This window comes from Dasypus novemcinctus, chromosome 3 (assembly GCF_030445035.2).
Source record: "Dasypus novemcinctus isolate mDasNov1 chromosome 3, mDasNov1.1.hap2, whole genome shotgun sequence".
NCBI lineage: Eukaryota > Metazoa > Chordata > Mammalia > Cingulata > Dasypodidae > Dasypus > Dasypus novemcinctus.
In genome coordinates this window covers 182,567,752-182,639,840 of record NC_080675.1, presented here as the reverse complement: position 1 = coordinate 182,639,840, position 72,089 = coordinate 182,567,752, and the positions used below count along the sequence as shown (strand labels likewise).

Genomic DNA, 72,089 nt, shown 5'->3' with positions numbered 1-72,089 from the left:
AGATAGGTCCCTGCCTTCTCTCCACTTTTTGTGAGAGGGTCAGACTCCACTCACCTACTTCAGTGCCATTTTCCTGGAAGGCTATATAGCCCTTCAACCTGTCTACATGACTTCAATTCTGAGCTGGATGCTACCTTTAAATGTATATGATGCCTCCAAGTGTTAAGAATCTCCAAATTGAATGAATGGACTTTTTGTCGATATTCCCTTATTGATGTCATTTACACAGTGACTTTCCTATCTTGTTATTCATACCCTATTTTATGTTTACAAAAATATGTTGAGACACTTCATCCCCAGTATCACCTCTCCCATTCTCTTTGTTCTTATGGATGTATACCCCTTTTACTCATTACTATAATTTAAGTACACTCTCTGAAAAAAGAAGTGATTAATATATGTGTTTAAACCACCATTGTAATTATATATCAGTTATTATTTACATCATTTATTATTTAATTTTGTTTCCATTGTTATTCATGTGTTATTTGGGAGGTTTTTTAAAAAAAAGAGTTTAGGAGTTAATAGTTTTCTCAAGCTATTAGAGTTGTTTAAAAAATTGGTATATTTTATTCATTGCTACAGTATTGCTTTGTGATATGTCTTAAATTTTCTGCCAAAGAAAAATATGAAAACTCTTTTTACTCATATTAAGGTGAACTCTCCTGAATTTCTCAGATTTTAAATTTTTCCCAGTCTTTTAGTTCTGTTTTTCTGAGAATTCTCAAACTGGTCTATATCCAATAATGTCACTGGGCTATACTGAGTAACTATATTAATTTCCTGTGGGTGATGTAACAAATGAACACAAACATGGAGGCTTAAAACAAGAGAAATTGGGAAACGGACTTTGGCCCAGTGGTTAGGGCGTCCGTCTACCATATGGGAGGTCCGTGGTTCAAACCCTGGGCCTCCTTGACCCGTGTGGAGCTGGCCCACGCGCAGCGCTGATGCGCGCAAGGAGTGCCGTGCCACGCAAGGGTGTCCCCCGCGTGGGGGAGTCCCACGCGCAAGGAGTGCGCCCGTGAGGAGAGCCGCCCAGCGTGAAAAAGAAAGAGCAGCCTGCCCAGGAATGGCGCCGCCCACACTTCCCGTGCCGCTGACGACAACAGAAGCGGACAAAGAAACAAGACGCAGCAAATAGACACCAAGAACAGACAACCAGGGGAGGGGGGGGGGGGATTAAATAAATAAATAAATCTTTAAAAAAAAAAAAACAAACAAACAAACAAGAGAAATTATCTCTCACAGTTCAAGAGCTCTGAAGTCTGAAATCAATATAACTGGGCCAAAAACAATGTGTCGGCAGGACTGCACTTCTTCCCGACTCTTTGGTAGAAAACACTTCTTGCCTAATCCAGCTTTTGGTTGCTTCCACCATTCCTTGGTGTCTGACACATCCTTCTGGTCTTCAGAGTCAGCAACTTCAAATCTCTCTACTTGTTTTTCACATTATCACCTCCTTTGTCTGAAATCTTCTTTTCCTTTCTTGTAATGAGGATAGAATTGAATTTAGGGTTCGACCTAAGAATCCAGGATAATCTCCCCATCTCAAGATTCTAAATTTAATCACACCTACAAAGACCCCCCCCCCCTTTTTTTCTGTATATAATAACATTTACAGATTCTAGTAAATAAGGCTTGGATATCTTTTGGAGGAGGTATTTTTCAGACTAATATAGGGGATCAATAAGGTGGTAAACAAATTTAGAGTCCAGGTATTTCATTAGTTTGAGGAGTAGAGAAATCTCGCAGTTATTTGAAAAAGAATCCTTGAAAAACTCTTTACCTCCAGAATGAGGGATGAATCAAGAGATGATTTCAAAATAAGGTAGTGCCCTGGGATTTGCAGGGAACTGAATGGAGTTTTTCAGGTTCAGGGACAATGAAGCTGGCAAGGGCTGCTAAATAAAGTCCAACTCCAACATTTCCCCTAACTCTCTGGGAGCAGTTGTATTCACTGACAATGGAGGTCTCCACAGGGAGAGTTAGCTTTCTCAATTTCATTGTGTCCCCTTGACTTTCTTCTGAAATTTCATTGAAAATAATCTCGAGTCTAATTTATCTATTTATATATTAGTATCCTACATACAGATACCAGCTTATGGAATAGGGAAGGCTCCTCAGCACATGAATATGGCACCCACCCAGAGCTATCTAAAGCATGGTTTGGGGGCTCCAGGAGACTAGACCATCATCCTGTAATGTCCTTGAAAGAATGGAAGGAGGACACTGCCCATCTGCAGATAAGATTCATGAGTAGAGCACACCACACCCCAGAGTCTGGTGCCCATCCTCCACTGGAGGCACAAACCACATTGGGAGCTATTCCAAGGCTGGAATTGGAAGCTCCACTTTCCAAAAATGAGGGAGGAAGAGATGGTTGGGCATCAACTTCAGCTACTAATTGGTAAATTTGGTGGGCTAAGGTATAATCCTAAGAACAACTAAAGTTTGAACCTGTCCAAGTCAAAAAAAGGGCAGTTTTTGCCATTTTAACTCTACGCCTGGCATGAAGAGAAGTAAGATGGACTGAAAATCACAGAGCTCACAGGGAAAGTCTTCTTTCCATCCAGATCAGATTGCAACTCTAGCATAAGCCGTGACCCCACATCCAGAAGGGAGAAACCTAGGGGGACTTGCGCCAACCTCTTCAGGAAAATACACACAAAGGGAGCTGGTGATCATCCTACTCTGGTCATGCAACCTGCCCCAGGAGCTATTCTGTGACTGGAGTTGGAAGTTCCATTTCCCAAAAAGAGGGAAGGAAGAAACGATTGGTCACCAGTTTCAGTTACTGATTAGTAAATTCAGCTAGCTAAAGAATAACACTAAAAATAGCTAAAATTTTTTACCTATCCAAGTGGGAAAGAATCCAGTAGCTGCTATTTTAACTATTGCCAGTATAAGGGGAAACCAGCCTCACTGAAAATAACAGGGACCAACTTTTTTCACCCTACACTTCAGCCCCGACTCTGACAGGGAGGAAGTTGGTAGGCTCTGTAGCATCCTCTCCTGATAACTGCAGGTACATTCGGCTGAACAGGGACAAAAGTCTACAGGGCAACTGAGGTCATTTGGACCCACATGGCATAGATTGCTGCCCACACCTGCAGCTCCATCCATGCCCCAGGCAGGGTCGAGAAAGTTGTGTGAAGCTTCATCAGTCTCTCTGGGCAACTACTGTCTAGTTCTGTGTGATGAGGATTATTACACATGGCTGTGGCTCTGTCCCTAACCTTGGCAAAGGAGAAAGTTGGAAGAAGTTTCACTGGTCCCTGGGACAATGAGAGCAGCTTGAGCCTCCACAGCTTCCAGCACCAATTACATCCTTGGCTCCTACTACACAACCAGCAGTGGAGAAAGGGCAAGAAAGCCCTAAACTAAAGAGAAAAACTAGATGTACTAAATACTTCTAGTAAGCCAGATGCCAACTTACCAAAAAAAAAAAAAAATCACAATCCATGCAAAGAAGCAGCAAGATAGGACCCAATTAAACCCACAAGATAAGACTCCAGATGACACAAAGGATTTGAGACAACTAATCACAGATATTCAAACAAATCTCCTTAATAAATTCAACAATATGGCTAAAGAGATTAAGGATATTAAGAAGAACTTGGATGAGCACAAAGAAGTATTTGAAAGCATACATAGAAAAATAGATCTTATGGAAATGAAAAGCACAATAGATGAAATAAAAAATACACTGGAATCATATAGTAACAGATTTGAGGAGGCAGAAGAAAGGATTGGTGAACTTGAAGAAATGGCCTCTGAAAGCAAACATACAAAAGAACAGATGAAGAAAAGAATGGAAAAAATTGAACAAGTTCTCAGGGAAATAAACAACAGCAAGAGATGTGCAAACATATGTATCAGGGGTGTCCCAGAAGGAGAAGAGAAGGGAAAAAGGGCCAAAGGAATATTTGAAGAAATAATGATACAAAATTTCCCCACCCTATTGAAGGACATAGATACCCATGTCCAAGAAGCACTATGTACTCCCATCTGAATAAATCCAAACAGACCAACTCCAGGACACATACTAACCAGAATTTCAAATGTGAAAGACAAAGAGAATTCTCAGAGCAGCAAGAGAAAAGCAATTCATCACAATAAGATTAAATGCCAATTTCTCATCAGAAAAAACAGTGTGGTAGGATATATTTAAAATACCGCAAGAGAAAAACTTACAGCCAAGAATCTTTTATCTGACAAGATTGTCTTTCAAAAATGAGGGTGAGTTTACAATATTCACAGATAAACAGAAAACTGAAAGAGTTTATAACCAAGAGACAAGCTTTGCAAGAAATACTAAAGGGAGTGCTACAGCCTGAAAAGAAAGGACAGGAGAGAGAGGCTTGGAAGAGAGTCTAGAAATGAAGATTCTATCAGTAAAAGAAACTAAAAGTGTCAAAAGAGTGGTGAAAATAAAATATGATAGATAAAACCCAAATATTTAGAAATAAACTTACCCAATCATGTATTCAGGAAACTACTACTCTTTGTTAAAAGAAATTTAAAAAGACCTAAATACTTGGAAGAACATTCCATGATCACAGATTGGAAGTACAATTAAGATCTCAATTCTAAAAAACAAAATATCCCTATTCTTCTCAAATTGATATACAGATTTAAGCAATCCTGATAAAAATTCTACCAGCATTATTTAAATAAATTGAAAACATGATTATCAAATTTATCTGGAAGGGTAAGTGGTCCTGAATAGCCAGAAACATCTTAAAAAGGGAAAGCAAAGTTGGAGAACTCTCTTTTATGAATTTTAAATCATATTACCTAGCTACAGTGGTAAAAACAGCATGGTACTGGCATAAGGACAGACACATAGAAAAATGGAACAGAATTGATGGTTCAGAAACAGACCCTCACATCTATGGTCAAGTGATTTTTGACTAGCCTGTCAGACCCACCCAGCTTAGGCAGAACAGTCCATTCCACTAATGGTGCTGAGAGAACTGAATATTCATAGCCAAAAGAAGGAAAAAGGGCCCCTATCTCACACCTGATCCAAAAATTAAATGGATAAAAAACCTAAAAATAAAAGCAAGAACCATAAAGCTTCTAGAAGAAATTGTAGGAAAATATCTTTGAAAGCTGGTGGTAGGTGGTGGATTCTTAAAGGAGATAAGAGGAGGACTAAGATGGACTACTGATGATTAATGTGTGTAGAAGTTTTAATTAACTTTACTGTAAAAATGTGGGAAAGTATAGAGTTGATGGTAACACCTTATAGTGAGTAACAGCTGGTTTATAAATGGAAATGTGGCTGAAAAGGGTAGTCTAGGGATGTAAACACCAGTTAATGGTAAGCTAGAGAATAATCTAGAGACTGAATAGCACAGTACACCCAGAGATGGTAAGAATTGTGGTTGATGGTACAGATGCAAGAGTGTCTTTAGTGAACTAGAGCAAATGTACATCACTACTGCAGGGGGGGTGGAAGGGTGGAGAAGTATGGGAAAAATACAACTGAAGTGACCTTTGGACTGTGGTTGACAGTAATAATGTAATCACACATCCATGCCAAAGATGTACTATATTGGTAATAGGGGAATATGGAAAAAGTGTGCCAAATGTATGCTATGGACCTGATAATAATCTGATGATATTATCTCATAATGTGCAAAAAAATATTCCACTACAGTGTTGTGTGTTGCTGAAGGGATGTTGTATGGGAATTCTGCACTTGTGCATGATTGTTTTGTAAGTTTACAACTTCTGTCCTATAAATATATATATTTATATATATCTTGTTGTTGTTAATGTGGTAAAGTATAGGAGGGTAAGGGGATGGGGCATATGGGAATCCCCTATATATTTTTTAAATTTTATTTTAATTCTTAATTATCTTTTTAAAGGTCAATAGATCACACAAAATGTTACATTAAAAAACATAAAATGTTCCCATACACCCCAACCTCCACTCCCCACTCCCCCACCCCCATCATTTTTTGTGTTTTTTTGAAGATACATAGATCACAAAAAAATGTTACATTAAAAAATATGAGGTTCCCATATACTCCATACATTCTCCACCCCACTCCTCCCACATCAACAACCTCTTTCATCATCGTGGCACATTCATTGCATTTGGTGAATACATTTTGGAGCACTGCTGCACCGCATGGATAATAGTTAACATTGTAGTTTACACTCTCCCCTCAGTCCACTCAGTGGATTATTGCAGGATATATAATGTCCTGCATCTATCCCTGCAATATCATTTAGGACAACTCCAATCCCTATAAAATAGATTTTAAAAATAATATTACTATAAATATATTTTTAAATAACATTAATAATAGGGTGGGTTAAGGGGAATACACGAAACATAAGATAAGGACTATAGTTAGTAGTAAGATTTTGAAAATATTCTTTCATAACTTGTAACAAGTGTCTCACAACAATGCAAGTTGTTGGTGGAGGGTTGATGTATGGGATCCCTGTATGCTATGCATGTTTGCTTTATAAGTTCACAACTTTCACTATACATTTATTGCTTATTTATGTTCATGTGTAAATGATATATAATAATAATAATAGGGTCAGTTGGGGGGAAATACTTTGGTTAGTAGTAATATTTTGAGGATACTTTTTAATCATTAATTTAAAATGTTTCACAACAATGCAAGGTATTGGTGGTAGGGTGAGGTATGAGAACCCTGTATGATGTTATGTATTATTTTGTAAGTTCACAACTATTACCATACACTTATTGTTTATGTGTATTTATGTATGAGTGGATATACTTCAATAAATTTTAAAAGAAAAAAAAGTCACAGAGAGACAAGTAGAAGCACAGAGAAGCCAAAAGACACAAAGAGGCAAAATGAGCCAAAAGAGGCAAAAGATGCAAAAAAGTAAAAAGAGGCACAGGGAGGCCAAAAAAGGCAAAAAGACAAAGGTAAGTCAGAAAGAAAGAGGCATATTTTAAGAGTGGATAAATTTGGGTATCTGGGTAGGGTCTATATTGTAGTTCTCTATGTTATTCTTGTGTTGTTGGGTTTCTTTGTTTTTGTTTGTTTGTTTGTTGTTTGTTTATACCTTTCCTGTAAGTTTGAAGTTAATGCAAAATAGAAAGTTTAAAAATATTAGTGATTTTTTAAAAAAACAAATGACTCTAATGAGAAGATCATCAATCCTTTGGTATGTCAGTTTCTGATTCTGTGTGTTCAACAAAATTGAAAATGTACTTAATCGACTTGTTGATTGATAGACCATTTAAGGGAATTTTTTGATAATTAAAAAATGCACTTGGGGGAAAAATAAATAAAAAAGACTAAACAAATGGAAGGATGATCCACGTTCACGACCTCATTGCTGTTCTGTTTACTGTTTCTTCTTCTCTCTCAGTGTGCACTTCACTCAATATTGTGAAGATGTCAGTTCTACCCAAACTGACTTATAGACACAATGCAATCCCAAACAAAATCTCAAAAGCCTACTTCACAGAAAAGTCAATTACCAAATTTATTTGGAAGTCAAAAGCGTTCACGTTTGACAGGAAGAAGTAAAACATTCCATATTTGCAGATGATATGATTCTATACACAATAAATTTTGGAAATTTCACAACAAAGGTCCTAGAGATAAATGAATTCAGCAAAGTGGCAGCGTACAAGGTCAATACCCAAAATTCAGTAGTGTTTTCATATGCAAGCAATGACTATTTCAAAGAAATTCAGAGAAAATATTCCATTCACAATAGCAAGTAAAAGTATCAAATATCTAGGAACATATCTAACTAAGAATGCAAGGGACTTAAAACACAGAAAACTACAAAGAATTGATTAAAGAAATCAAAGACCTAAATAAATGGAAGGCCATTACGTGTTCATTGACTTTAAGATTAATTATTGTTAATATGTCAATAGTTTCCAAAGCAATTTATTGATTCAATGAAATCCCAATCAAAATTCCAACAACCTTCTTTGTAGAAATGGAAAACCAGTCATCAGATATATATGGAAGGCTAAGGTGTCCCAAATAGCTAAAGCCATTTGAAAAAGAAGAATAAAGTTGTAGGATTCACACTTCCTTATCTTAAAACTTATTACAAAGCCACAGTCACCAAAGCAACATAGTACTCACTCAAGGATAGACATAAAGACTAATGGAATGGATTTGAGAGCTCAGAAATCAACCCACATATTTATGTTCAACTGGTTTTTGACAACAGACAGAGACCACACCATTGGGAAGAAAAGTCTCTTAAAAATGGTGCTGGGAAAACTGGATCTTCGTTTGCACAAAAAAGGAGAAACCCTATCTCACAGGTCATTATATATTTTGTCAAACCTATAAAATTGTGTGGGGCAAACTGTAAACTATAATGTAAACTAAAGTCCATGGTTAGTAATAGTGCTTCAATATGTGTTCATCAATTATAACAAATGTAACACACTAATGAAACACGCTGTTAATATGGGAAAGTGTGGATGGAGAGCTTGTTAGATATATGGGAATCCCCTATATTTTTTTGTAACACTTACATAATCTAAAGCTTCTTTAAAACTAAAAATATTTGTTAAAAATATATAAATATGACCTCATCAAAATTAAAAATGTTTTCACCTCAAAGAAGTTTAGCATGAAAGCAAAATGATAACCTACACAATGGAAGAAAATATTTGAAGACAACATACCTGATAAAAGTTTAATATCCAGAATATATAAAGAAGTCCTTCAACTTAACAAAAAGACAAAGACCCTAAGTAAAAATCTCCTAAATATTTCAATAGACATCTCTGCAAAGAAGATATACAAAAGGCCAAAATGCATATAAAAAGATGCTTAACATCGTTAATCAGCAGGGAAATGCAAATCAAAGCAACCTGCAATGAATGAATGTTCCTATTTCTTCACATCCTCCTCAACACTTGCAATTTCATTTTTTAAAAAATAGTTGCCATTCAAGTGTGTATGAAATGATATCTCATTGTGGTTTTGATTTGCATATTCTTAACAGTGATGTTGAGCACATTTTCAGGTGTGTTTTAGCCACTTGCATATTCTTTGTGGATTCAATTATTTTGTCCGATTTTATATTGGATTGTTTTGCTTTTTATTGAGCTGGAGAATTTCTTTATATATTCTTGGTATTAAAACCATACTGGATATATGGTTTCTTAATATTTTCTCCAACATATTAGGTTATCTTTTCACTTTCTTGGACAAAATGATGTTGTGAGGTTTTTGATGAATGACTCAATCTCTTTATTTGTAATTGGTCTGTTGAGGTCCTCTATGTCCTCTAGTCAGTGCAGGTGGTTCTGTGTTTCTAAGAATTTGTCCATTTTACCGAGGATGTTAGCATACAGTTTTCATAGTATACCCCTATAACCCTTTTTATTTCTGTGGAGTCAGTAGTACTGTCCACCTCTCATTTCTGATTTTATTTATTGTCCCTGGAAAGACTTTGTTCAAGACTGTCTGCCTCTATTATTTTTTACACTTCTTTTGTTGCCTCAAGCTACTTTTGCTTGGAGGGCAAATTCTGGGAGAAAGACACAATGGAGAGGAGTTTTCCAACTCAGTCTTCACCAGATGAAACAGGGCCAGAGGTGAGTGGAAGTGATGCCCACTGGCTCCAAAGTGCCCTGTGGAGGGGATTAGGAAGGACACCAAGAGCTCCTCCAATGGCTCCCCAAAGATGACCTTTCCTGGCCTGCCCAGCAAATGTAGTCCTCCAGCTAGCCGCTCCCTGAAGCCCTGAAGAAGGGCAGCTTACGCCTCCACCACCACCACACTGGAGACGAAGAAATGGCAGCACCTACCCTTGTCTGGTATGGGTTGAAACAATAACTGCTTTCAGAGCTGGACCCTCAGCAATCCAAAGTCTCTAATCAAAAGCCATTATCACTGATCAGCCATGCCCACCCCTGGTCTTGGGGAAAATGATTTTTATGTCTCTTTCTGTCACTAACAGCCAGTCACAAGAATTGGGGTGTGGACACCAGTAACTGCCACATGGAAAGAGCAATTTACTCTTCTTAACCATATTTATTATCCTCTTCCTCTTGCTTTTTCCTGGATGCTGTACAGTGTTTTTCTGACCTCTATTGTTTCAAAATAGTTGTTTCAGACAATTCCTGCCTGTTTAACACTTGTTTTTGTGGAAGAAATGAGTCCCAGAGATCCTTACTTCTCCATAGTCCCACAGCCCACACCTCACTTTTTAAAATAGGCACCAGGGATTGAACCCAGGACCTCCTACATGAGAAGCAAGCGCTCAGCCCCTGAGCCACACCCACTCCATGCTAACGTTTGATTTGAAAGACTTTTTTCCATTATGTATATTATGCTGTTTATAGATTTTGTTTTTTCATTACTTTAAAGATGTTGCTCCACTGTCTTTTAAGTTGCAATGTTTCCAATGAGAAATCTGTTCTCAGCCTTATCTTTGTTTCTTTGTATGTGATGGGTTCTGGTTTGGGACATTTTGGTTCTAAGGTGATTTGTTGTAGTTTTCCTCAGGATTCTTTTTTTTTTTTTAAGATTTATTCCCTCCCCCCCCCCCCGGCCCCCCCGGCCCCCCCGTTATCTGCTCTCTGTGTCCGTTTGCTGTGTGTTCTTCTGTGACTGTTTCTATCCTTATCAGCAGCACCAGGAATCTGTGTTTCTTTTTGTTGCGTCATCTTGCTGTGTCAGCTCTCCGTGTGTGCGGCACCATTCTTGGGCAGGCTACACTTTCTTTCACGCTGGGCAGCTCTACTTACAGGGCACACTCCTTGTGCATGGGGCTCCCCTACCTGGGGGCCACTCCTGCGTGGCAGGGCACTCCTTGCGCACATCAGCACTGCGCATGGGCCAGCTCCACACGGGTCAAGGAGGCCCGGGGTTTGAACCGTGGACCTCCCATGTGGTAGGTGGACACCCTATCCATTGGGCCAAGGCTGCTTCCCTCCTTGTGATTCTTTAAACTTCTTGGATCTGTAAGCATACACTTGCCATCAGATTTGGAAAATTTGGGCCATTGTGGCTTCATTTTGGAGGGGAACACCAATTACATGTACATTTACTGCTGGAAGTTGTCCTGACCTCACTGATGTTCTATTTACTGTTTCTTCTTTTCTCTCAGTGTACGCTTTCGAATACTTTCTATTACTACATTTTAAGTTCACTAATATTTCTTTACGCAATGACAAATTTGTCATTGATCCCATTGAGACCATTTTCCATCTCATGCATTGTAATTCTAATTTCTAGAACTTTGATTTGGATCCTTTTAACATCTTTAACTTCTCTTCCTAAATTTTGAGTATAATTAAAACTACTTTTATATAGTTATTTTCTGCTGATTGTAATATCTGTTTCAGTTCTAGAACAATTCCAATCTACTGGCTTTCCTCCTCTTTATGTGCTTTATTTTCCAGCTTCTTTGTATGCCTAGTATTGGATGATAGACATTGTGAATGTTATCTTTGGGGGGGGCACTATATTTCTACCTCTTTATTCTTGATTCAGATATTCTTGGATTCAGTTAAGATATGTCATTTTAAAATTCATTAGTGGGACGAGATCAGTGCTCAGCAATGGCTGTTTCCCACCACTTAGGAAAACTCTTCCTTTTACTATACCCAACGTTCCATCAACCATGAGGTTTTCCAGTATGGATGATAAGAAGAGACATTTCTCCAGTCTAGATGAGGCTTGGATACTATCAATTCTAATAACCTTTCCAAAGAGTTTTTCCTTAACCTTGAATAGTTTCCTCACATGGATATACTACTTGAGCCATTGAAAATTTTAGCTTTTCTGTTTCTCAATTAATTCTCGGCTGACTCAAACCCAGCTGAAGCTCCATAAAATGTTTAGTTGTTGTTTCTCTACATCTGATCCAATAATTTTACAGAAAGAAGGAACTTATTTAGTGAAGTTATATATTTTTGGAAATCTTAATTCCTTTGGAGCTACTGAGAAGGGCAACTATGCTATCATTTTTTTTAAGATTTTTATTTTTTATTTATTTCTCTCCCCTTCCCCCTCGCCCCCAATTGTCTGCTTTCTGTGTCCACTCACTATGTATTCTTCTGTGTTTGCTTGTATTCTTGTTAGTGGCACTGTGAATCTGTGTCTCTTTTTATTGCATCATCTTGCTGCATCAGCTCTCCTTGTGTATGACACCACTCCTGGGCAGGCTGCACTCTTTTCACGTGGGGCAGTTCTCCATACGGGGCGCACACCTTGCACATGGGGCTCCCCTATGCAGGAGACACCCCTGTGTGGCACAGCACTCCTTGCCTGCACTAGCACTGCACATGGGTCAGCTCACCACATGGGTCAGGAGGCCCTGGGTTTGAACCCTGGACCTCCCATGTGGTAGGTGGAAGCTCTAGCCATTGAGCCAAATCCACTTCCCCCTATCATTCTTAAATTTGATTTTGTTTTCCAACCTAGAACACAAACTCTGGGAGCTTTAGATCCCATTCCGTGTTTTGGAATTCAAAGTCAATTGAAGAATAGCATCATTCACACTTCATTAATCACTCTCCTTCACCAAATGTTCTTATGCAGAGAAAGAAATATCTCATCAATCCATCTACCATTAATTTTCATTCTTTTCAGTGGAGATTGTTATATGGATAATAGATCAGAATTACTTACTCCAGACTGGAAATTCCAGTTTCTTCATGTTACTTTCTGCTAGCCACCTAAGGAGGAATGTTACCTGAAACCAAATGAGGAATGACAACCTCAGAAGAAACTTTTTAAAGTAATAATGAGTTTTCTTTCTGCCTTTCTAGTAGAAATATAATATTTTATGAACAAAAATGTAGTTATACAATCTCTTACTTTGAAGTATTTAATTCTGAAATAATTCACGATAGTGGGGAGTAATTAGTAAGGCCACCAAATGTCATTTAATTTAGTTCTTCCTATTCCTCTAAGGTTCTGCTTCTATATGTAGGACTAATGACCCTTTTAGGGTTTTTATGTAGATGGAGGGTGCGCAGGGTATCCCAACTCTATTAGTCACATAACAAGCAATTCTTAAGTGAATTGTTTATGTTAGTAAAGAATCTACCTCCTGTAGACCCTAAAGTAGCTAAAAAGGAATGGTTATTTCCATCTCGATGGCTCTGTACACCTCCCTCAAGCTTTATTTACCATTGTCCTTTGTTTAGTATGTCAAACACCAATGCTATCTATAATGCTAGACCTTTCCAATTAAAAACTTCTACAAAAACGTCATTTCAATCGTACAATACATTCTATTTTTATCCATTTTCTTTCCTCTCTTCTTTTGTTAAAAATTTAGGTGTTGTCAAACAACACAATGATATAAATCTTTGTAAAGAAAATTTTGTCTAATAGCTCATTATTTTCTTATGGCTGATTTTTTAATGTGGAATTTCTCAGATAATCAGTATGGCATTTTCAGAGTATTGCTATGGCTTACCTAATTGATTCCTTTTGGTGCAAGAGACTTTATATTGTTGCACCAACTTTACACTACATTTATTTTTTAAAACATTTGGCAATTGGATAAGTGGAAATGGAATATCACTCTGTGTTTCTGAATTTTTTAATTACTTGGAAAGTCAAACATCTTTCCTTAAGTTTGTCATTTATATTTCTGCTCTGAATTGTTCCCATTTGCCAATTTTTGAGCGATTATCTTTTTTCAAAGAAATATTTGTTTTATTCCTACAAATTTTAAATTTACTAATTTAAAATATATAACAATGAAAACAGAAAAGAAAAATCTTCCAGTCATTCTATTTCTCTTCAGTATAACCACAGTTTAGTTTATATTTTCTAACAATTTTGTGTGCATGTATAGTATGTGAAAGAGAGAATATGTTTACATGTTTTATACTACTTTTAATAATAAGAGCATCTTTCCATATCAATATCTCATACAATTTAAGGGATATTCAATATTTTATTACATTGATTACACTGTACATTAACATAATACATTTCTTATGGATAGATATTTAGGATTTTTTCAGTTTTTATTTTCAATAATTGCTATATCATCTTTATGCAAATATTTTTGAATACTTATTCAACTTATTTCTAGAAATGAAACCTCTGTATTAACATATATGATTAGATTATTGTTTTTTCGTATTGACAAATTGCTTTCTTATACATTTGCAACACCCCAGCAGTCCACTGATGCACATTTCTCCGGGCACATATGAAGATAGCAGTGTAATAGCTTATCTTCTAAATTTGAATATATAGTTTTATTACCAGTGCGATTATCTCATTATGTATATTCTCTCCGTCTAAATGTAGAGGGGATGTTCTTGCCTTTGTTTGTCATTTACTTATTGATAGAGTCAGGATAGTGACTATTTGTTGAGCATATGTGTGGAGAAAAATCTGTCCTCCCTCTTTTTTACCTGTTACTCTTATTGCTCTTGTGTTGGGCAGTACTTGTGAATCACGTCAGCTCCTCATTGTGATTTATTCTACTGATTTATACAGAGTTGCCCTTCTCTAAGTTATACTTCCAGCTCAGATATAGATTCAAGCCAGCAATGCACAGTTTGGGCAATATTCAGGTCTTAAGAGTAACTGTCTTGGGAGAAGACCCTTACATAAGTTAATACAATGCATTCCTGAGAGGAGAGGCAAGACTATTATTTAACATTTTAAAGAGAAACAAGTAAGCCCCTGGGTACATGTGGGGACGTAGACAGTGCTACTAAATGGGTCTCAGTGAGATCCCAGTAAATAGGGCAAGTAAATTCACTGAGTTTTAACTCATTTTTAACTCATTTAATTAATAATACATATTATAGTGAAATTTGGAAAATATAGAAAGAAACAAAACATTATTAAACCCCTCGATGCTAAACCAAGAACTCTGGACTTTGGAGAATTCTCATGTGGTTATTTTTCAAAGTCTGTTTTGTGCACTGCATTGACCCTTTTTGTCTTTTTTCACTGACTGCTCATCACATGTTCCTTATGGTGGTCCAGGTTCTGCTTCCAGTGCTCTTCTCTACACTTGTCTTGTAGCACATTCACCAGGCTTGCTCTCCTTGCCTCCAGTCTCCATCCAGTGACATACAGCAAAGAGGTCCAGGAACTTGGACTTCTTACTCTCCTCGGATCCACCTTTGATCTTCCTTTCACTCCAATCCCCTCTCTCTGTCCCTAACAAATACTTTCAGGGTAGACCAGAACCCTGATTGGAAGGAACTTCTCTATCTTCATCTCTGAATGCCTATTTAACTATTCATCTTCAACAAAGGCACAAATGCTGCAAACACCAATATCTAGAATAGCAAAGTAACCAGCACAAAGACGATCACGGGTCCTAGGAACATGATAACAAAAAAGTGAAGCAAAGCAAGAAAGTGTGACTTCCAGGTGTGATCCATCTCCATTCATCTCAACCTTTCTTGCCCAGGCAAGTTAGAGTACTTTCTCTGGCAGGAATTCTATGTCTGTCATTGACTGATCCTGTGGTGTGGGGCAAGGTCCTTAACTGTCTTTGCATCCATTGTCTCCTCTTTAGATTGAGGACACTGATGCAAACAACTCCATCAGCTTCATAAAAAGATATCAAGAGGTAATTATCTGGCACTGATTAAGTAAATAAAAATGGCACTTAATATTTTCATTTCAAATGATTCTAATGTCCAGAAGGCCCAAGAAACATTTATTTTATGCATTTTTTTCTGAATAAAGGTAATCCCTTCTTACATTCTGATATGGTCCCTCTTTTCTAATGAAATATAGTAAAATAAAATAGCAATCTCAATACTCTCTTTTCCTTTATCTTCACAGCTTTTGTCTTGGTTTTAAATTTCATCATCTCTCATTTATGCTATTTCAGGAGCCTAGTAACCTGTCTCCTTGGCAACAGTGGCCACTCATCTCATTGCCTAAGGACTGATTCCTAACTATGTGGTCCCTCCCATTACTCTATCTTCCATTCTTTTTTTTTCTATTAAATGAATTTCAATACCACTCCCATGTTTTAATATTGTGTGTGTGCCTGGCCAGCTTTTTTTGCATATGAATAAATGCTTCTTGAGTAGTTGAAATGATAGCTGATTTTCACTAGCAATAATTTCGCAAGAATTTTCCAGACTGCTAGAGAGTTCTAATTTTTCTAGGTAACATGGATCAATGGGAAAAATAGAATATTTTCAATGAATAATAATCCCCTATTTAGGAAGTTTTCTTCCATTTTTCCATGTTATTTTAAACAATATCATATCGAAGATCTTTATATGCATGAGTATTTTTCTCATCTTTGACTGATTTCATTTTAAGCTAAATTTAATGGGATAGTGTCAGTGGGCAAAGGGTGAAAATATTTTTATGGCAGAAAATATTACTATGCCAGCTGGTTTCCAAATGCAGTGACTCAATCTCCACTGACCCTCGTTGTGCATTATTGCATCTGTTGTGCAACCATACATAAGAATTGCGAAATATCATTTTTACTAATTTCACATTCAAAGAATGAAAAGCTTTACTTAATAATTATGAATTAGAATGTTTTCTTTAGTTTAATGATTCACAAAGTTCAAATTATCCACCTTTTCACTGTGTGTGGGTGGGTGTGTAATTGTGTGTGTGGGTGTCTAAAATGGGGTTTACTCATGCTCTTGATTATTCATTATAAATTATTGTCAGTAGGAAGTATTGGTTAATGGAGAGAGTAGCAATATCTCTGTGTTTTTTTTGGCCAAAAACAAATCTTTATTTTTAATAACTGTATGAATGTGACCCACATGTGTCCACCACTAGTTTTTCAAAGGAAACATGCTGTGAATAAACAAACTGCGTTTGCCCACTGATGAGTACGATCTCCCTAGATGTCTCGTTGGGATTAATTATAAACCACTAACAGTAAAACAACTTTCGTATAAAATGTATTTATAGCATGCTGTTAAACCATTTTAGCTTTTGCATGTACGTGTTGCATTTCTGGCCGATAATGCAGAAAAATTTGCAATATTACACTGTTAAGCTAATTTGCACCCATCAGTTTAAAGGACATCAAGGGAAACGAACTTTGGCCCAGTGGTTAGGGCGTCCGTCTACCACATGGGAGGTCCGCGGTTCAAACCCCAGGCCTCCTTGACCCATGTGGAGCTGGCCATGCGCAGTGCTGATGCGCGCAAGGAGTGCCGTGCCACGCAAGGGTGTCCCTGCATAGGGGAGCCCCACGCGCAAGGAGTGCGCCCGTGAGGAGAGCCACCCAGCGTGAAAGGAAAGAGCAGCCTGCCCAGGAATGCCGCCGCCCACACTTCCCGTGCCGCTGACGACAACAGAAGCGGACAAAGAAACAAGACGCAGCAAATAGACACCAAGAACAGACAACCGGGGGAGGGGGGAAATTAAAAAAATAAAAATAAAAATAAATAAAGGACATCAATGTGGGAGGAAGGGCGCCCGGCTTGCCACAGTAGCAAACGGTGCGGCAAGAAGTGATACCGCCTCTGCCCACTGGGCCTAGATAAGGTGACCACGCCTGACTAGGCCTTTGCTGCTAGCGGCTGGCCGGCGCTGCCCTCCCCCTTTTTATCTCCCACCTAGCCCAACATCCGGCCAGCTCTCACTCCCCCTTTCCCCTCCCCTATTCCAAACCTCTCAGCCAGCCCTCTGCTTAGCAACCGCTTACAATCACCTATCAGGAAGCAGTACCCGCGCCCGCACCTATCAAATCCCTCCACGCAGTCCCTAACCCTATAAAGCTGTGTCCCCTTCCACAATAAACGGGACTTGCGCACAAACCTGGTCTCCGCGGCTTTCTTCCTCCCCTCGCCGTGCGTCCTCCACGCCTGAGAGCCCCTCTGATGCTGTCTGCCATAGCATCAGACGCCACTGCAGTCTAGTCTGACCCCTCCAAACCCCCCCGTCAGCATCGGGGTGCAAGCCGCCCCAGCCGCACATCAATATCAACATCGTCATCCTTATGGTCAGACGTCACAGTTTCAACTCTAGGTACACCGGCAATCTTCAGATGCACCACCGCAATGTTCTCATCTTCATCTTCCTCTTCACCGCCGGAAGATTCTGCCCCTGCTTCTTTCAACACATTTATAAATGGTTCTGCTTTGACAAGAATCTCTTTGGCAAGTTCTTTAAGACCTACTTCTTAGAGGCCTTTTCTGATGATGACCTACACTTCCAAAAGCTCTGTGCCATGCATCTCCTTGGAGATACGTGGAATCAGAACCTGTCAGGTCATCAGCCCCACCTGCAGCCAGAAGCGTAAGCAGCTTTTGCCCACCTCAAAGGTGACGATCTCTTCTTTACCGTTGTCAAAGGATTGCTGCTCTCTCTTTCTTCAGTGAGCTCGCTGAGGTGGTTCCTTCCTTGGGCCCGGGTCTGCCCAATGTTCCCACTTTCTGCTCTATGGCTCCTCTCTATAGCCATCAGGGCACCCGTGCTTGTAAAAGCAGTTCACTCCAAATCAGCAGCTCCCACCTTCTTCATCAAAACACCTGCATACCTTGTTGCTCATTGCCCCCTTGTATTTCTGAATGAGGTCCTGCTTCTCTTCTTTCTCCTTCACGCATTACTTACTTGGAATGACAAAGTTAGATGTGATCTGGCAATCTGGGCAGGACTTTATAATCTTGCTCTCAAATTGCTTAGCACTCCTCCACTTGCAAATACACTTGAGACAATAGGTGTGGTTGCAGTTGGAGAGAATTCCAGAGCAGCGCCTGCTGGGGTTGGCTTTCTTGTAGACCACTTCCATGCAGATCCCACAAGCAATGCCCTTACACTGGACAGCAAATAGAGCTCCATGTCCTTCTCATGGACCTCAGTGCAAGATGTTATATGCTGTGATTTCTGGGCAGCATCCTTTGGATGTAACACCTACAGCCCACGTATGTCATATGACTCTCCATGGAATTCTCCCCATATCCTCACTCTTCCACTGCAGCATAGAACAAAGCTGCTTCTTTCCACAGATGTTTGCTCTTTCTCTGATTCTTCCTTGGTCACTGAGCCCTGGGGGGGGGGGGGTGCTTCAGTGCAGGAAGGGGCAATAGGGTCAGTAGCAGTTTGATATTATTGATGAATTCCAAAAAGAAATATTGGATATTAGTAAACTGATCTTCTCATCTGGTCATATTAGATTATATTGGATTCATCGGTTTACTTGATTAAGTAATTATGTAAACTTCTTATGCCAGTATGCCACCAAAAGGTGGGGACTCACAGATAAAAGGCATGGCAAAGGACAGAGTTGGTGGTTTTTGATGTTGGAGCTTTGATGTTGGAGTCTGATGCTGAAGCGTTAAGCTGGAGCCCTGGGATGTGAGCTCACAGAGGAAAGAGAAACAAGTCCCAGGAAGGGAGGAACCCAGGAAGCCTGAACCCTGGCAGACGTTGGCAGTTATCTTGCTCCAACACATGGAAATAGACTTTAGTGAGGGAAGTACCTTACGCTTTATGGCCTGGTATCCGTAAGTTCCTACCCCAAATAAATACCCTTTATAAAAACAAACCGATTTCTGGTGTTTTGCATCAGCACCCCTTTGGCTGACTAATACAGGGTCACAGTAGGGCTGTCCAGAAACAAACTCAGTGGTATTAACCCAGTCTTCTGTGCCTGCACCTATGCTTGCACAAGTTTGAATTTCTTGACTCAGCTTTGCCTGCCCTCATTTCAACTACTGATGAGAGACTTGAGGAATCAGCAAGGGATGATTTCACAGTCAGATCTGCAGCAGTTCTTCCTGTTTCAATGGATTATTATGTTCATATCTGCTGTGGTCTCCGTAAATAAAGTACCCTCGCTGAAACTACTTGCACACGACCCCATATGGAAGGGATTTTAACCTTTCTTGTTCCATAGACCCCTTTGCCAGTCAGGAGAAAACCATGGACCCCTTGCTAAGTCCACACTACACTGTGTATCATTTAATAAATATATCACACCCACACCAACACGTCCCCACAAGAATAATGGGTTTTTTTTGAGGTTCAATTCAAGCTCACGGACCCCTGGTTAAGAACCCCTGCCAAATGGACTGTCAGAGAGGTCATGCGAGTAGCAACAGTCATTTCCTTCCTTACAACCCCTCACATAAAATACCTGCCAGTGACCTGTTTAGTCCAGCTGCCATTACTACTGTTGCCGCCAATTTTCACTTAATCTTTTAGTGATCTGGTGGAGTTAGGTCAAGATTCTTTTTCTTTTTGGCCTATGGATGTTCAATTGTTCTGGTACTGCTTCTTGAAAAGACTTTCCTTTCTCCATTGAATTGCTTTTTCTTCTTCGTCAAAAATCAAATGGCCAAACTTTCATGGGTCTGTTTCTAGGTTACATAGTCTGTATCCGTGATTAATGTGTCTAAACCTCCACCAGCACCAAAACTATTGAGATATCATTCACATAAGCATAGTATTCAGCTTTTTAAAGTGTACAATTCAGTGGTTATAATATGTTCACAAGAGTGTGCAATTAATACGCAGCAAATAGACACAGAGAACAGACAACTGGGGCGGGGGGGGGGAGAAGGGGAGAGAAATTAAAAAAAAAAAAGAGTGTGCAATTTAAAAATTGTTTAATTCCAAGACATTTTCATTGTCCCAAAAAGAAACCATGTACACATTAGCAGTCAATACTCATGCCCTCATCCTCCCTAGAACCCTGAAAAATGCTAATCTATATTCTGCCTCTAGATTTGCCTCTTTTGAGCATTTCATAAAAATGGAATCGTACAATGGCATGTGTCCTCTTGTGTCTGGCTTCTTTCTCTTAGCATAATGTTTTCAAGGTTCATCCATACTGTAACATGTAGCAGATATACCATACCACATTTTGATGATACATTCCTGAGTTGATGAATATTTCAATTGGTTATAATTTTGGATAATATGAATAATGCTGCACTGGATAATATGAATAATGCTATGAACATTCATTTACCAGTTTTTATGTGGACATGTGTTTTCATTTCTCTTGGGTATGTACCTGGAGATGGAATTGCTGGATCATATGGTAACTTCATGGTTAACATTTTAGGAATGTTCAGATTGTTTTCTAAATCACATGCAACATTTTATGTTTCCACAAGCAATGTGTGAAGGCTCCAACTTCACCACATCCTGGGATACATTTGTTATTATCTGTCTTTTTAATATTATTGTTATAGCTTCCTTGTGGGTGCAAAGTGGTATCTAATCACAGTTTTTATTTCTGATAGCTAATCATTTTAAGCATCTTTTCTTTTTTATTAAGCATTTTTCTTTATTTTTAGAGGTGCTTTATATTACATAAGTGTTATATTGAAAATATAGGGGATTACCATAAATTCCACTGCCTCCCCTCCCACATTTGTCCCCATTAACAGCATCTTTCATTAGTGTGGTGCATTTGTTACCATTGATGAACACATACTGAAGCATTACTACTAATTATGGTCTATAGTTTACATTATGATTTACATTTTGTACCACACAATTTTATAGGTTTCAACAAAGTGTATAACAGCGTTTAACCATCATTGCAATATCATACAGAACAATTCCAATGTTCCAAAAATGCCCCACATTATACCTATTTTTCCCTCTCCTTCTCTTCAGAAGCTATGGTGACCACTATCTTTAAATCAATATTACAAGCTCTTCCATTATGGGAGTAATAAGTAATCAGCTTTAGTCCATAGTTGCATTTCCCCACCCCATGTCTTTTCATTCCTCAATCTTGAGGTTTTGAGGATGGTGGTGCCCTATCTGCTTTTGATTGAGAGCAGGTGTAGATCCCACGGGGTAGATGGATGGAACTGTCTTGCTTACAGTTGTAGATACTCTGTTTTTTGGGATGGACATTGTTCATCCTCCTCCTTTTTTTAGTTGTCCAGGGGTCAGCCAATTAACTGGAGAGTAGGTGTTGGCTGCAACTCTGATGAGATGCAGGGTTCACCCAGCATATCAACATCCAGAAAATCAACAGAAAGAAGAACCATAAATTGGAAAATTATAAATGAGTCTAATGTTAATACATTGGGGAGATCTTCTACCCTAAATAAATATCCTTTATAAAAGCCAACCAATTTCTGGTATTTTGCATCAGCACACATTTGGGTGACTAATACGAGTATGGTACATTTGTATTAGCAAATACTAATTGAAGAGCATATACCCAAGCATTGCTACTAACCATGGCCAATGGCTTACGTTATGGTTTACATTTTGTACCATATACTTTAACAGGTTCTGACAAAATGTATAATGGCCTCTATCCATCATTGCAAGATCATGCAGAACAATTCCAATGCCCCCAAAATGCCCTATGTTCCACCCATTCTTTTCTCCCTCTCCCCACAGAATCTATGGCAATGACTAAGTTTGATTTTTGAAAGATAACATTCATAGGTATATGCATTTTTAAGTAATCTAATCAAAGACACCTCAGTTGAATTTAATGCAGTCAGGGGTATCACTCCCAGAAGAATATATTAGTTTAAAATATAATCTTTCTCTTTGGGGATTTATAAAACAATGTCGAACTGCCGCAATTCACCCTTGGAATCCCGAAAAGACATTACAATATTCAAAAAAACCTTACATCATTTCAGTAGCAATGCTAAGTACAATATCACATCAAAATCAGTTATAGGAATACAGTTTGTCTTGAGGCAAAGTTCCCTCTCTCTGTAAACCTGTGAAACTTGCAAAACAAGTTATCTACTTAAAATATACAAATGAGGTACAGACATAGGATAAACACTTGCATTACCATAAGATTTTGGGAAGGAATCACCTATCACATTCCCAAACAGTTCCAAAAACCTGCAGGGCATACACCATTAGATTGAGACTCATCCTTAAAATGATTGATTTCTTCTTCTCAGGGCCTCATGGGGCCCACTCTTCCCACGGATTTGCACAATGGCCATTTTCTTGGTTCCACCCTCACCAAGCATCTAGGTGGCAACTGAGCTCCAGACCTCCTCCTCCAAGAGCACTGGGGTGACGGCCACACTTTCCCCAATCTCTGCAGTACAATTTCAATACCCTTAGAACAGTGAGGTGGTGGCAACATTCTTGCTAATCTCTGGCATAACTTCCCAACCCCCTCAGAACAGTGAGACGTCAACCTCCCTAATCCATGCAGACTAGGCCCAATCTCCTCAGAGCAGTGGGGTGGTGACCTCACTCTCTCCATCCAATGGGGAATGCACTCCGCCCTCTGTACCCTGGGGCAGCCAGACCTTCCCTGAACGATGGAATGAAACATGCACTTTCTTCAAATGCTGGAGCAAGCGCACCCTCTCTGTACACATAAGTGGGGTTCCTATGTCAGTCTCAGCTCTCTTCCCAAGGTCGGCTGTAAGCTAGCAGGCAAAATGGTTCATCTCTCCCTGCACTTTCTCCTTTGTCACATTGCAGGATCAAAAATGAAAGAGTTCTCTCTGTGTCTTCTTGAGTGAGTGTACATTTATATCCAACCCAGCAAAGCATGATGACTCAACCTGAGCCACGCCCACTGACTTAGTCAAATCAAAATCCCTGATCTTTTCAGGCAATCTAATCAAAGGCACCTCAGCGGAATTTAATGCAATCAAAATGTATCACTCCTGGAAGTACAGATTAGTTTACAAATAATCTTGATCTTTTTGGGATTAATAAAATAATCTGAAGCTGCCACATTGCCCTTTTAAAAGAACACACTCTTGGTTTTATTAATTCTCCTATTGTTTTTTTATTATCAATTTCATTTTTTTTTTTCCTTTTGCTTTCTTTGGGGTTAAATTGCTGTACTTTTTCTAATTCCTGCAGGTGTGCATTTAGGTCTTTAATTTTAGCTCTTTGTTCTTTTTTAATGTAAGTATTTAGTATTATGAATTTCCCTCTCAGCACTGCCTTCACTACATCCCATAAATGTTGGTATGTTATGTTCTTATTTTTATTTATCTCAGGGTATTTACTGTTTTCCCTTGCAAATTCTTTTTTGATCCACTGATTGTTTAAAGTGTGTTATTTAACTTCCACATATTTGTGAATTTTCTAGTTCTCCACCCGTTCTTGATTTCCAGCTTCATTCCTTTATGGTCAGAGAAAACGCTTTGCATAATTTCAATTTTTTTTCAATTTGTTGAGACATGTTTTGTGAATGAACATGTGGTCTATCCTGGAGAATGATCCATGGACGCTTGAGAAGAATATGTTTCCTGCTGTTTTGGAATGCAATGTTGTGTGTTTCTGTTAGGCCAAAATTTCTTTTTTATTATATTATTCGAGGTTTCTGTTTGCTTATTGATCTTTCTAGATGTTCCATCCATTGGTAAGAGTGTTATGTTAAAGTTTCCAACTATTATGGGAAAGGTGTCTATATCTCCCTTCAGTTTTGCCAGTATTTGCCTCATGTATTTTGGGACAGCAAGGTGAGCTGTTAAATAATTATGATTGTCTTTTTTTTTTTTAGTGGGCTGCACCTTTCATTAAAATGTATTGTCCATCTTTGTCTCTTTAACAGCTTTTGTCTTAATGTCTACTAGTCTGATATAGGTATAGATACCTAGTTCTTTTTCGGCTGCTATTTGCTTGGAATTTCTTTTTACAGTTTTTTACTTTCAATCTATATGTGTCTTTTGGTCTATGGTGAGTCTCTTGTAAACAACATATAGTTTGGCCATGATATTTTTTATCCATTCTGCCATTCATGTCTTTTGATTGGGGAGTTTAATCCCCAGTCGCTGATATTACTGTAAGGGCAGTATTTACTTTAGCCATTTCATTCTTTGATTTTATTTGTCATGTGTTTTTTTTTGTCTGATCCCTTCCTGATTTCTCTTTCTGTATCTTTTAAAAATTCTTTGTGATTGCCCTGGGGTTTACAATACACATCCTACATTTATAACCTCTCAATTTGAAAAGATACCAACTTAGCTTCAATAGCATACATCACCTCTGTTTCCATATCTCCCTGTTTCCCCTCTTTATTTTGCTTTTATCCCATTTTACCCCTTTATGATTTTTATGTCCATTATCAGGAAAATATGACTTTTCTTGTTCAACTGTATTCTGATTCATAGGCATTAAAAAACAGAGTTATAAGGGCGGTGAAAGATGACAGTAAGGTAGGAGGTTGCTCCAAGATTCAGCAGTTAGTAATCACCAGATCTATCTAAATCACCTATTTGGTGGGCCAGGGGGCCAGAAGGCATCTGCAACTTCGTTGGAAGAATGAAAGGAGGAGATGGCCTATCTGCAGTGAAGATTTGTCAGTAGAGCACTCCCTATCATGGAGGTCGGTACCCATCACCCGCTGGTAGGGCAAGACACCTCAGGTGCTATTTCCTGGCTGGAGTTGGAAGCTCCGTTTCCATAAAATGGGGGAGGATGAGATGGTTGGGCAATGACTTCAGCTACTGATTAGTAGACCCGGCTAGCTAAAGTCCAAGCCTATGAACAGCTAAGGTTTGAACCTGTCAAAGTCATGAAGAGGCCAGTAGCTTCCATTTTAACTCTGTCCCTGGCATGAGGGGAAGTGGGACTGATTGGAAATCACAGTGAAAACAGAGACTGGTTTCTTTCCATCCCTAGCCTGGGTTTCAGCCCCGCCTCCTGCAGGGAGGAAGCTGGTGACCTGCACCAGATTGTCCCCACTTTTGGCCCACATGGACTAGTGTCCCACACACCTGTGGCTCCATCCCTGACACCACTAGGACAGGAAAAGAGGCTTTTCTACATCTGATTTCTTCCCCATTAGGGAATCCTGCTTCAGGGAGCCAGATCAGGTCAATTCAGAAAGGTGGGTCATTCCAGAAAAAAGTCTGTTTTGCATTTAGGTGGTCCAGTAAACAGAATCTGGTTTCAGTGCACATAGCACTTTGCAGCAACAGTTTACCACAGTCCCACTCTTTCCTCCTCTTGGGGGCACTTTTGATTTCAGCACTCCTCCAGGACTTGTGTCCCACCCTGGATCTCTCTGGGCTTGGGTCCCTGTAGCTGGATATGTGTGGAGTTGTCTCACTGCTGCCCTGGTTGGAGGTAGGGTGGATGTACACTGCTGCCCCTGAGCAAATCCCAAGCTGCACTGGACTGAGTGAAGGAAAGGGAGTGGGCCAGCACCATGGATATCCAATTCTTTCAGCACCATTTGTTGAATGGATTGTTCTGCACAAGGGCAGGGAGAGCGAAGAAGAGATATGATGTGGGGGCATTTTCAGGACTTGCAGTTGTCCTGGGTGATGCTACAGGGACAGATGCTGGACAATGTATGTCCTGCCATGGCCCACTGGGTGGACTGGGGGAGAGTGTGAACTACAATGTAAGCCATTATCCCTGTGGGGCAGCAGTGCTCCAAAATGTATTCACCAAATGCAATGGATGTGCCACGATGATGAAAGAGGTTGTTGATTTGGGAGAGGTGGGGTGAGGGAGGTGAGAGTTATGGGGGGACCCCTTATATTTTGTTAATGTAACATTTGAAAAAAATAGAGAGAGAAAAAAATTCACTTGACCATACATGTGAGGGTCTGTTTCTGAGCCATAAATTTGGTTCCATTGGTCTGTGTGTCTGTCTTTATGCCGTACCACGCTGTTTTTGCCACTATAGTTGGTGACATGATTTAAAGTTTGGAAATGAATGTTTGCTTTTCCTTTTTAAGATGTCTCTGGCTATTCAGGACAGCTTACCCTTCCAAATAAATTTGATAATCACGTTTTCAAATTTTTAAAAAACTGCTGGTGGAATTTTTATAAGGAATTGCATTGAATCTGTATATCAATTTGAGTAGAATTGACATCTTAATAATATTTAACCTTCCAATCCATGAGCATGGAATGTTTTTCCAGTTATTTCAGCCTTTTTGAATTTCTTTTAACACTGAGTTGTAGTTTTCTGAATAGCTTTATCTCTCATATTTTATATTCACGATGCTTTTGACTCTTTTAGTCAAAAAAGACTTTATTGATATTTTTGCTTTATTGATATAATCTTCATTCTCTTTCAGGCCTTTCTCTCCTGTCTTTTCTTTTAAGGCTCTAGCACACCCTGTAGAATTTCCTGACAATCTGGTTTCTTCATCAGAAATTCTCTCAGTTTCTGCTTATCTGTGAATATTCTAAACTCACCCTCATTTTTGAAAGACAATCTTGCTGGATACAAGATTCTTGGCTGGAAATTTTTCTCTTGTAGTGTCTTAAATAAATCACACCACTGTCTTCTTGCCTCCATGGTTTCTGGTAAGAAATCAGCACTTAATGTTATTGGGTATCCCTTATATGTTGTACATTGCTTTTTTCTTGCTGCTCTCAGAATTCTCTCTTTGTCTTTGGCATTTGACATTCTGATTGGCATGTGTCTTAGAGTTGGTCTATTCAGATTTTTTCAGATGGGAGTATGTTGTGTTCTTGGACATGGATGTCTATATCCTTCAATAGGGTTGGGAAATTTTCTACCATTATTTCTTTAAATATTCCTTCTGTCCCTTTCCCCCTCTTTTCTCCTTCTGGGACACCCATGACATGTATGTTTGCATGCTTTTTTGCTGTCATTTAGTTCCCTGAGACCTTGTTCAATTTATTCCATTCTTTTCTTCATCTCTTCCTTTGTATGTTCACTTTCAGAGGCCATTTCTTCAAGCTCACTAATCTTTTCTTCTGCCTCCTCAAATCTGCTATTATATGGTTCCAAAGTTTTTAAAATTTCATTTATTGTGCCTTTCATTCCCTTAAGATCTGCTACTTTTCTATGTATGCTTTCAAATTCTTCTTTGTGCTCATCCAATGTCTTCTTAATATCCTTAATCTCTTTAGCCATCTCATTGAATTTATTAAGGAAATATGTTTGAACATCTATGATTAGTTGTCTCAACTCCTTTTTGTCATCTGGAGGCTTATCTTGTTCCTTTAACAAGGACATATCTTCCTGTTTTTCTTGGTGTGGATTGTAATTTTTTGTTGGTGTCTTGGCATCTGTCTTATTAGAGTATTTATTCTGGGTGGAGTTTTTCTCTTTAGTTGAGGGCTTCCTACCCTTTGTCCCTTGCTGGTTGTGCAGTTGTAGTTGGTGCTGTAAGCTGTGGAGACTCTAGCTGCCTTCATTGCCCCAGAGACCAATGAAGCTTCTCCTAACTTTCTCCTTTGCCAGGGGTAGGGACAGAATCACAGCTGTATGGAATAATCCAAGTCACGCAGGCCTAGACTATAGTTGCCCAGAGAGACTGGTGAAGCTTCCCCCTTTCTCCCCTGTCTGGGGCAGGGATGGAGCTGAAGTTGTGGGCGGCAATCTATGCAATGCAGTTCCAAGATTGACTGCAGTTGCCCTGGTAGATTTCTGATTATTCAGTCTGCCAGCCAAATGTACCTGCAGTTACCTGGATAGGTTGGTGCAGGGCCCACCAGCCTCCCCGCCAGATATGCGTTGAAGTCTAGGCTAGGGCTGCAGGCTGATCTGGGTGAAAGGAACTGGTTCCTTGCATCACTGTGATTTTCGGTCAGCCTGGCTTCCCCTCAAGCTGGGAGTGGAGTCAGAATAGCAGCTACCAGCCTCTTTCTGACCTGGACAGGTTCAACCTTTAGCTGTTCTTAGGGTTATACTTTAGCCAGCCAAATTTACTAATCAGTAGTTGAATCAGTGGCCAACCACCTCTTCCTCCCCTGTTTTTTTGGGAAATGGAGCTTCAAATTCCAGCCACAAAATATCTCCTGGGGCGGCTTGCGCTGCTAAAGTAAAATAATCACTGGACTCTGTGACTTGGCTGGTAATTTCCCAGAGAGGCTGGCGCAGGTGCCCCCAGCTTCCTCCCTGCCAGAGATAGTGCTGGTGCTCAGGCTAGAGCTGCAGTCTGACCTGGATGGAAAGAAGCTGGTTCCTACCAGCACTGTGGTTTTCATTCTACCCCATTTCCCCTCATGCCAGGAGCAGAGTTAAGATGTCAGCTACCAGCCTCCTTCTGACTTGGATAATTTCAAACTTTAGCTGTTCTTAGGATTATACTTCAGCCCACTGAATTTACTCATCAATAGCTTAAGTTGGTGCCCAACTGTCTCTTCCTGTCCTTTTTTGGGAAGTGGAGTTTTCAGTTCCGCCACAGAACAGCTCCCGAGGCAGTTTGTGCCTCCATTGGAAGATGGGCACCGGCCTCCGGGGCGTGGAGAGCTCTGCTTATGAATCTTCTCTGCAGATGGGCAGCCTCCTCCTCCCATTCCTTAAAGGACGTGGCAGGATGCTCTTCTGGCCTCTTGGAGCCCCCAGTCAGGTGCTTCAGCTAGATCCAGAGAGCTCTGGGTGTTTACTAACCGCCCTGTAACAGGAGCTGACTCTAGGAGCTCCCTATTCCACTGCCATCTTGCTGGTTGTCTTTCTACATATTTTGAGATGATTATATACTACTCTTTTTTATTCTATAAATATGGTGGATTATACTGACTACGTATTTAACACTAAACTAAACTTGCATAGTCTCCACTAGGTCATAATTTATTATCTATCTTGAGTTTTTCTTGGTTAAAAAACTAACAATTAAGATTTTTTTGTATCTAAGCTCACGAGGATATTACTCTGTAGTTTTCTTACAATAACTTTAGTTTCTATATCTGAATAATCAGGCCTGAAAATATGAGATAGAAAAAATTTCCCTCTGTCATTTTGATGAGAATTTGGTAAGGTTGATATACTTATATTTTATAGAATTAACCTGTGAAGCCATCTGGGTTGGGATTTTGATTTTTAAGGTATTTTAATTACAAATTCTTTAGAAAGATCTATACAATCAATAAATTTATAACTAAAAATAACATGAAAAATTGAGAGATGCACTAATTACCACATTCATGTTTGAAAAGATAGTATATTACCAAAGATTCTTCAAACATTAAAAGGATAATGCAAGAATATTTTGGAAGCCTTTTGCCAATAAATTGGGCAACAAATGAAATACACAAATTCCTTGAAATACATTGTGGGAAGGGAGCACATAATAGGTCCGTTGGCTAATCAGATATTTAACCAGGGGAAAAATGTCAAAACTCATTTGTAGTCCCTGTATGACTCTACTAATGTGTCTCTTATTGCGTAACTTCCTCTTGTTTTCATTTCTTCTAGGGATATGGTTGTACAGAATAGTTTCAGATTATACAAACTCATTCCCTAAGAAGGCACTCATCTTCCTTTCTCCTTTTCTGTCTTTCATACTGACTAGAGGGTCAATATGTAGGAATGGCAGGAAGTAATGTCTTAGTCAATCACTGGAGGGGAAGTTAGGGTTAATCATTCCCTCCACTTAGAAGATGGGCCATTTAGACTCTTATACCCTCAGCTTTGGGCCATAACAAATATTCCCAAGCAACAGAGAAAAAAATTCTCTTGTTATCCAATACCATCCTGTTTGACATGATTTAAGAGGCAGAATGAAAAGAAGGCTGGGATTTGAAAATGTTAAGAAGTCTTTATGAGATGAGAGGTCTTTGGGAAATCCGTAAGAATATAACAACAGATGTATTAGATTCCTAGGGAAGAAACAACAAATTTGGTGTCTTAAAAACAACAGAAATTTTTATTCTCTCAAAGCTGTGGAAGTCAGAAGTCTTTAATCAAGGTGTCTGCAGGGTTGCTTCTTTCTGGAGACTCTGAGGGAGAATCTTTCAGCCACTGTTGGTGCCAACAATCCTTGTCATTCCTTGACTTTTAGATGCCTCACTCCAATATATGGCTTTATCTTCATATTGCCTTCTTCTATGTGTGTCTCTGTGTCTCAAATCTCCATCACCTTTCTCTTATGTGGACAACAGTTAATGAATTTAGACCCCAGCTTAAATCCAGGATGATCTCATCCCAAGATCATTCACCCAATTGCATCTACAAGACTTCCAATTAACACTACATATGTAGGTACTGCTGATTAGGACTTGGGCATATCTTTTTGTATGACACTATTCAATTCACTATACTAGGAATCATAAAAAATGCTGTCCTACTCTAAGAAATTAAAACTATGTTCCTTGACAGTCAAATTTCTTATTCCAGACCTCTGGTACCCAGAAAAACCAAATGGTTGTGCAATAGAAGAAATAGCAAGCAGGAGAGAGGATCAGGTATTGATGGCTTGCTATATTATTCAACAAGTTAGAAGTCAGAATATTTATTTAAAATTGAGGTTCTCCCAAGAAATCTGGTCTCCAGGTCTCTCCGTGAAAACTTGATTTTGGGGATAAAGGAGCACAGGCTTATGGGGTGTGGGAAGGAGCAGAGCTCTGAGAAAGGCAGGTCTTCCAGGAATTGATAAATTCTTGGTTTGACTTCCTTTGGGCCTTGGAGTGAGGTGATGTTATGGATTTTTCCCTGCCTGTTGATTTATCTCTCCGAATTCATGATTGTTAGTGGACAGCTCCTCTATTATTTGAAAATAATCCTAAATCAAACAAACAAACAAACAATAACAAAAAAGCCTATGTGATGGCTATACAAAAATTGTTCAATAATCCTACCTGTTACTGTTCTAGATACCCTCATATGATCTTAGGACATGGAATAGGCTATTGTAGTACTTGGTTAAAATATGGAAGGAATAGACAAAACCTCCTGGTAACATATGATTTAAGATAAGAATCAAAAAGGGTCAGAAATGTTCGAAGGATCAGTGGCTTTTGATCAGGGGTGGAGGAATCAAAGAATTCGAGACTACCTAAGTGACGAGCCACCCTCTCAGAAGTGCTCCCCCTTACCCTCGTAGACAATGCTTCTTCTCTTGTCTTCCTCTCTTTATGGTGTTTCTACTGGGTGGGCACAGAAAAAAGTACATTAGGAAGTGCCACTTTGGAGGATTGTGGAAAGATGGTGGAGAAGAAAATTTCAGGATTCACTCCCTCCAACAGAACAACTGTTAAACAGGCAAGAACCTTCTGAAGCAGCTATTCTGAAACTACAAAGTCCAGAAGAACACTGGACAGCATCCAGGGAAGAGCGGAAGGAAGATGCTCATAGATTATAAAGACTAGTAATTTCTCTCTTGGCATAGCAGTTACTGGCCCCTATCCCCCATCTCATGGCAGGCTGCCATCGGGCGTGGCCTCTGCCCAGCTCTCTGGTGACAGAAAGTGAAGTAAAAATCCACTTTTCCAAAACCACATGTAGGCAGGGTCAACTGATGATCATTCCTTTTGCTTAGTGACTGCTGATCACTGGGGACTCTGAGGTCATTGTACCAAGCAACTCCAACAAGGGCAGTGGAGGAGACTGAAAAATGCTATGCCTCCTCTGAGCTATGGGAGACAGTCGAAGGGCTCATTTGCTGGGTAATCTAAGAAAGCACAGCTTTGTGGAATGGTTGGAAAATCTCCTGGCACCCTCCCTGATGCCTCTCCAGGGAGTTGGGGCTGGCCTGTGCCCACTTGATGGGTCCTTGGCCTGGCTCTGGCTGGGAAAGACTGATTTGGGAAACTACACTCCAGTGGGAACCCCAACCACAGTAGTCCCTCTAGGCCAAAGCCACTGGAGATGGTGGAAACAGTGTAAAAAACTCCTGGGGCAAATGGACTGGAACAAAGATTTACCTAATTCAAACACCCAGGAGAGACAGATGGTCTGTCTCCTGGGAAATAGAAGGAGGTTCCAACTCATGTAAGCAAAAGAACTTCAAAGAAACTAGTAAGCTCAAACCCAGGACAACCCCACAGGCTCAGAAAACACAAGAAGGACCCTTCACTTTCCATTTACCTCGGGTGAAACGTCCTGATAGCAGGGTTGACCCTCAAGGAAACCTCTGTCGTATCCCCAGCTGGTTACAAATTCAAGACACAGACATATCAGGGAATAAATCAGCTACCTAACAATTTAAAATATGTAAAATGTACAGTGTGCAAAAAGAGTACAGGACAAACAAACATGATAGGATGGGGCACCCAAAGGACGGGGATAAATACATCGAAATACAAAAGAAGACCAGACTGTGGACATGCCATACAATGACTTTAAAACGTGATCTTAAAAATGTTCAGGCAGATAAAGGAAAATGAAGAAAAACCTCTAAAGTATATAAGGAAATGAATGAATGAGCAATGAGATTCTTAGTAAAGATACAGAAATTTTAAAAAGGAACCAGAGGTGTCCAGAGCCAAGAAGGCACAGCAAGGAGCTCTAGGAATCAGTTTGACTTCAAGACAGCTAGGAAACTGCCAGAAACTGTCTGAAACAACTGTTTGGGAGTTTTGACTAGAACACCATATACTCTCCAGGGGAGAACAGAGTGAAGAGATGGATAAACTGCTGTGAAGGTCTATAAGTAGATCTTTCCACACAGTGGAGGTTGGCGCCCATCCCTACTGGTATGTCAGGCTGCCTGAGGAGCCAGCCCCTGGCTAGAAATAGAAATTCTCTTTCCCAAGAAAGGGAGGGGGGTCATGGCTGGGCACTGACTGTGGCTTTTGATTAGCAAATTCAGATTGCTGGGCTCCACTTCTGAGATCACCTATCATTTCAAAATGCCCAGAATAAAAAGAAGCCAACAGCCACTCTCAACTCCACCCTCAGCAAAGGAGGAAGAGGGGCTCATTTAGAGACAGTAACTTCTCAGAGTTTGCTGAAGGGCAGTTCCTCCCCAAGAAAAGAGGGTAGGGGTATGGCCAGGCACAGAATGTGGTTTTCGATTAGTGAATTTGGAGTGCTGGGCTCCAATTCCAGGACAGCTAGAGTTTCAACCTGCCCAGGATAGAATGCAGCCCACAGCTTCTGTTTCAACCACCCTGCACAGCAGGAGAGGAAGCAGGGTTGATTTAGAGACACAGAAACTTCCTGGGATGGGGGGAACCATTTGTTGAAGGGTGGCTATTCCCCAAGAATAGGGGAGGACATTGCCCAGTACAGACTGAAGCTTTTGAATAGAGGATTCAGATCCCTGTGTCTGGGATCTGTGCAATAGTTTCAAACTATCCTGGCCAAAAGTGACTGGCAGCCTTGATATGAAACACACACTTGGCAGGGATGGAGTTGGTTGAGAATTTAAGACTCAGTACCAACTCAGGGCTGTGGGGAAGAGTTGGATGGAGAGCACCATCTATTGGGTAGACCAGGAAAGCACAGATTCAAGGAGATGTCAAGAGTAGATGGACGCTTTCCAGGTCCTTCCCCCCAGGGAACTTTGGAACTGATTTACACCCTTCTTTGATAGGTCCCTGGCTCTGGTTTTTGTTTTTTAACTTTTTTTCCTTTATCTCTTTGCCTGTTTTCTTTTTTTAATCTCCTCCCCCCCTTGCCACTTGCTTGCTGTCTGCTCTCCGTGTCCATTCACTGCACATTCTTCTGTGTCTGCGTGTTTCCCTTTGTTGTGTCATCTTGCTGTTCCAGCTCTCTGCAGGCCACAGGCTGTCAGCTCTCTGCAGGCGCAGGTGAGCCTGCCTTCACAAGGAAGCCCTGGGACATGAACCCAGGGCCTCCCATATGGTAGATGGGAGCCCAGTTGATTGAGCCACATCTGCTTCCCCTTCTGGTCCTGTTTTAACTGGGAAACACTGAGTTGAGATAGGCCTCTCTGGGAGGAAATTTCTCCCAGAATAAGAGCTCCGGTAAAGGCACCTAGAGATAGTGAAAGGAGTGTTAAAAAGCTACAGAGGCAAATCAAAATCAACAGAACAGATCAGCATTCCTCAAGGAGGAAGAGGGGAAAGGAGGTTTTCTCCTGGGGGGTGAAACAGTTGTACATAGAGTGCAATCTCAAAAATTGTACCATGTATCCAGGGGAAGAATCAGACAAATAATAGTTGAAGAAATCTGAACAATTAAACATGAGCTATTCTAAAGGTCTAAAATAAGTTGTACTGAGTGTCAAAGAAAAATTTTAACATTAAGCCAATCAACATGAAAACCCTAGACAAGAGAGAAAAACTGACCTCAAGAGTAAATTCATAAAGAAAATCACATGCCCAGACATCAGCAAAAAATTACACACCATACTAAGAAGTAGGAAGACATGGCTCAATCAAAGGAACAAATTAAAAGTACAGAAACAACACCAGATTTAAAACAACAAATCAATGATTCACAAACAAATCTAAATCAATTCAAGTAGATTAAGGAAAATAAGGTTAAATAAATTAAAGAGATAAAAGGTATTAAGAAATACTGAGAGAACATAAAGAAGAATTTGAAAGCATGCAAAGAAAAATAACAAAACTTATGGGAATGAAAGACACAATAGATGAAATTAAAAATGTATTAGAGGCTTGTAACATCAGAAGATTTGAGGTAGCAGAAGGAAGGACCAGTGAGTTAGAAAACAGAACATCCAAAATTGACAGACAGAAGATAGCAAAAAGAATAGAAATAAATTGAGCAGGTTCTTAGAAACTTGAATGACACTGTGAACTGCACAAACATATATGACACTGGTTTTCTAGAAGGAGAAGAGAAGGGAAAGGGAACAGGAAAATCATATGAGAAGTTAATGGTCAAAAATATCCCAATGTTTCTAAAAGACAAAGATATTTACATCCAAGAAGTGCAGTATTTTCCAAACAAAACAAGTCCAAATAGATCTATTCTGAGACATATTAATCAGACGGTCAAAAGATAAAGAGAAAATTCTTAAAGTAACAAGAGAAAAAGTGATTCATCTAATATAAGAGACACCCAGTAAAAGTAAGTGCTGCTTTGTCATAAAAAAAAAACATAGAAGCAAAAAGGCAATGATACTTTCTAAGATGTTAAGAATTAAAAACGGCTAAAAAATTGTTTATCTGGCAAAACAGTCCTTAAAAATGAAGGTGAGTTTTAAATATTCACAGGTAAACAGAAACTGAGAGAGTTCATTAACATGAAAACTACCCTACAAGAAATACTAAAGGGAGTTCTGCAGGCTGAAAGGAAAAGACAAGAGAGAGAATCCTGGAGGAAAGTAGAGAAATGAAGATTTTCAGGTATGGTAACTGAGAGAGTTAAAAAAGAGAAAAATAAGGTGTGATGAATGAAAGCCAGAATATAAAATGGTTGAAGTAAGTACTGTCTTTATATTAATAATAATATTGAGGTTTAATGGATTAAATTTGATAGCCAAAAGACACAGACTGGCAAAATGGATTTTAAAAAATGATATATCTATATGTTCTCAACAAGAGGCTCACCTAAGACACAAATCCAATATGTTGAAAGTGAAAGGTTGGAAAAAGATTCAACACAAACATTAACTAGAAAAGTGCTGGGGTAGGTATAGTAATATCAGACAAAATGGACTTTAAATGCAAAAATCTTAAAAAAGACAAAGAAAGACATCATGTATAAATAATAATAGAGGCAAATCACCAAGTAAAAATAGCAATCTTAAATGTTTATCACCTAAACAGGGTGCCACAAAATGCATGAGACAAATACTGAGCAAATTGAAGGGAGAAATAACATCTCTATAATCATAGATATTTCAGTCTACGACTCTCATAGACAGAACATCTATAAACAGGATCAGTAAGGAAAAAGATAACTTGAAAAATTGAAAAATTAACTAAGTCTAATTTATGTATATATATACAGAATATTGGACCCCAAAGTTGCAGGATATACATTCTTCTCAAGTGCTCATGGATCCCAGGCCAGTTTCTCTAATGTATATAGATGCAAAAAGTCTAAAAAAATACTTGCTGTGGTGGTTTGAAGTTCTTTTTTGAATCCCAAGAGACTATGTTTTTAAACTTATCTATTCCTATGGGTTGTGAGACCCTTTAGATTGGACTACATAAGTGAGACATGACTCAGGTTGACTCTCCACCCTCTTTCTGGGTCTTATGTAAAGAAAGACATAGAGAGAGACATAGGAAAAGGGAGTTCTGCCATTTTTGTTCCTGTCACATGACAGAAGACTCAAGGATTACTAGCACCCAAAGCTTAAGCATGAAGCCCCAAAGAGACTGGGCTCATGGAACAGCTCAAGGCTAAAAAGACAAGCATTATTCCTGGTTGCCTGCAGCTGAAGTCTGGGAGATTGTAGATTCTGGAGAGGAACGCAGGGACATTGGCAGAGATTGGTAGCCATCTTGCTTCACCACGTGGCAGGACACCAGGGTCACCAGAAGCTGACTCTGGTGAGAAAGCATCTTTGCCGATGGTGCTTTGATTTGGACATTTCACAGCCTCAGAATTGTGAAATTTTACCCTAAATAAAATTCTGCTTATAATCTGGTACTATGCATTGGCACCTCTGTGGCAAACTGAGATGCTAACTGAATCCAAAACACATTAAAAGAATCACACACCACAGTCAAGTGGGTTTTTAACCCAGGTGTTCAAGGGTGGTTCAACACAAGAAGTACACCACATTAATAAATTGAAGAATAAAAATCACCTAGCCATCTTGATTTGATGCAGAAAAGGCTTTTGACAAAATCCAACATCCTTTCTTGAAGAAAACACTTCAAAAGATAGGAATGGAATAGACTTTTCTCAACATAGCAAAGTGCATATATGAAAAAAAAACACATCTAGCATTGTACTCAATGGTGAAAGACTGAAAGCTTTCCCTCTGAGATTGGGAATAAGAGAAGGATGCCCACTGCCACCACTGTTACTTAACACTGTAGTAAAAGTTCTTGCCAGAGGAGTTTCACAAGAAAAAGAAATAAAGGCACCCAAATAGGAAAGGAAGAAGTAAAACTTCTGTTATTTGTTGATGATATGATCCTGCATATAGAAAACTCTGAAAAATCTACAACAAAACTACTAGAAATAATAGACAAGTTCAACAAAGTTGCATGATACAAGATGAATACTCAAAAATCAGTAGCATTTCTACACACTACTGTTAAGCAATCTGAGAAGGAAGTCGGAAAAATTACATTTCCAAAAGCAACTAAAAAAATCAAATATTTTGGAATAAATTTAACCAAGGATATAAAAGACCTGTCCTCAGAAAACTACAAAATATTGATAAAAGAAACCAAGAAGACCTAAATAAGTGGAAGGACATTTCATGTCATGGATTGGAATACTAATTATAGTTAAGATGTCAATTTTACCTAAATTGATTTAAGATTCAATGTAATCCAAATAAAAAATCCAGCAGCCTGTTTTACAGCAAAGGAAAAGCCAATTATCAAATTGGTTTGGAAGGGTAAGGGGTTTTGAATGGCCAAAAGCATCTTTAAAATGAAAAATGAAGTTGGAGGATTCTAACATGCTGACTTTAAAGCCCATTACTTGGATACACTATAAAAAACAGCATGGTACTAGGATAAAGATAGACATATTGACCAATGGAACCAAATCAAGAATTCAGAAATAGACCCTCACATCGATGGTCATGTAATTGGATAAATCTTTCAAAACCACCCAGTTGTGTCAGCATAGTCTATTCAACAAATTATGCTGGGAGAACTGGATATCCATAGTTAAAATAAAGAAGAAAGATCCTTATTTCATACCTTACACAAAAATTAACTTAAAATGATTCAAGGACCAAAATATAAAAATTAGAGCCCTAAATTTCCTAGAAGAAAATGTAAGGAACATCATCAAGATCTTGTGGTAGATGGTGGTTTCTTAAACCTTACATCCAAAGTATGAGCAAGGAAAGAAAATTAGCTAATTGGGACCTCCTCAAAACTAAACACTTTTGTGCCTCAAATGTCTTCTTTAAGAAGGTGTAAATCAGCCTACTCACTGGGAGAAATTTTTTGGAAACCACATGTTCCATAAGGGCTTGATCTACATGTTATATAAAGAGATCACACAACAATAAAAAAGCAAGCAACCTAATTTAAAAAATGGATAAGTAAGCAGTTGTGGCTCAACTGATAGAGTGAATGCCTGCATATGGAAGGTCCAGGGTTCGGTACCCAGGGCCTCCTGACCCGTGTGGAGCTGGCCCATGCGCAGTGCTGATGCGCGCAAGGAGTGTCTTGCCACACAGCGGTGTCCCCCATGTAGGGGAGCCCCATGCACAGGGAGTGTGCCCTGGAAAGGAGAACTGCCCCATGTGAAAAAAGCACAACCTGCCCAGGAATGGTGCCACACACACGGAGAGCTGACACAGCAAGATGATGCAACAAAAAAAAGCAACACAGTTTCCCGGTGCTGCATGACAAAAATTGTGCAAGAGGACACAGAAAATACACAGCAAATGGACACAGAGAGCAGACAATGGGAGGAGGGGGGTAGGAGAGGGGAGATAAATAAATAAATAAATCTTTTAAAAAAATGGATAGAAGACTTTTACAGAAATTTTTCCAAAGGAAAAACACAAATGGCCAAAAAGCACATGAAAAGAAGATCAATATTACTAGGTGTTAGGGAAATGCAGATCAAAACTACAATGAGGTATCATTTCATGCCTTACAGAAAGGAAGTTTAAAAAAAAACAAAACAGAAAACTACAAGTGCTGGAGAAGATGTGGAGAAATAAGAACGCTCCTTCATTGTTAGTGGGAATGTAAAATGTTGCAGCCTCTGTGGAGGACAGTTTGGCAATTCCTCAGGAAGCTAAATAGAGAAATGCAATATGATCTGGAAATCCTGCTACTAGGAATATATTCAGTAATACATTCAGAAAACAGGGAAGCAGTCATTCGCATGCAGATGTTTATAGCAGCATTATTCACAATTGCTAAAAGATGGATACAAACTAAGTGTCCATCAAATGATGATTCAATAAACAAAATGCTGTTATATACATATGATGAAATACTATTCAGCTGAAGAAATGAAGTCAGGATGCATATGACAACATGGATGAAACTTGAGGACATTATGCAGAGTGAAATAAGCAAGACAAATATTTTATGGTCTCACTAATATGAACTAAATATGAATAATAAACTCACGAATTTAAACTATAGAGTACAGGTGACTAGGAAATAGAATATGGGTTGTGAAGGGGGAAATGATGCTGAATTTATGGGGATGATAAAGGTAGGGAAATTGTTAGAGTTGAAAGTTACACATTACGGGGAATATAATCAACACTGCTGATTTATAAATGTAATTTTGGATGAAAGTGGTAGTCTTGGAAGGTTAATATCAATTGAAAGAAGGCTAGAATAATCTAGGGACTGTATAACATAGTAATTTCAGTGGTGGATGATGATTACGGTTAATAGTACAATTACAAGAATGTTCCTCTATTGCAATGTGTATTAGCCAAAGGGTGCTGATGTAAAATGCCAAAACTCTGTTGGATTTTATAAAGGGTATTTATTTGGGATAGAAATTTACAGTTACCAGGCCATAAAGGGTAAGTTACTTCCCTCACCAGTCTACTGCCACATGCTGAAGCAAGGTGGATGCTGACACCTGCCAGGCTTCCTGGGTTCCTCTCTTCCAGGGACTTGCCTCTCTCTAGACTCAGCTGCTCATTCTCTGATCTTTGCAACTGCAAACTTACAGGTGAATGGCTTGTCTCCCTTCCTGGGGCCTTCTTTTTCCTCATATCAAATTCCTCTGTGTACTTACTTCCTGGGGCTCTAGCTCAAAACTCCAACCTCCCCTCTCTGCAGTGCATTTCTCTGTGAGTTCCCACCCACCAAGGGGACGGGCATGCAATGTCCTACTGATGTGGACCAATCAAAGTCTTAATCATTATTTAATTAAGTAAAAGTAAAACCTCTGAATCCAATACACTCTAATATGCCTAGAGGAAAAGACCAGTTTACAAGTATAATCCAATATTTCTTTTTGGAATTCATCAATAATCTCAGACTGCTAACCAATGTGTTTTGAATATGGAGATACATGGGAAAATATAACTAATGTAACACTTAAACTATAGATAACTAATATTGTAATATTTTTTACAGCAGTGGCCAAGAAGGTACCATATCAATGCTAAGGTCAATAATGGGGATATGGGATTTTTCCCTTTGGAGTAATAAAAACATTCTGAAATGGACTGAGCTAATGATAGGATAACTCTTGATTAAACTGACAGCCGGGGGTTATATACTTTGGATGGATTGTATGAAGCAAGGCGCCATGTAACACAGCAAACCCTGTAGTGAATGAAGGACTGTGGTTCCAAAAACATCCTCTCATGAAATATAATAAATATACAATACTAATATATGGTGTTAATAATAGAATGGTTTATAGGGAAAATGCACCAAACATAAGCTGTGGACTATAATAGTAATAATATTACAGTAATGTTCTTTTACCATTTGTAACAAATGTATCACAACAATGTAAGCTTTTGGTGGAGGGGTCCTGTATGGGAATTCTCTATGGCACGAATGATTATTTTGTTAATTCACAACTTCTTAAAAAAAAAAAAGCCCAGGACCAGGTGGCTTCACGGGTGAATTCTACCAATCATTTCAAGAAAAATTAACAACAATCCTGCTGAAACTCTTCAAAAAAAATAAACAGGAGGGAACACTACCTGACTCATGCTATGAAGCCAACATCACTGTAATTTCAAAGTCACATAAAGAGGTGAAAATTATTTCACCTCAAGAAACAAAACTTACAAACAAATTGCTCTCATGAATTAGGATGCAAAAATCCTCAACAAAATATTTGCAAATCAAATCCAACAGCATATTAAAAGAATTATACACCAGGATTGAGGGGGGAGTTGTTATCCCTGTTATACAAAAATGGTTCAACACAAGAAAATCAGTTAATGTAATACACCATTTGACAGGATACCCTTTGATTGCATTAGATTCAGCTGAGATGTCTTTGATTAAATTACCTGTTAAGATTAGGGCTTTGATTGACCATGTCAGTAAGGCATGACTCAGATTGAGTCCTTGTTCCCTTGGTGGGCTGATATGAATGGACACTCACTAAAGAAGATACATGGGACAAGAGAGAAAGCACTGTCATTTTTTATTATGGGAACCCAGGGTGAGGTGAGCCATTTGCCTGATAGTTTGCAGCTGACCTTGGGAAGAGACCAGAATAGCTGAGACTGAAATAGAAGACCCAGAAAGAAATGATCCTTATGGCAAGACAGAGAGGAATCCCTGAGAGAAAAGCCCTGTGCCAGCCTGCAGCTGAGAGAGAGGAAGCCCTGAGGGGAAGGCTGGACCCTCAGAGATCAGCAACCGTCTTTCTTCAATACATGGCAACTGACTTTGGTGAGAAAGCAACCTTGAGTTGGACTCTTTAGGGCCTTGTAACTGTAAGCTTTTATCCCAAATAAATACCCTTTATAAAAGCCAACAGATTTATGGCACTTTGCATCAGCACACCTTTGGCTAACTAATACATACCACGTTAACTACTCAAAGGAGTAACACCACATGATAATTTCAAATGATGCAGGAAAGTCATTTCACAGAATCCAGCATCCTTTCTTGATTAAAAACAATTTTTTTCCCCAAAAAATTGGAACAGAAGGAAACTTCCATAACATGATAAAGGGCATATATGAAAAACCCATAGGTAACATCATACAAAATGGTGAAGGACTGAAACCTCTCCTTCTAATATCTGGAATATGACAAAAATGTCCCTGTCACTACTGTTATTAAACACTGGGCTGGAAGTTCCAGTTAGAGCAATTAGGCAAGAAAAAGAAATAAAAGGCATCCAAACTAGGAAGGAAGAAGTAAAGCTTTTACTATTTGCAAATGTCATGATCCTAAATTTAGGAAGTTTGGAAAAATTGGCAGCAGTACTGCTACAAGTAATAAGTGAATTCAGCAAAGTGCCAGAATACACGATGAACATGCAAAAATAATTAGTTTCTCTATACACTGGTAATCATCAATCTGAGGATGAAATCAAAGGAAAATTCCATTCACAAGAGAAACTAAAGGAATAAAATATATAGAGGTAAGTTTAACCAATGATGTAAAGTACCTGTACGCAGAACACTGCAAAATATTGCTTAAAGACATCAGAGAAGACTTAAATAAAAGGAAGGACATTTGTGTTCATGGATTGGAAGACTATATATCATTAAGTTGCCAATTCTACCTAAATTAATTTACTGATTCAATGCAATCCCAATCAGAATTCCAACAGTCTGCATTGCAGCTATGGAAAAGCCAAATATCAAATTCATTTGGAAGGAAACTTATTGGAAAAGAAGAGCAAGTTTGGAGGACTCATACTTCATGACATTAAAGTATATTACAAAGATTCAATGTTCAAAACAGCATGATATTGGTATAAAAATAGATATTCCAAACAATAGAATCAAATTGAGAGCTCAAAAATACACCCTAACATCTATGGTCAATTGATTTTTGATAAGTTATGAAATCCACTAAACTGGGTTAAAACAGTCTCTTCAACAAATGGTACTGGGGAACTGGATATCCATAAACAAGAGAATGAAAGAGTCCCCCATCTCATGCCTTATACAAAAATTAACTCAAAATGGATCAAAGGCCTAAATATAAGAGCCAGCACAATAAAATCCCTAGAAGAAAATGTAGGGAAGCATATTCATGATCTTGTAGTAGGCAATGGTTTCTTAGACTTTGAACCCAAAGCACAAACAATGAAAGAAAAGCATAGATAAATGGGACTGCCTCAAAATTAGAAACTTCTGCACTTCAAAGGACTTTGTGAAGGAAATGAAAATGCAACCTTCACAATGGGAGAAACTATTTCAAAATCACATATCCAATAAGGATTTAATATCCAGAATATGTAAAAATCCTACAAGTCAACAATAAAAGATAGCCTAATTAAGTAATGGGTAAAAGACTTGAATAGACACTTTTCATACAAATGTCTAAAATGCACATGAAAAAATGCTCAACATCACTATCCATTATGCAAATGTAAATCAAACCCACAATGAGATATCTACTATAAATCCAATATTAAAAGAACAGAACTGTGGCAGTTTGATATTGCTTATGAATTTCAAAAATAGATATTGGATTATGTTTGTAAACTGGTCTGTTCCTCTGGGCATATTATATTGTATTGGATTCAGAGGTTTCACTCTTACTTGATTAAATTATGGTTAAGGCTTTATTGGGCCACATCAGTAGGACATTGCGCCCGCACCCCCTTGGTGGACAGGGACTTACAGAGAAAACGACAAGGTTCCATTAGACACAGCAAAGACCCCGGGAAGAGAAACAAGCTGTCCACCTGATAGTCTACCACTGGCCTTGTGGAGAGAGCAGAGCAGCTGAGCCCAGAGAGAAACAATCCCCGGAAAGAAAGGAACCCAGGAAGCCTGAACTCTTGCAGACATGTGCAGCCATCTTGCTCCAACACGTGGCAACAGACTTTGGTGAGGGAAGTAATTTATGCTTTATGGCCTAGTAACTGTAAGCTTCTACCTTAACTAAATACCCTTTATAAAAACCAACAGATTTGTAATATTTTGCATCAGCACCCCTTTTGCTGACTATTATAGGAGCACTATAAGTGTTAATAAAGAATGTGAAGAAATAGGATTGCTTGGTCACTGCTGGTGGGAATGTAGAATGGTGCAGCCACTGTGGAAGACAGTTTGGCAGTTCCTTAGAAAGCTAAGTACAGATTTGCCATATCTTGCAATTCTGGTACTAGATAATAAAAATGAAAGCAGGGACAAGAATTGGTATTTGCATACCGATGTTCACAGTGGCATTACTGACAATTTCCAAAAGATGAAAACAGCCCAAATGTCCATCAACCAATTAGTGGATAAACAACATGTGGTGAAGATACATGATGGATATTCACCTGTAGAAGGAATAAAATTCTGATGCATGTGGCAACATGGATAAGCCTTGAAGACATTACGTTGAGTGAAATAAACCAGACACAAAAAAGACAAATATATTTTGGTCTCACTAATATGAACTAGTTATAATGAGTAAACTCTTAGAGTTAAAATATGAGTATTGGTTACCAGAATATAGAATGAGGGTAGAGAATGGGGAGCTGATGCTTAATGCCTGCAGAATTTTTAACACAGTTGATTGTAAATGTTTGGAAATGGATAGAGGTGAAGACATCACATTACCATGAGTATAATTAACAACACTGATTTATGGATATGATTGTGTTTGAAAGGGGAAGTTTGAGGTTGTACGTGTCTGTATGGGACTGTAAAACATAGTGAACCTGGTTTTGCATGAAGACTGTCCCTTAATAGTACAAATATAAGAATGTTCTTCCATGAACTAGAACAAATGTATATCACTATTATAAGGTGCTAATAATAAGGTGTTATAGGGGAAACTATAAATAATGCAAACTATATGCTATAGTTATTGGTAACATTGTAATATTTTCCATCAGTTATAACAAAGGTACTATACTAATGCTAAGCGTAGGTCAACATTAGGGCTATATAAGGGGAATGGGATTTTTTTCTTTTTGGAGTAATGAAAATGTTCTAAAATTGATTATGGTGATGAATGCACAACTCTGTAAATATACTGAGAGCCATTGATTGTACACATTGGATGGATTGTGGGGTGTATAAATAAAACTGCTTTTTTTTTTTAACAAAAGCAAAGAACTACTGGAGTTGAAGACCACAATAAAACTGAAAAAAAAATTTCCGGGGGATTTCAAGCACAGAATGGAGGTGGAACAAGAATCAACAACCTAAAAACTAAGAAAATTGAAATGAGGCAAGTGGAGGAGAAGAAGGAAAAAGAATTACAAAAAAATGATCATGGAAAAAGTGTGCCAAATGTATTCAATGGACCATGATTGGTGGTAATAGTCTGATGATATTATCTCATAATCTGTAACAAATGTTCCACCAGGGTGTGGAGTTGTATGTGAAATCTGCACATCTGCATGATTGATTTGCAAGTTCACAATATCTGTAATAAAAATATATTTTTAAAAAATAGTATGGGTTGGGGGAAAAATACACTGAATGTAAAATAAGGAATATAGTGGGTAGTAATATTTTGATGATGCTTTTATATAGTTTGTAACAAATGTTTCACACCAATGCAAAGAGCTGGTGGAGGAGTGATGTATGAGACCCCTGTGTGATGTTATGTATGTTTATTTTGTAAGTTCACAATCTTTACTATACACTTATTGTTTATATGTGTTCATGTATGAATGATATACTTCAATAAAAATTTTTAAAAATTTTAAAAAGAAGTGAATATAGCCTAAAAATCCTCTGGAACAACATCAGGTATTCCAATATATGTATTATGGGTAACCCAGAAGGAAAAGGAAAAGAGAAAGGGCAAGAAAGAATATTCGAAGAAGTAATGAAAGAGAACTACCGAAACTTAGTAAATATGTGAATATGTATATCCAAGGAGCTAAGAGAACACCAATCAGGAAAAATATGAAGAAAAATACAACCTATCATATACTAATGAAACTGTCAAATTCAAAAGACAAGGAGAGAGTTTGAAAGCTGCAAGAGAAAAAGAAACATGGTATGTACAAGGGAGACACAATTAGATTGAGAAAAAATTTCTCCTCAGAAACCATGGAAGCCAGAGGGCAGTGGGTTGAGATACTTAAATATAAAAATATATAAGTGCTAACAAGTATAAAAATGCAAGGGGAGTGAGGGGGAAATAGGAAGAACGAACATGAATGCTATGGAAGTCAAGACGTTGTCAGTCAAATATGATTGTTGTACATTGGGATGTGAGATTTTAATCACATGGTAACCAGAAAAGGAAAATACACAAAGGTAGGGAAAGTAAACAATGTACTCTTAAATAACCAATGGGTTAAAAAGGAAATCACCGGGGAAATTATCAAATGTGTTGAGGGAATGAAAATGAAGATACAACCTACCAAAACTCATGAGATGAAGCAAAGGAAGGACTGAGAGAGAAATGTATAAGTGCAAATGCTTATACTAAAAAGTAAGAAAGATTTTAAACAGATACATAACCTCAAAATTAGAATAACTAGAAAAATAAAAGCAACCTTAACCCAAAGCAACGAGAAGAAAGGATAAGAGTAGAGACAAATGAAACATTAAAAAAAAAAAAGTGAAGACAGTACATCTTCGGCATTGATGCAAGAATATTACAGTATTGCTATTAACTATAATCCATAGGTTAGTTAATAATAGGAGGTATGGAAAAAATATGTCAAATACACCCTATGGACCATCATTAGTGGTAATAGTCTGATGAATATATCTCATAATCTGTAAGAAATGTTCCACAACAGTGTGGTATGTTGGTGAAGGGACATTGTATGGGAATTTTACACATATGCCTGAGTTTTGGGGGGTTCACAACTTCTGTAATAAAAACATATTTTTAAAAAGACACAGTGGAGAGTATCAAAAAAACAAACAAAAGTAGATTCTTTTGCAAGACCCATAAAATTGGCAAACCTTTAGTTAGACTGAAAGGAAAAGAGAGGACGCACATATGAAAACTAGAAATGAAAAAGGTGATATTACTACTGATTCAATTGAAATTCAAAAAGATCATATTGTAATATTCTTGCATCAATGCCAAAGATGTACTATGTAATAATGGGAGGGGGTATGAAAAAATATCTAAAATGTATGCTATGAACCATAGTTAGTGGTGATAGTCTGATGATATTATCTCATGATCTGTAAAAAATGGTCCACAACAGTGTGGTGTGTTGGTGAAGGGGTGTTGTATGGGAATACTATACATGTGCATGATTGTTTTGTAAGTTCACAACTTCTGTAATAAAAATATATTGAAAAATAAAATGAGCAAAAAAAAAATTATAAGAAGATACTATGAGCAACTGTTTGCCAACAAATTAGATATCCTAGATGCAATGGACAAATTCTAAGAAATGCACAAGCTACCTACAATGATTCAAGAAGAAACAGAAGTTCTCAACAAACCAATAACTAACGAGATTGAATCCATAATCAAAAGCCTCCCAACAAAGAAATCCCCAGGACTAGATGACATCACAGGGGAATCTTACTAAACATTCCAAAATGAATCAGCACCAATTCTGCTTAAATTCTTCCAAAAATTGAAGAAAAGGGAACACTTCCTAATTCCTTCCAGGAGGCCAACATCACCTTAACCCAAAGCCAGATAAAATAATGCAACAAAGGAAATTGACAAACTGATATCATAAGTGTAAACATTCTGAACAGATTACTATGGCACAAAATCCAACAGCACATTAAAAGAAGTATTCACTATCATCAAGTGGGTTTTATCTCTGCTATGCAAGCATAGTTCAACATAATAAAATAAATTAATGTAATGCACCACATTAACACGATGAAGGGAAAATACCACATGATCATCTTGACTGATACAGAGAAGGCATTTTACAAAATACAGTGCCATTTCTTGATTTGAAAAAAAATACTTAAAACACCAGGAATGGAAGGAAAATTGCTCAACATGATAAAAGGGATATATGAAGAGCACACAGCTAACATCCTACTTAATGGATGCTCTCCCTTTTAGATCAAGAAAAAGACAAGGATGCCCATTGTTGCCATTATTATTCAACACATACTACTGGAAGTTCTTGCTTAAGTCATTAGGCAAGAAAAATATATAAAAGACATCCAAATTAGAAAGGAAGGAGTAAAATTTCCCTTATTTGCAGATGGCATGATGCTATAAATTGAAAATCCTGAGAAGTCAAAAACAAAACTCCTAGAGCTAATAAATTAATTCAGCGATATAGTGGGGTACAAGATCAACATCCAAAAATGAGTACTGTTTCTGTACACAAGGAATGTGCAATTGGAAGAAGTAATCAAGAAAAATATTCCATTCACAATAGCAACTAATAGAATCAAATATCTAGAATAAATCTAACCAGGGATGTAAAGGACTTACAAACTCACACACGCATAAACACACACACACACACATATAAAAATGTAGGTAAGCATCTCCAGTACCTTGTGCTAGGCAAAAGTTTCTTATAATTTATAATCAAAGCAAAAGAAAACATAGATAAATGGGACCTAATCAAAATTAAAAACTTTTGTACCTCAAAGGATTTTATCATGAAATTGAAACAACCTATACAATGGGAGAAAATATTTGGAAATCACATGTCCAATAAGGGTTTGATATCCAGAATATATGAAGAAATCCTTCAACTTAGCAACAAAAAGACAAAAGACCCAATCAAAAAATGGGCAAAATAGTTGATTAGACACCTCTCTACAAAAGGTATACAAATGGGCAGAAAGCACATGAAAGCATGTTCAACATAATTAACCATCAGGGAAATACAAATCAAAACCACAGTGACATACCATTTCACACCCATTGGAATGGCTGCTATTTTTTTTTAAAGAAAATAATAAATGTTGAAGAGAATGCAGAGAAATAGGAATATTCATTCCTTGCTGATGGCAAAGGAAAATGGTGTAGCTGCTGTACAGGACAGTGCCATTTCCTCAGAAAGCTAACTATAGAATTACCAAATGACCCAGAAATTCCACTACTAGGTATACACTGAAAAGAGCTGAAAGCAGGTACTCAAACTGATTTTTGCACACCAATGCTCATAGAGACCTTATTCACATTTTCCAAAAGGTGGTAGCAATTCAAGTGTATATCTACTGATGAATTGATAAATAATATGTGGTATATATATACCAAAGAATACTATTCGGACATAATCCACCACTTTGTTAAATTCACTGATTTGTTCTATGAGGTTTGCTATGGATTTTTCAACATATTCTTCATATACAATAATATCAACTGAAAATAGGCCAAGTTTTACTTCTTCCTTTCCAACTTGGATGCCTTTTATTTCTTTCCTTGCCTAATTGATTTGGCAAGGACTTTCAGTACAATGTTGAGTAACTGGTGAGAGTGGCCATCCTTGTCTTATTCCTGACCTTAAAGGGAAAGTTTTCAGTTTCTCATCATCAAGTAGGATGTCCCCCAGCATTTTGTAAACTTGTTACTCCTTATATCTTTGTACACTGTATGTCCAAAATGTAGATTTATCAGCACTTTTTATGCATTTGAATTTTAGCACCTGTAGATAGTAAGAAGTGGAGTTACATACTAACAACACAATACAAAAATACTGGCACTTATGATTACCCAAATGGTTACATTTACCACAGGTCTTTATTTCTTTACGCTGCTTTGAACCACTGTCTAGTGTTCTTTCCTTACAGGCTGAAGAACTCCCTTTAGAATTGCTTGTAGGATATAGGTCTAGAGGAGATGAACTCTCTCAGCTTTTGTTTTTCTGAGAAACACATTGGAAATTAGCTATTTTGCATATTCTATGGTCGCTTTATAATTGCACATCTGATTGTAGTTGTAACAATATTGTAATGAATGACAGTCCAGTAAGCCTAACACGACTGGGTCACATCTGAGGAGTAGCAGATTATTGGCCCCTAAGCATTCTGGAAACTTCTTCCTAATCAAAGAATGTAAATTTGGTCAAGTTCACTCTTCATTTATTCAATTACTTCAAACATTTGAATTATTTATTGCATATCGTAAGTACATTTATCCTTAGGCAGTGACTACATTCCATCAATGTGCCTTAATCTATTTCTTCAGTTGTCAGTTACTGTTACCTTGTTTTACCCTTGAACTTGTTCTGTAGAAGAGAGAAATCCTTTGCTATCTGTATTCCTTGGTGTAAGAAGGTAATGACATGGGCAGAGTGTATGTTCTTTCTCTAAATCTGTTATTATGTTCATTAAACACTTCTGTAGCAAAGATGTGGAAGCTTTCTTGTTACCAAAGTTTCCTTCACTGTGGCTATTTGGAAAGGAGCTGAACTTGGACGTTTCTGTAACCCTTGAGAGAAATATTTTGAAGATTTAACCACTTCTCTGGAGGGGGACAAACTATGGAAATTGTAAATAAGTTTTATTTATAAACCTGACACTGTATTCAATCTACATTTTGGCAGAATTTCTTCTCTTTAAAAAATGCTTTTTGAAAAGGCATCTTGCCAGATACAAAATTCCTGGTTGACAGCTGTTTTCTTTTAGCCTTTTAAATATTTCAACCCACAGCTTTCTTGACTCCATGGTTTCTATTGGAAAGCAGAACTCAATCTATAATAATTGGGACTGCTTTGCACAGAACACATTGCTTTTCTCTTGAAGCTTTCAGAGCTTTTTCCTTATTCTTTGAAATTGATATTATAATCAATATACAATGGGGTGTATTTTTCTTCATGTCAATCCTATTTGGTGTTCTTTGGAGTTTGTGGATGTGCATATTGATTCATTTTCCTACGTATGGGAAGTTCTCTGTCATTTTTCTTTGACTATTCTTTCTGCCCCTTTCTCTTTTTCTTCTTCTTCTGGGATTGCCATAATGTGTTGATATGCTTGATAATGTTCCATAGCTGTGTTAGGCAATTTTTGCTTTTAATATTTTTTTTCTTTCTGCTTCTCAGCCTGATTTATTTCAAGTGTCTTTTCTCCCAATTCACATATTCGTTTTCTGCCACTCAAATTTGCTCTTGAAAACTTCTTGGGCATTTTTCATTTCAGTTATTAAGGTCTTCAACTCCAGTAGGATCTGTTTTTTCCCTTTTTAAAATGTCTGTTTCTTTACTTAGACTCTCATTTGTCATTCATTGTTTTCCTGGTATTATTTAGTTCTTTCACTGTGTTTCCCTTCTGCTGCTTGAGTGTTTTTAAGATTTTTTAAAAGCTTTGTTTGGTATGTTGACATTCTTATCTTGTGTGTTGGCATTTTCTGGATTTTTTCCATTTTCCTCTTTCATTGATGGGCCATCATTTCCTGTTTCTTTGTCTTCCACTCCTTTGTTGCACATGGTACTTTTTGATATTTTAAAATGTTAACCCTGGGATTTAGTCCCTGAGATGTCTGTTTCTTGCTTTTGTAACCACCTGGGAATGAGATTCTCTGGAGCTTCAGTTCTCCTAACAGGAAAGTCTATCCAAGGTGAATGCTCTGTGCAGAGCTTTCCATCTTTCAGTGCCTGAGCCTTATCTGGGGCTTTTGCTTATAAGTGGCTTTGAATTTCCCCTGTTCACAGGAGTTTTGTTTTCCCTTCTGTTTCCCAGGTGAACTCCCTTATCTGGGTGTTTGATGTTGGCAGACATTCCTCCAGACCCTCTGCCTCTATAATTTTTTACACTCATTTTGTTGCTTCAGATGCTTTTGCCTGGAGGGCAGGTCCTGGGTGGAGGATCACATGTGAGAGGACTTTCCCAAGTCAGTCTTTCCTAGACAAGATAGGACTAGGGGGCAATAAAAGGGGGACACACTGGCTGCAAAGTGCCCTTAGGAGGTGATCAGGACAGTTGCCAAAATCTTCTCTGCTTATGATGAGCCTTCCTCATTGCCCAACAAATGCAGTCCTTCAGCTTTCTCTCCCCACAGCAATGTAGAAGTGCTGCATCTTTAAATCTCCACTGCCTCTGTCCCTGTCACTGGAGGGCGGAAGCAATGGCTTGCACCTGCCTATCCAGGGTGGGTTTTAACAATGGCTGCCACTGTCTTTTCTGGGGTTGGTTTGAAAATAGCTAGCTGCAGAGCTGGGTACCCAGTATTCCTCCATATGTCATGATTAGCAATCAGCTGGGCCCACCTGTGTTCTTGGAGAAGAGGATTTTTAAGTCCCTTTCTGTCGTCAGCAAACCAACTGGGGACTGGACCCAGGGGTAGCCTGCCATGTGAATAGGGATGGGCACCATTTGCTGTCATGCAGAGAGAGCCTTTTCCTCACACTCCTTCCTGGATGTTGTACACTGTTCTTCTGGTCTCTGGAGTCTCAAAATAGTTGTTTCAGACAGAGTTCCTGCCAATTTAATAGCTGCTTTGGTGGAAGAACTGAGTCCTGGAGCTCTCTACCATTTTCCCTGGAAGTTCCTGTCTGATACTTTTTAAAAAAAAATTTTATTTCTCTCCCTTCCCCCCCGCCACCCCAATTGTCTGTTCTCTGTATCTATCTGCTGCGTGTTCTTCTTTGTCCACTTCTATTGTTGTCAGCAGCACGGAAATCTGTGTTTCTTCTTGTTGCATCATCTTGTTGTGTCAGCTCTCCGTGTGTGCAGCACCATTCTTGGGCAGATTGTACTTTCTTTCACGCTGGGCAGCTCTCCTTATGGGGCTCACTCCTTGGGCATGGGGCTCCCCTATGTGGGGGGCACCCCTGCGTGGCATGGCAGGGCACTCCTTGTGCGCATCAGCACTGCTCATGGACCAGCTCCACATGGGTCAAGGAGGCCCGGGGTTTGAACCCTGGACCTCCCATGTTGTAGGTGGACGCCCTAACTGCTGGGCCAAGTCAGCTTCCCCTGATACCTTTTTAATTTTCCTTTTTGAAGGATATTTCTACTTGATTTATAATTCTAGCTTGACACTTTTGAATTTTTATTTTAGCATTTGAAATATGATTTAACTTTGGGTTTTGGCTTGTCTTTGCTCCTTAAGAGAAATATGGTTTCATTCTATACTTTGTTCCCTTTAATTTAATATAACTTTTTTCATTGGTTTCTGTTTATTCTTTATCATTATCACTGGATTTACACAATTTGATTACTATAGATCTTGTTGTGGTTTTCTTTATGTTTATCATTCATAAGCTTCTGATAGATATGGGAATTTATACTATTCATCAAAATTGGCATAATTTTGGCCATTATTTCTTCTTACTTTTCCCCTCTTTATGTGACTCCAACTAAATATATGTTAGTCCACTACATATTTCCCCCAATGTTCCATAAATCTGTCTATGTATTTATCTCTTTTCATGTGTTTGGATAGTTTTATTGCAATATTTTGGAACTATCTTCAATATTAATCTGCAGCTAAGCATTTCCAGTAAAATGCTCACTGTGGGTATTGAATTTGTCAACTCTACAATTTCTGATTTTTCTATTTTATATCTTTTCATTTGTTTTTCATTATATTCAATTTTTCCTTTAAACATTGGGGCATATGTGTAAGAGGTACTTAAGAGTTCTTATTTGCTGATTCCATCATCTCTGTCCTTTCTGGGTATGATTGTTTTGACTGAATTTCCTCTGGGTTATGATTTCACGTCCCTGCTTCCTCACATATTTTTATTGGACGCTCAACATTGGGATTTTATACTATTGCGCATCTGGATTATTTTTTCTTGCTGTAAAGAGTATTTGAGTTGCTTGGACATTTATACATAACGTATGTGTGTGTTAGTGTGATCTTTTTGAAGCTTATCTAGGCTTTTTCTGACTGATCTAGAGTAGCTTTTACTCTAGGGCTAGTTTGGCACTATTATTAAGTTATGACCTCTTTTGTTGTCTTCACTTATTGCCCCAGCTGTTCAACAAGTTCACTATTCATCTGGCCATAACTCGAATCAATTTCAACCTTCTGTGAACTGTGGGAATTGTTCAGGATTTAGCTCCTCACCAATTCTTTGCTCCTTGCAGTGGTTCACCTTATCCATATGCAGCTTAATATTTAGCAACAGTGTCATGGGAAACAGTATGCAGATTTCTGGGTCTATTTCTCTGCATAACTCATTCCTTGTTCTCTTCCCCATATATTCTAGATACCTTTGACTTCACAAACTCTGGTCTCTATTTTCTCTACTCGGTAAGAGTGCCATAAGGGCCTTGGGTTTCCTTTCTTGGTGTTGATGTCCAGAACGTGCCTCCAGGCAGAAATCTGGATAGGAGTGTGGCTCACATATATGGTTTCCCTTCTCTTGAAGATGCAAGTTCTGTGATGCCTATCAACCAATGTCTGAGAACAGTTGTGCAGTTTCCTAGCTTTTACTGTGGGAAGGTGTAGCAGTTTGATATTGTTTATGAATTCCAAAAATAGATATTGGGTTATGTTTGTGAACTTGTCTGTTCCTCTGGGCATATTATTTGGATTGGATTCAGAGGTTTCCCTTTTATGTGATTAAATAATGATTAAGGCTTTGATTGGGCTACAATGTCAGTAGGACATAGAGTCCCTGCCTCCTTGGTGGGTGGGGACTCACAGAGAAAATGTCATGGCAGAAGAGAAAGTTAGTTTTAATGCTGGAGCCCCAGGAAGTAAATACACAGAGAAGCGGATCATGAGAGAGAAGGCTCCATTAGACAGGCAGAGGCCCTGGGGAGAGAGAAGAGCCATTCACCTGACAGTCTACAGCTGGCCTTCTGGAGAGAGCAAAGCAGCTGAGCTGGAGAGAAACAAGCCCCAGGAGAGAGACGAGACATATCCCAGCCTACAGCTGATATTGGAAGAAGCTGGGACCACAGAGACTTAACAGGAAGCCTGAACCCTGGCAGATGCTAGCAGCCATCTTGCTCCAACCTGTGGCAAAAGATTTTGGTGAGGGAAGTAACTTATGCTTTATGGCCTGGTAACTGTAAGCTTCTACCTCAAATAAATACGCTTTATAAAAGTCAATAAATTTGTCATATTTTGTATCAGCACCCCTTTAGCTGACTAATACAGAAATATTTACTCTGTCATGAACAGCGCAGAAGTCTGTGATTATTATTTAAAAGTGAAGTCAAAACCCACAATTGAGTGCTCTGGTTCTCAGAGGTAGGGTAGGAAGTAATGGAATGTCAATATATTGGGCAATGGGATGAGAGTGGTGTAGGAAGAAAAGCAAGGCTAGGAAGAGGTAAAAACACAATTTTTTAACTGGGTCAAAAATTAAATTCCATAGAGATCAATGAACCATTTGCATACAGGAAGTGATTGAGATATTTGAATTTGAGATTTTGGAGATATGCAGTTTTTGGTTAAGAATCAAGCATGAGCAAAGCTTAATATTAATGATTCAATTCTATTCATCAGCAGGTAACTGCTTGGTGTTGAAACTTTGAGTTGACTTAGGGAACACTGAAAGAGAAGTGATGGCACAATTGTTGTTCCTCAGTAGTAGAGCAAGATTCCTGGTCCTCTGCGTGCTTCTCGGTAGCCCTGTTCCCTTGAGGTTGCTCTCAGTAGGTCGTGTGAGGTTGCAGAAGCAGAGACAGAGGGTGGAGGTTGTCTTTCTCTACCTGCCTACCACTCTCTCCCTCTGAACCAACAAAGGTAACTCTTACTCCTTGAGAATTGCCTCATTCTGCCATCTCGTTGATCAGCTTATGTTCTGGGCTTTTGTATTTGAACTAGGCATAGGTGTAAATCAGGAGCTCTTAACAGGAGCTTGAATTGAAATTCAGAAAAACATTATTCTTGTGGGGAAATGTTGGTGTGGGTGTGATATATTTATTAAAAATACACAGTACAGCGTGGACTTAGTAAAGTGTCAGTGTTTTTCACCTGACTGGCAAAAGGGGTCCATGGAACAAAAAAGCCCTAGTGTAAAGGAAAAGGTTAAGCCTTCATATTCTGTGGTTGTTTTATACCTGAACATAAAGACTATAAAACTTTGACAAAAAATTGGTTAAGACTTTGGTAGAGTAAGAAGGAATAATAAAGACCGAAGGAAGAAAACAGGTAGCATTGCATTATTCTTGAAAACATGCTTTGGGTGAAGCAGATGTGGCTCAAGCAATTGAGCTCCCGCCTACCTCACAGGAGGTCCTGGGTTTGGTTCTCCATGCCTCCTAAAGAAGATGAGCATGACAGCAAGCTGACAATTCAGGCTGACTTGGTGAGCTGATGCAACAAGATGACACAACAAGGTGATGCAAGATGATGATGCAACAAGACACAAGGAGGAAAACATAATGAGAGACACAGCAAAGCAGGGACCGGAGGTGGCTCAAGCAATTAGGTGCCTCCCTCCCACACGGGAAGTCCTGGATTTGGTTCACAGTGTCTCCTAAAAAAGGAAGACAAGCACACAACAAACAGACACAACAAATGCAAACAACAAGGGGGTGGGGAGAAATAAATACATAAATAGTAAATCTTTAAAAACTAAAAATATGCTTTGGTATCCAGGTGGCATTGCTTATTCCTAGGGTGCTGGGATGGGGTTCAGGACTAAAGGTCAATCCTTTGATCAAGTACAAGGAAAAATGTTTGAAATTGGGACTTTCAAAGGGACTCTGGTACAATGGCTCATTTTGCACGGGCTTTATTTCCAAAGACAAAGCTAGCCAGTGTCCGAGAGCTGAGAAAGAGGGCTTAAGGGAGGAGAGCGGGACAAACGTGGCGTCGCGCCTCTGAGGCTCCTCCAGGAGCCTGGCCTCTCCTAGCTCCTGCGGCAGTGGCCGGGGGCGCCCAGAGAGGTGGGGGGTGCTTTACCTTTTCCAGCATACGTCATCGGCCCCTTCTACCTCCCTCTGATTTTGAGATCTCAGCAGGAACTCTTGGGGCTTCCTGACAGAGCAGCCTTGCTGGGGCCTCACACTTGTGGCCCTCTCTGTTTCTCTCTTCATTATTTCACGTGCCGTTGGGTGCTGAGCTCCAGGCGGGCTGGTGGCGACTCTGGAGTTGGTACGTTGAGGCAACGTAAAGCCGGGAATGGAAGAAAGGTTTCCACGGGAGGGACCGTGCGGTGATGGCTGTGCGGGCTCCAGGGGTGTGGAAGCAGAGCCCACCAGCCGTGGATTAGAAGTTGCTCCAGGCTCAGGAAGGTTCCCTGGGGCCCTGGCAGCCCCGTTTCACACTCCAGTCCAAGAAGAAGGGATAGAACTGGATGCATCAGACATCCCACGGGAGTAACCCCACCGCGGGGCGCTTGAAACCAAGGCCCTTGAGGGAACCGCTGGGCAGCTGTCCACGCGCCCAAGTTACAGGCGAGCAGCGGCTGCGCGCCGGGCGCGGCTGGAGGGGCACAGGGTGGCGGCCTCCGTGCGTGAGCGCTCTCCTCTGTGGCTTGGCCCACGAAGGGGTCCCCTTTGTGCCCGAGTCCTTTTCCTCAGTCACAGGGGGAGCACGCGGCTGGGGGTGGCGCCGGGGCTGCGCCAGGCGGCCGCGCGGCTCTCCCCTTGCCCCCGGCTGAAGGGCCCTGACCGTCTATTTTAAATTCTCTAACTGTTAGGCCGGCTTCAGTCGCCTCCACTGCGGTTCCCTCGATCAGCTGCCTGCCGCGGAAAGGCCCAGAGGCCTTGGTTCTTACGTGGAGTAAAAAGTAAACAACCTCCTTGGGAGTTTTCTGGATTTAGACAGGGAGTCGCGCACGCTGATGCTGGCCAGTGTGAATGAAAGTTGTGAGGGACAGAGGAGCCTCGGAGAAAACAGTGAATAAGTCATTAAAGCAGCAGGTAGCTCAGCCCTCATTTCTGAAATACTGACAGCTACGCTCACTAGTCCGCAACTCCGAAACCCCAAATTTTTCTGCAGCCGCTAGGCAAGGGTGGGATGCAGAAGTGACCTCCCCGTTATTCGACAAGATTGGGAGCAGAATGTCTGAGAACTGGAAAGTTCTGGGGACATGCGGTGCGCTGTGAGCTCGGTTTCTGAGAACAAACGCGTGGAAGGACAGCGGGGAGAGCGCGGCAAGTGGCGGGCCCTCCTGGGGAGGGGAGGGGGCTTCCGGCGTCGCTCTCTTTTCTGAGGCCTGGCAAGTTCTTCCTGGTGCTTGCGTCTCCGTTGGGGCCACAGCGGAAGCAGGAGCGGGGAGGGTATGGGGACACCAGGAGCTAAGGCTCGGCCTTCCCGTTGGACTTGGCCTTCCTCCGGGCTGACAGCGGTTGTCAGTCACTTTACGTTCTATTCCTGTGAAGACTGCCCTCAGTGGCTCCAAAAATGACTGCCCTCTTCCAGCCACCTGTTCTCCATCCCAATTTAGCCTGGGTATGGACATCGAGATGGAGGACTGGGGTCTGCGATTCAGGTGTGAATGAGCGGAAAAGTCCTGATCGTCTGGGAATTAAGATGTGGACTTGAAAGGCTGATGGAATTCTACAAGAGGCGAGTTAAGACCTTGACAGAGGCAAGGGTGACTTCAAGAACAGCCCCCTCCCCCAAAAAAAGCAGAGCCACAAGAGGCCTCAGGAGCAGAAACAGAAATTGTGCTCAGCGGGAGCTCTTCCCCCGGCTTCACCTTTCTGCTCCCTAGAAGCTCGCCTAGCAGAGGACGGCACAGGGGGCTGAAGACGCTACACGAGCATTCCAGCACATTTGCAGCTTGGGGTCTGCGCAGCGCATGGGGCCGTGTGCACGCCTCCCTTGTCTGTGCCTTTCGTGAGCACGGCTTGTTGCAGATTGCTGGCAGGCGCACACCTTTAATACTGGCTGGACTCCTCAGTGTAAGAACTGAGCGCTTGGAACGAGGACGCGTGAGTAAAAGCTGTTTCCAAGGCCATCAGAAAAAGGCTGTGCTTTGAGAGCAAAGCTCACGACGAACCACTTGTGCTGGTAGCAGCGGAGGGGAAGGGAAGGGGGTCTCTGGGGGGGGGGGGTCTCTGGGGGCGCGCGCTGGCTGCTCAGGCTGCAGGGCGGGCACTTCTCAGTCCCTGCGCGCGCCTAGGGCGCTCGGTGGGGGGTTCTGCCTGGAAGGGGGAAGGAAGCCGCGCCTTGTCTTCATCACCCTGCTCTTCCCTCCCGCCTAGTGACGTCAGGATTGTAATAAGCCGCTTCTCTCACTTCTGGCTGCAGGTGTAAACACTCCACGAGGCTGGCGCACTGCCGCGCCGCCTCGCCCTGTGACCCGCGGGCTGATGAGGGATGGCCGCGAGTCTCCCATGTTCAGACGGAGAATAGACTAAAACCCCCTTATCAGCTCCGAATCATGACGTGGGCTGAAAGGCCAAAGGACGTCGGCGAGGGGCAGGCAGAGGCTGGAGAGGGTCTCAGCGCGGCCTCCGCGGCCCGCGCGCCCTCGTGCCCCGGGGCGCTGGAAATCTGGGTGTCGGCGTGGGGCCGCCTTAGGGAAACCTGTGCAAGTTCAGGGGTTCAGGCTAAAGGCGGTGGCAACCTACCGGCACGTTTCGGGGTAGAAAGGGTAACGCATGTGAGGATGGAGTCTATGTCTCTTCCCAGAATAATCTTCCTGAAATTAAAAAAATATATCTCAGTGGGCTGGCGGGGGTCTTGGTTACACTTCCTCCTTCTGACTCTGAACGCAGGGGATTAAGAAGCTCGTGCTGTGCAGCTGTGTGGGCTTGGAGAGGGGCGCAGTGTCCTGTACCCGTTATTACAGAGTCACGCAGGATAGTTCCACGGCCCTAAAAAAATCCTCCTCTGCTGACACCTTCTCAAACTCTGCCTCACCAAACCGCTGACAGCCGAGGCTGTTTTTCTCTCTCCCGCTTCTCCTTTCCCAGAATGTCCTAAGTGGAATCATAGAGTACGTTTCATTAGCAGACTGGCTTCTTTTCCTTATCAATCTGCATTTAAGATTCACCCATGTTTTTGTGTGGCTGGATAGCTCCTTTCTTTCCATTGCTGAGTAGTATTCCATCGCAGGCGGTACCAGTGTGTTTGCCATTTACAGTAGTTGCTTCCAGTGTTCAGCAATTATGAATAAAGCAGCTATAAACATTCAGTGGAAGGATTTGCATGGGCATGAGTTTTCAAATCGTTTGGGTAAAATACCTAGGTGTGCTGTTGTTAAACCATGAAGTAATAACTATGTTTACTTTTGTAAGGAACTGCTAAACTTTGTCTTCCAAAGTGGCTTTGCTTCCAGCTGTGAATGAGATTTCCTGTTGCTTCCATCCCTCACCAGTAATTAGTATTTCCATTTTCTTGGAGATTTTAGCCATTCTAATAGGTGTGTAGTGATAACGCATTGTTGCTTTAATTTGCATTTCCCTAACAAACATGGTGTTGATCATCTTTTCATATGTTTACTTGCCATCTGTATGTATTCTTTAATGAGGTTTTTATTCAAATTTTTGCCTATTTTTTAAGTTGGGTCATTTGATTTCTAAAGGCTGTTTTAAGAGATCATTGTGTGTTTTGTATTTAAATACTTTTTCTAAATGTGTCGGTAAATATTTTTTCCCAGTCTGTGGATTGGCTTTTCATTCTTTTGGTATCTTTTGCAGAACAGAAGTTTTTTTGTTTTTGTGTTTTCCTCTGTTTCTTTTTTTTTATTTTAATGAAGTGCAACTTATCAAAATTATCTTTCATGGAACGTAATCCAAAATCACCTAGGTTTTTTCCCTGTGATTATTCTAGAAATTATATACTTTCATATTTTATATTTAGGTCTGTGATCCATTTTTGAGATAATTTTGGAGTAAAGTGTAAATTCTATATGCCTAGATTCATTTCTTAGCATGTGCATAGCCAATTGTTCCCACACCATTTGCTGAAACACTATTTTTCTCCACTGGACTGCTTTTGTGCCTTTGTCAAAAACCAGTGGCTGTATTTGGGTGGGCCTTTTCCTGACATCTGTATTCAGTTCCCTTGATCGATATCTATTTTTCCACCATACCATGGTGTCTCAATTACTTTAACTTTATGTTAAGTCTTGAGTTAGGTGGTATGAGTCGGCCAACTTTACTTTACTTCCTCGGTATTTTTAATATATTATTTATTTATTTTTAAAAGATACACAGATCACACAAAATGTTACATTAAAAAATATAGGAGGTTCCCATATGCCCCACTGCCCACACCCCCCTTTCCTCCCACATCAACAACTTCTTTCATTAGTGTGGTACATTCATTGCATTTGATGAATACGTTTTGGAGCACTGCCACACAGCATGGATTATAGTTTATGTTGTAGTTTACACTCTCCCCAAGTCCATTCGGTGGGTTATGGCAGGATATATAATGTCCTGCATCTGTCCTTGCAGTATCATTTAGGACAACTCGAAGTCCCGAAAATGCCCCCACATCACTCCTCCTTTTCCCTCTCTCTGCCCCAGCAACTCCAGTGGCAAGCCCTCCGTGCTGTTGCAAGTATCATTGTCTTCTTAAGTATTTTGTTGGGTATTTTGGCCCTTTGCATTTTCATATAAATGTTGGAATCAGTTGGTTGATACCTATAAGGTCGCTTTCAGTAATTTTTGACTGGGATTGCATTAAATCTACATTTGCACTGGGAAGATTGGAAAGAACTGATATGTTAACGATATTCAGACTTTTGCTGTATGCACATGTAATATCTCTACATTTATTTAAATCTTATTTGATTAATTTCATCAGTGGTTCCTAGTTTTACACATAGAAATCCTATATATGTTTATTTGTGTGTTTGTGTATGTGTGTGTGAGGTATTGAACCCTGGACTTCATTGTGGGAGGCCAGTACTCAACTCTGAGCCACATCAACTCCCCCGAGTTGGTTATTCCGTTTGCTTGTTGTTTTGTTTGTTTGTTTTTCGGAGGCACTGGGATCCAATCTTGGCATCTCTCGTGGGAAGCAGGCACTCAACCGCTTGAGCCACGTCTACTCCCCCCTATATATATTTATAACTAAGTATTTTTTCTTTTAGTACTGTTGTAAATGACATCCTTTTTTCCTCTCTCTCTTTATAAGTGGCATCCTTTTTATTCCAAATTCCAATTAGTCAGCTTTGTTTTACATGAATATAATTGGTTTTTATATTACCTTTGTATTTTGTGACATTTGAATACTTGCTTATTAGTTCCAGGAGATAATGTAGCTGAATGTAGATTCATTGACATTTTCTACACGGAAAATCATATCATCTGCAAATAAAGTCATTTTTATTTCTTTCTTTACAATTTGTTTACCTTTTCTTATTTCTGTACAATTACACTTGCTAGAATATCCAGTGCAATGCTGAAAGAGAATTATAACAGAGGATATCCTTGTTCCGTTTCTGATTTTTGGGCAAAAAGCATTCAATCTATAAGCATTAGGAGTGGTACTTTAGATTTTCCATATGTACCCTTTATTAGATTAAGGAAATTCCCTTCTATTCCTAATATATTGAGAGATTTTATTATTAATATGTGTTGAATATAATTAAATGCTTTTTCTGCATCTATTGGTATTATCATAGAAATTATCTCATTCAGTCTATTAATATGATGAATTACATGGACTGACCTGCAAATGTTGAACCATTCCTGCATTACTGAAATTAATCTCCCATGGCTTTGATATATAATCACCTTTATATACTGCTGGATAATCTTTTTTAAGGATATTTGCATTTGTGCCCATGAGAGATATTGATCCATAATTGTCTTTTCTTGTAATGTATTCATCTGGTTTGGCATTAGAGTATTACTGGCCTCATAAAATGAGTTGGGAAGTGATTTTACTGCTTCTATTTTCTAGAAGATTTTGTGGGTGTTGGTATTATTTCCTTCTTGTTTGTTAGAAAAATCCAGTGAAGCCATCTGGATCTGCAGCTTTATTTTGTGGAAGGTTTTAATTTACAAGTAAATTTCTTAAATAATATTGGAATATTCAGCCTATCTGTTTCTCCTTCAGTGTGGTCTGATGGTTCTTTCTTTCAAGGAATTGTTCCATTTCACCTAAATTACCAATTTGTGGGCATAAACTTTTTCATAATGTGCTTTCATTGTCCTCTTACCATACATGGGCTTAATAGTGATTTTCCTCTTTTGTTTCTGATATTGGCTATTTGTATCTTCTATCTTTTTAAGTGATTAGGCTGGCTAAAAGTTTTCAAAGAAACAGCTTTTGGTTTCATCAGTTTTCCCTATTGCTTTCTGACATAATTCTTTTCCTCATACTTCCATATGTAAGGGATCCCTCCCCCAGATGATTTCTTTTAAGAAGATCTCTTCGTCTTTGATTTTCTGAAGTTGTTTTATTATATTCTTTTTTTTAAGATTTATTTTATTTATTTCTCTTCCCTACTGCCCCATTGTCTGCTCTCTGTGTCCATTCACTGTGTGTTCTTTGTGTCCACTTGCATTATCAGGTGGCACCAGGAAACTGAGTGTCTTTTTTGTTGAGTCATCTTGCTGCATCAGCTCTGTGTGTACGGCACCACTCTTGGGTAGGCTGCACTTTTTTTTTCATGCAGGGTGGCTCTCCTTGTGGGGCGCACTCCTAGTGCGTGGGGCACCCCTATGCAGGGGCAACCCTGTGTGCCACAATACTCCTTGTGCATGGCAGCACTACGCATGGGTCAGCTCACCACACAGGTCAGGAGGCCCTAGGTAGAGAACCCTGGATCCTCCATATGCTAGGCAGATGCTCTATCAATTAAGCCATGTCCATTTCCTTTCTGAAGTTTTAATATGATATGCCTAGGTGTTTTCATTTGGTTGATTGTTGTTTTGTGTTTTTGTTTGTTTCTTTGATATTTATCCTGCTTAGTGTTCTATGAGCTTCCTGGATCTGTGTTAATGTCTGTCAATGGTTTTAGAAGTTCTTGCTCATTATTACTTCATTGAAAGAATAAATATTGATTTATCCTGCTCCATTCTCTCTTTCTTCTCATTCTAGTTTTTAGGGTATGAGTACTTTACAACTTTTGATATTGTCACTCAGTTCTTGGATGTTCCTATTCTTGGTTTTTTTTTGTTTGTTTGTTTTTTTCTTCCCATTCCTCATAGAAAGTTTCTTTTGAGCTATCTTCATGTTCACTGATTCTGTCCTTGGCCAGATCTAGTCTACTGAAGAGCCTGTTAAAGGCATTATTCTTTTCTTTTGCTGTGCTTTTTCTATTTATAGCAATGTATTTTTAGATTTTTTAATCATCCTGCTTGGCCATTTATACTAGTTGACATTTTTATGTGGTAACATATATATAATTCAAAATTTCCCATTTTAACCATTTTTTTAGAGAAAACTCAAATTTTAATGAACACTGAGGGTTTATTTGGTTATTGCTCTTTTTAAACTATTTGTTCTACTAGCATATATACAGCTCAATATTTTCCATTTTAACCACTTTGCAGTGTACAATTCAGTAATATTAATTACATTTACAATATGCTACTATCAACAATATCTATTAGCCCACATTTTTCATCACTGTGAAACATAAACTCTGTACCTTTTAAACAATAACTCTCTCTCCCTACCATCCTCCTGCCTTGGAAATATATAATCTATTCTCTGCCTCTATGAAGTTTGTTTCTTCCAGTTATTTGTTATATTCAAATTCATACAGTATTTTTGTGTGTGACTGGCTTATTTCTCTCAACATGATGTCTTCAAGGTTCATCTATGCTGTAGCATGCATCAAAACTTCATTCCTTTTTAAGGCTGAATAATATTCCATTTGTGAATATACCACATTTGTTTATCCATTCATCTTTTAATGGACGTGTGTGTTGCTCCCACTTTTTGGCTATGATAAATAATACTACTACAAATATTGGTTTTTCAGTTTGCTTAAAGCTGCTGGGATCAGTATACCAGAAATGTGTTGGATTTATAACAGGAATTTATTATGTTAAAAGCTTACATATCTGAGGCTGTGAAAGTGTCCAACTGAAGGCATCAGGTAAAGCTTTCTCCCCAAAGGTCAGCTGCTGGTCATCCTGGATGAGCACAGCTGTGGGTGATCAGGCACATGGCACAGCATAAAGTGGGTGTCAGCTCATCTCTCCCCTTTCTTCTGGACCTTATTGCTAGTTCTGCTTTAGGCTGCTCCATCTGTGGCTTTCCTCTCTCCCAGGTCCAGCAACTGCAACCTCTGGAGGCATCTCTCTGCCACTGCAACTTCTTTCTGTGCATCTGCAGCCTTTATTCCTTTGTTTAAAAAGGACTTCAGTAAGAGGATTAAGACCCACCCTGTGCTGTGCCATACTGGAGCAGTCGAATCAAATGGTCCTTAGCTAATCTAATCTAATCAAAGTTTCAAAATCGGCTCTATTTAAGAACACAATTTTCTGGGTCCACGTAAAAGACTCAAAACAGCACAGTTGCTGTACAAATATTTGCTCAATTTCCTGCTTTTCATTCTTTTAGGTATATACTAGAAGTAGGGTTGTTGACTCATACAATAATTCTATTTTTTACTTTCTGAGAAATAGCCAAATTGATTCCCACAGTGGGCACACCATTTTACAATGCCATAGCAATGTATATATGTTCATATTTTTCCAAATTCTTACCAACACTTATTTTCTGTTTTTTTTTTTTTTAATAATAGCCATTACTAGTGGGTTTGAAGTGGTATCTCATTGTTTTTTTGATTTGCATTTCCAGAAAACCAATAATGTTGAGCATGCTTTCAAGTGTGTATTGGTCACTTGTATAACTTTTTTGGAGAAATATCTATTTAAGTCCTTGGCCCATTTTTAATTAAGCACTTGTCTCTTTTGTGATTTTTGAGTTGTAACAGTTCATTATACTTCTTGGATTTTAAACCCTTATCAGATATATGGTTAACAATTATATTCTCCCATTTGGTAGGTTGTCTTTTCACTCTCTTGAGACTGTCCTTTGACACAGAAAACTTTTAATTTTGCAGTCCATTTTATTTATTTATTTTTTTTACTTTTCTTGCTCATGCTTTTGGTGTCATATCTAAGAAATTGCAACTAAGTCCAAGATTCTGGCGGTTCCCCTGTATGTTTTATTCTAGGAGTATTATGGTTGTAGCTCTTATATTTAGGTATGGTGTGAGATAGGGGTCCAACTTCAGTTCTTTGCAAGTTTATATCCAGTACCCAGCACCATGTGTTGAAAAGACTTTACTTTTGCCAATTAATATACTTGGCACCACTGTTTTGATTACTGTAATTAGTAGCATGTTTTGAAATGAAGAAGCATTAGACCTCTAACTTTGTTCTCCTTTTTAAGTAATGATTTGCCTATTCATTGCCTTTTGTGATTCCATATGAATTTGAGGATTGCCATTTCCATTCTGCAAAAAAGGCTGCTGTGAGTTTTGATAGTTTTTGCATTGAATCCTTACAGTTTGGGATAAATCCTTACATTTTGGACATCTTAATAGTACTAAGTCTTCCTGTTCATGTACACAGGAGGTCTTGCTGTGAAATGTAAATTACAAAAAAAAAAAAAAGCATGAGTCCATTCCAATAGCTCCTTAAAGAATAAAATACATAATAATAAATTTAACCAAGAAGTTAAAAAACATGTACATTGAAAACTACAGAACTCTGAAAGAAATTTAAGGCCTAAGTAAATAGCAAGATGTCCCATGTTCATGTTTTATTATTAATCTTGTAGCCTTCAAATTTGCTGAATTTGATTATTAGTGATTATCTCTCTGGTGGATTCTTTGAAATTTTATGTATAAAGTATCATGTAATCTGTGAAGAGATAATTGTACTTTGGCCTTTCCAATTTGCATATCTTTTATATCTTTTTCTTGCCTAATTGCTCTGGCAAGGACTTCCAGTACAATGTTAAATAACAGTGGTATAAATGGACATCCTTGTCTTATTCCTTTAAGTGCAGTTCAGTGATATTAATTAACATATATGCACAATAATGGGCTACCATCACCACAATGAATTACAAAAATATTTTCATCACCTCAAACAGAATACCCATGAACAATAACTCCACTTTTCCTCCTCTCTCAGATCTCTGGTAACTTCTAATCTACTTTCTCTTTCTAAGAATTTTATTTTTCTAGATTTCTCATCTATGTGGAGTCATACAATCTTTGTTCTTTTGTGTCTGGCTTATTTCACTCAACATAATGTTTAAAAGATTAAAAAATGTTATAGTGGTTATAGCCATAATTGCATGTTAAGGCTGAAATAGCAAGCCATTGAGTGTATATACTAGTTTTTGTTTACCCATTCACTGTTGATGGATACTTGGTCTGCTCCCACACTTTGTCTATTGTGAATAATGCTGCTATGAACATTGGTGTACTGGTATCTGAATCCCTGTATTCAAGTAATTGGGGTACTTTTTAGGAGTAGAATTTTTAGGTGATAATGGTAATTCTATACTTAACTTTTTGATGAAATGCCCAACTATTTTCTATAGCAGCTATACAATCTAAATTTCCACAAATAATATACAAGGATTCAAGTTTCTTCATTTTCACACCAACATACTACCTTCTACTTAATTTTTAAAGATTTATTTTTTATTTATTTCTCTCCCCTTCCCCATCCCCACCCCCAGTTGTCTGCTCTTGGTGTCCATTCGCTGTGTGTTCTTCTGTGGAAATCTGTGTCTCTTTTTGTTGCATCATCTTGCTGCATCAGCTCTCTGTGTGTGCACGGCGCCATTCCTGGCTGCACTGTTTCGCATGGGGCGGCTCTCCTTACGGGGCACACTACTTGCAAGTGGGACACCCCTGCGTGGCACGGCACTCCTTGTGTGCATCAACTCTGCGCGTGGGCCAGCTCACCACACAGGTCAGGAGGCCCTGGGTTTGAACCTTGGACTTCCCATGTGGTAGGCGGATGCCCTATCCATTGGGCCAAATCCGCTTCCCTATTATTTTTATTTGTTGAGAAGTTGTGGGTAGAACAATTACACGTTCAAAACAAGATTCCCATGTACCACCCTACTGTAAAGTTTGTTGCAATTAATGATAGCACATTTTTGCAATTTTATTAACTAAAGTCCGTGTTTAAACTTAGAGTACTATGTTTGGGTAGTATAGTATCATGGGGTTTTAAAAAATTCTGTTACCATAAAAATATGTAAAATAAAACTTTTCTTCTATTAATCACATGCAACTCTATTTATTTCAGTGCTGTTAATTATGTTCACTATGTTGTGCTACCATTGCCACCATCCATTACCAAAACTTTACCAACAATTCAAATTGACCCTGTATATTTGAAGCCTTAACTTCCCATTCACTCTTCCCACTCCATCCCCTGGTAACCTGTATTCTAGAATCAACTCTATGATTTTGCTTACTTTACCTTAATTATTTCAAATTAATGATATCAAACAATTTCTACCTATTTCAATTCACTTCATGTTCACTGAGTATGAAGTCTTTGTAGGTTCATCTGTGTCATAGCATGTATAAAGATATCTCTTTTTATGGATAAAAATATTTCATTGTATGTATTCATCACATTTTATTTATCCAGCCATCATTTGATGACCTCTTAGGTTGCTTCCATCTTTTGGCCATTATTGATAATGCCACTATGAACATCTAGGTATTCAAATATCTATTTGAGTCCCTACTTTCAATTCTTTTTGGTATATGCCTAGTAGTGGGATTGCTGGGTCATATGGTAGTCCTGTACTTACCTTTTCTGAGAAACTACCAAACTATCTTCTACAGCAGCTGCACTATTTTACATTGCACCAGCAATGAATGAGTGTTCCTGTTTTCTGCATCCTTTCCAACACTTGTTATTTTCCATTTTTTAAATAGCAACCTTTATAATGTATGTGAAATGGTATTTTATTGTGGTTTTAATTGGCATTTCCCTGATGATTAATGATGTTTAGCATCTTTTCATGTGCTTTCTGGCCATTTGTATATCTTCTTTGAAGAGATATTTATTCAAGTCTTATGCCCACTTTTTAATTGGTTTGTTTTTCTTTTTGTTGTTAAGTTGAAGGAGTTCTTCATATATTCTGGATATTAAACCTTTATCAGACATTTGGCTCCCAGGTAATTTCTCCCATTGTGAAGTTTGTTTTACTTTCATGGTACGGTCCTTTCGGGCATGATACTTTTTAATTTTGATGAAGCTCCACTTATCTAATTTTTATGTTACTCATGCTTTGGTTATAAAGTCTGAGAAACCATAGTGAAACACAAAGTCCTTAAGATGCTTCCCTATGTTTACTTCTAGGAGTCTGATATTTCTGGTACTTAAATTTAGATCATTGATCCATTTTGCAGTAATTTTTGTATATGCTGTGAGCATGGGGTCCTCTGTATTTTACTTTTTCCAAATGGACATCCCAGTTCTCAGCACCGTTTGTTGAAGAGACTATTATTTCCAAATTGAGTGTTCTTTCCATCTCATCAAAAGTCATTTGAGAATAAATGTTAGAGCTGATTTCTGAGCTCTCAGTTTGATTCCATTGCTCTATATGTTTGTCCTTTTGCCAATACCATGTTGTTTTAATAACCGTAATTTTATAATAAGTTTTCAGATTGGGAAATGTGTGTCCTCCAATTTCATTCTTTGTTTGGAATGGCAAGGGATACTGAACAATTCAGGATCCCTTACCATTCCAAACGAATTTGTTGATTAACTTTTGCATTTCTGTAGAGAAGGTGGTTGGAATTTTGTTTGGGATTGAATTGAATCTAGGAAGTAATTTGGGTAGTTTTTTTTTTTAATTCCCTATTTTACTAGCCTGTTTCATTATCCCATCTTTGTAAAAACACAATTAATCCCAAACTGTAATTTTTTCAAAAAGATGTCTCTTTGATTTTTCTTTTTGATGGCTGTTATGTAGAATTCATTTTCAGAGATTACACGGCTTCAGCTGTCCATTGTTCCCTGGTGGCTGTAGTGATCTGCATGTCTTCCAAGTGTAAAGCTGCTGAGAAAGGCCACTCTAGAAATTCTTCCTGCGCTGTTATAGCATGTTTTGCCTGATTTGCTTTTGGGGTCTGAAGTATTTGGGAAATCAACTGGAAGTATTCTGTTTGTCCTAGGGATTCAAATATATTGAGTATCTACATGGCACAGTGTGTTAGTTTCCTTACCCAAATATATATGGAGTTTCTCTTTTAATTGTCAAACTACAAGTATTTCAAAATTAGGAGCCATATGACCACATCCACTGTAGATAATTGCACTTGCATTGCCCTAATAGCTTTTTTTTCCCCAAATTCTACTCAATTTATTCATTTTTTTAAAAAATATATTATATTAAAAAAAATGAGGTCCCCATTCGCCCCCACCGCCCCCACCCCACCACTCCCCCCACAATAACACTCTCCCCCATCATCATGTCACATTCATTGCGTCTGGTGAGTACATCTCCGGGCATTGCTGCACCCCATGTCCCGTGTTCCACACCATAGTCCACACTTTCCCACGTTCCATCCAGTGGGCCATGGGAGGACATACAACATGTGGAAATTGTCCCTGGGGCACCACCCAGGACAACTCCAAGTCCCAGGAATGCCTCCACCTCTCTTCTCTTCCTCCCATTCCCTGCATATTTGGGTAGTTTTGACATCTTAATGATATTTAGTCTTCAAATACGTAAACACAGAAAGTTTTTCCATACCTTTAGGTCTTCTTTATTTCTTTTATCAATGTTTTGTAGTTTTCTGAGTACAAGTCCTTCCTTTACATTCTGGGTTAGGTTTATTCCTAGATACTTGATTATTTTAGTTACTATTGTGAATAGAATTCTTTTCTTCATTTGTTTCTCCCATTGTTCATTGCTTGGTGTATTAGTCAACCAAAAGGCTGCTGATGCAAAGTACCAGAAATCTGTTGCTTTTATGAAGCATATTTATTTGGGGTAAAAGCTTACAGTTACAAGGCCCTAAAGAGTCCATCTTAAGGTAACATAAGAGATGCTTTCTCACTCAAGTCAGTTACCGTGTGTTGAAGCAAGATGGCAGGTAATCTCTGTGAGGGTTCAGCCTTCCTCTTTCTCAGCTACAGGCAGTCACAGGGCTTACTTCTTTCCAGGCTCATCACAGCATCTGCACTATTTTGCAATGGCTTATCTCTCTTCCTGGGGCTGCAGGATCAAAATTCTCTCCTGTGCTGTGTTTATGGAGCTCTCATTTTCTTCCTGTGTACCTTCTGTGTCTTCTTGAGTGAGTACCTATCAGCCCACCAACGGGGCAAGCTTAACCTGAGTTACCCCATACTGACTGGTCAAATCAAAGCCCTAATCTTAACATAATTTAATCAAAGACATCTCAACTGAATCTAATAAAATCAAAGGGTATCAGGCCCAGAGGAACGGACCAGTTTACAAACATAATCCTTGTCTTTTTCAGGGTTCATAAAAATATTGAGCTGCCATACTCTACCCTCTGAATCCCAAAAAAGATATTACAGTATTCCAAAAAAACTTAAATCTGTAACGATGTTAAGTACAAAATCATGTCACAATCAGTTTATAGAAGTACAGTTTGTCTTAGGGCAAAGTCCCCTCTGGCTGTAGACCTGTGAAACTTACAAAATAATTTATCTGCTTCCAATATACAAAGGGACAGGTATGGGCTAAACATTCATATTGCTGTATTAGTCAGCCAAAGGGGTGCTGATGCAAAATACCAGAAATTGGTTGGTTTTTATAAAGGGTATTTATTTGGAGTAGGAGCTTGCAGATATCAGGCCATAAAGCGTAAGTTACTTCCCTCACCAAAGTCTATTTGGAGCAAGATGGCTGCTGATGTCTGCAAGGGTTCATCCTTCCTGGGTCCCTACGTTCCTGGGGCTTGCTTTTCTCTAGGTCCAAGGTTCCTCTCTTCCTGGGGCTGGCTTCTCTTTCCTCTGTGTGCTGACTTTCCAGGTCTACAGCTTAAGTCTTCAGCATCAAACTCCAACATCAAAACTCCAACATCAGAAACCCTCAACTCTGTCCTTCACCATGCCTTTTATCTGTGAGTCCCCACCCACCAAGGGGTGCCCTAATGAGGTGACCCAATTAATGCCCTAATCGTTCCTCAATCAGGCCCTGCTACTGATTAGATTACAAACATAATCCAATATC

General features: G+C 39.1%; 1 pseudogene; it reads right to left on the bottom strand.

Annotated features, from left to right (window-relative positions):
- Positions 1–17,862: 17,862 nt before the first annotated feature.
- Positions 17,863–56,943, bottom strand: LOC101445680 (E3 ubiquitin-protein ligase makorin-1-like; annotated as a pseudogene).
- Between the last annotated feature and the right edge of the window lie 15,146 nt (positions 56,944–72,089).